Source organism: Apium graveolens, chromosome 7 (genome assembly GCF_009905375.1).
Source record: "Apium graveolens cultivar Ventura chromosome 7, ASM990537v1, whole genome shotgun sequence".
In the NCBI taxonomy this organism is placed as follows: domain Eukaryota; kingdom Viridiplantae; phylum Streptophyta; class Magnoliopsida; order Apiales; family Apiaceae; genus Apium; species Apium graveolens.
The window spans coordinates 138,679,952-138,752,040 of record NC_133653.1 but is presented as its reverse complement, the minus strand read 5'-3'; the positions used below and the strand labels follow the sequence as shown (position 1 = coordinate 138,752,040).

The following is a 72,089-nucleotide window of genomic DNA, read 5'->3' as shown; positions in this document are numbered from 1 at the left end:
CACAAGCTAAGAGTAAACCTCAAAGAAGTTAATATTGGGTCTGCAACTAAAATGGAACATGCAAATCAACCAATGAACTCCATTCTTTCTGAATCAACTCATTCTAATTCTGTAAATTATATTAACAAGAAGAAAGTAGCCAACACTGCTTGGGTAGCTAAACATACTTACTCCTTATTGTGTGCATGGCAAAATGAAGAAAGTCATATGGATCATAGACAGTGGATGCTCAAGATATATGACAGGTGATAAGGCCATGCTATCACATTTTGAGGAGATGGTTGGCCCATTAGTGACTTTTGGAGACAACAGAAAAGGTTTCATAATGGGATATGGCAAGTTAGTTTTTGGAAATGTTGTCATTAAAGATGTAGCACTGGTTGCTGGTTTGGAAGTGAATCTCCTAAGTGTCAGTCAATTCACATATAAAGGATTCAATGTTGCATTTGACAAAGGAGAATGCTTAATCATCAGCAAAAAGATAGTGAAGTTGCTCTGAAAGGACTAAGAAACGGAAGCCTGTTTGCTGTAGATTTACACTCAGCAAATAAGGAAGAAATTTTTTGCTTCTACACCAAGGAATCTGTAAAGCAAAGCAATCTGTGGCACAAAAAGCTCTCTCACCTAAATTACAAGGCAATCAATACCTTGGTGAAAAAGGAGTTAGTGAGAGACATGCCAAATCTGGATTTTGCTCAAAATGAAGATTGTGAGGCTTGTCAAAAAGGAAAAATGAAGAAATCAAGTCATAAGAGTAGAACTGTGAATTCGATAAGTGCACATTTGCAGCTTATTCACATGGACTTATTTGGACCAGTTAATGTCTTGTCAATTTCAAGGAAGAAATATGCACTTGTGATGGTGGATGACTACTCAAGGTACACATGGGTAGAATTTATGCATTCTAAGGATTAGACTACACACATCATAATTGAACACATCAAGAAGATTAAGAAGCAGGTTGTAGATTAGAATATTGTGAAGAGATTGAGGAGTAACAATGGAACATAATTCAGAAATGCAACCTTAACTGAATTCTGCAAAGACAAGGGCATTGTTCAAGAATTCTAAGCTTCTAGAACACCTCAGCACAATGGGTTAATTGAGAGAAAGAATAGAACAGTAGTAGAGGCTGCTAGAACAATGCTTCAAGATGCCAAATTGCCAACAAGTTTTGGGAAGAAGCTGTCAACACTGCATGCTATACTCAAAACGAATATCTCATTAACAAGAACCTTGGTAAATGTAAGAACCCAATTTTTTGACATCTGTAAAAGACCTTTAGGAATAGTAACCTTGCGGTTTAATAAAAACTTTTGCGACCATACCATATACGAGTTTCTAAATTAAGATTTTGAGTTGACATTGTCACTATACGTACCAAATCAGTGTATGTAAAAGCCATTCGTTTTATGGGAAAACGAACTTTGTAAAACAACCTTATATTACGGACTATCGAGGAATACGAGAATTACATTATGATTAAGAATTTAGAATTCTACGAATTAAAATTCAAGTACAAAGTTTCAAAACATAAAGGATTTATAAGAAAGGATTTACCCCGAGAATCGCTAACGAAGATTTATTACGAAAATGAATAAACGACCAAGCGAATATGTAAGAGAATAAATAAATGAACCAAGGAGATGAAACTCCCATCAAAATTAATTAGCAATAAATTATCCAAGCTAGCTAATTAAATTAAAAATTAAGTAAAACATAAAATTTCTTAAAATAAGAATTCATGTTTTATAAATTAAAATGTCTAGTCTAGTGTGGTGTGCAACTAATACCTATCCAATACTTCCAAAGGAAGCCAAACCAATCAACTTTTTTTTCTCTCTCTCTCTCTCTTTCTTCAAGAACAATGCTGATTTTTAAGAACAAGGAGGAAAGAAAAATACAAAACTCACATTCTACCCATTCAAAAATCACCAAAGTTTTACCAAACCTATTTCATATCATGGGTAAGTCGTGAACCAAATTTCAAGCCCATCCATGAAGTTTTCAATATTATAAAAATGTTTGAAGTTGAGGGTGAATAGTAACCCCGAAAATTATTAACTTGTTTTCTTGATTTTTCATGGAAGTTTAAGGCTCCTAAAGCTAGAACAAGGCTTCATCAAGGATCTTAGGACTTTATTAAGTATTAATAAGCTTCAAGAAAGGTATAAACTTCATCCACCCTTTAATTTACTTGAGTTATAAGATTAAGTTTGAGTTATGTTTAAGTACATGTTTGTTCATTGAGTTTGGATTATAAAAAGTTAGTTTTGGATGGTTGATTGTTATGGATTGATGTTGGTAATGATTTAATATAGTTTAGGGACTTATATTTCAAGAAATATGAAGGAATTGGTGTCTGAGTCATTGTAAAATAAATTAAGGTAGTTAAAACCGGGAATCGTTACGCGTATAGCCGCCGTATTGTTCGTTTATATGTAGGACTGTTTTAAGCACGAAATACGAACTGTCAATTTAATATTTTATGCACCACTAGAAATTGATGTAAATTTATTGTTTTATAGTATTCAACCATATAAAGATCGTGCCGAGACGATTTACAGATTAGGAGAAAAGCTCGTCTTAGTGAACGTAGTCGAGAAAACCAAACTACTACCTAGTGCTGACTTTGAGGGTATAATTGAGACCCTTAAACATTGTTTAAAATAATTAAACTTTGTCAGTAACTTAATTATACAGTTAGGAAGACCTCTTTAAAATTTCAGCTAAATATGTTAAACTTTCGATTTTATAAAAATATCGGAGCCGAGGTCGCGCGGAGTACGAACATCAAAAACAGCCCCCTGTTAGAAACTGCGTCTTCGGGATTTTCACCCATGTTACTAGAAAACCATTTTCACATAATGTGTTCTAAATTTTGTCTAAACGTGCCCACGGGAAAATGGTGCATCAATTGAGTTAACGGTTTGAGAGATATCAATATTTTAGTGAAAGCGGTTTGAATAGTAAAACTCCGTAGTTGACCGAACTTTTGAAATGCTTTTCACCTAGTTAAATTCATTTTATCAAAATGAAACTTTTATGATAAATATTACAAGAACTCCAGAATCTCCTCGAGTTGGTTTTGTATTAAAATATTAATTTTACGATTTATTAAAAATGTTAGAGTGTGAGTCACGTAATAGTAATATTCGCTAAAGTCAACTCTAGAAGACCACTTTGACCGTCTGTTTCGACCAAGGATTGATACTTATTTCGAGTCGGCCGAATATTGAAAATTATGAAGTATTAAACTTATTATAAATATAAGTTGGTGATGAAAGTAGGAATACTGATTACGATTATGATGTTTGCTGATTAGAAAACCCGGAACGAGAGGAAGTCGGGAAACGTATCTTGGACTCCAGTCAAGTTTTCAAACCCTACCTTTTTAGAACTGTTGTGTTGTGATTGCTTTTAAACACTGCGATATATGCATGATAAATGCTTTACGGTGATTTACAAATTATTATATATTGAATCATAAGATATGATGATTTTGGTATAATAAAAGTACCGGATTTGAAACGATATATTTTGACCGAGGATTGGTCGGTGTAAGTTTATAAAAATCCGGAAGTATTTCGGAGTTGTTATATTTGAGAAATGTTAATGCTAGAGAGTAGCATGACATGTATATTATAGACCGACAGTCGGTCGGTATGTATATTATAGTAAAAACCCGGGAATCATCCCGGTGATGTTTTGGGGGATCAAAAGTCCGTATTTATTTTTATTCCAAGGGACTCGATGTCCACTTGCGAAGTATTGAGTACCTCGAATTTTATTTATAAATGACTTCTAAAGATCATATTCCCTCAACTATATTTTATTATTCGAATAATGAATATTATTTCAGTTATTCATTTAATATAAAAGGAGTATTCTCCAACGATTATTATTTCAAACTCAATTAAGTATATTATTAAGGATTACTTTAATTATTTAAACATAAATTAATTGAGAAATATTATTTCAAATATTCTTTTTAAATATAATTATTCGTGATTTAATTATTTAATAATTATTATTTAATTATTAAATAATTATAAATGATTTAATATGATTTGAAAATCATAAAACCTATTTTAAAATAATTTCTGAGTTTCAGAAAGTTGTTCGAATACTTTCAGATCGTCGAACAATATTATCTCGATATATTTTAAATATTTTGAGCATAGTTTGAAAAGAAACTCCCCCTTATTTATTTATCTGTTAATAACGGTCAACTCACATCCTTAGTACTTCCTCCGAAAATTCTCGAAAGTACATATATATACATATGAGACGAGCTGTGCCTATCAACAAGAAAAACGCTTGGAGAACTTCGATATAGTTCGATGATTCCAAGTATATGATAGGATTCTTAAATGGACATAGGAGGGGTAGAGATCCAGTACTTCATGGACTGGGGAGACTGCTATATAAATTTTCCGTATGAGAAGGTACCATGTGTACTGAGGGACAGACGAAGTATGCAAAATATACCCGGAATGAATGGGGAAGCATATATAGCCCAAATGCGGCTAGGGTGACAACCGGGTGTATAGAAGTCATCCATCTACATGTAGAAAAGTATACCATCATATGACTGATCATCTTATCTCGGGGGCTCCGATGAAAGTCATATTCTTCCAATTGGAATTGAGATGCAATACTGTAACCCAAGCCTAGGTGATGGGTTTACCACTAAGGTATTTGCAGGATAATAAAAGAATTGTTTTTGAAAGAAGGTGTGTATCACCGAGGAAAACTATTTTAAATAAACATATTTATCGTATTTGGAATTATATTTGAATTTCTCATATAGTCTTTTCATAATTTACCCTATTATGGTTGAGCATTATTGCTCATTCTTGCTTTCTTTTAAATGTCACAACAAAACAGATAACCAGTATGCCGGTGTGAGACTTAGTCGCTTGTAGTCATGGGGAGAATCCTTGACAACTTTGTCTCAGGTGGGCCAGAGTATCAGATATGTATAATATATCAGTCGTGATTATTCTAACTTCATGTAGATGTTATGAATAATTGTTTGAGATCCTGTAAAGTACATTTGAGTTTTAATAACAGATGATGCTTGTTGTACATCGTTTCTAAGGCTATAACTTGTGAGTGTGTGAGATTGGAGGTCTGTGATATGAAAATATTGGATTATTGAGTTAATGCAGGTTACACATGATTGAAGGATTGCATGACGGCCCAGATTCCTGACCCCGGATTTGGGGGCGTTACAAAAATGGTATCAAAGCAATAAGTTATAGTACTCAGAGACGAGAGTGTTAGGAGTCTGTCTAGATGTGAGATTACATAAGAGCTCATATAGAGTTCATCGTTGGACTACCGGATGTAGCCCCATTGTGTAGGTTACGATAAAGTGTATATTTGAGGTATTAAAGCATGACTAATAGGACCATTGGAGATTATCAGAATGATGAGAAGAAAAATTAGAATCATATATGATTTGACAAGTATGTGGTTGTAGAACTCGGAGCTATGTCTCCAGGGCATTTGGGGTAAAGACGATATTACCAACACCATATGTTCATTTTGATAACACGAGCCTTGTTACTTCGTAGTTCTTTATAGGTTGCCTATGAGGGGGCATCACATGTGAGAACCATGAAGTCTAATAATTAATATACAGTTGAGGTTATTGACCCAAACTAGTTGAAGGTGTCATTTTACCAACGAGGATGTGAATATCATATTAATTACGAATTCAGCAGAGATAGTGTCCGATATACCCTTGAGGATTTTTATTTCCATTAAGGAAGATTTGAATATAATATACAAATGTCATCATAAGCCAAGTACACTACATGATATTATTAGTGCGTTTAACATGTAAGGTTATGATGGTTTAGCTCAGAGATCAAGAGCATCGAGAATTGATGGCATGTCTATAATTAAATGGTATAGGATTACAACGAACGATGGTTTGATCTTAAAACCTAATAAAAGGATAGACCAGTGAGTCTAGAGCGGGATTCCTCGGTAGGTATGATGTTAGAGTCTACGTATATATACTCATAGACCTCTAATATATTCGATGACGTATGTTCAATTACACACATATGCCACCGAACTTATAGACTGCATTGAGATCCCTAATAGATCTCTTTGATCTGTTCCCAGGGGGAATGTTAGGGCGAAATCACGCACTAATATTCACGCAAGTATACGCGTTCGCAAGTAATATAGAATACTTTCTAGTTCGTTCCCTCAGAGACTCAGACTAAGTTATTGTCTAATTAAACTCACTCACCAATGTATGACTACTTCTCAATGTTAAGATAATAGCACTTAAAATTGTTGATTAAATATTAACTATAATTAACTACTTAATTAACCACTTAACTAACACTTCAATTTATCAATAATAAAACACTCATGAGATCACAACTTCATTATTACTTCCTTCTATAGCCATTGTTATTACCTTTAGCATGTGACAGTGATGATATTAATCGAATAACACGAAACTGATAAAAGCCAACTTTCATTGTACTAATACCATTCTACCAATCATCCACAATTAAGATAGAAGTTGAATAGTCATCAATTATGTTGAGTTCCTATATTTCTACAGAAATTGACAACACAACGATTTAAGCACAAGTTATCCCTTTTTGATTACATAAGGCAAATAAAACTGTTAGAGTTACCCACTAATCATGCACAACGTACATGAACCTATGCTAGCATGGCAAGTTCTAAATCTCAAGATCCACCGTCGCTTCACAAGAGATTAACACCCTATCTTATATGTTCGCGACGCACATAAGACGAATACGCACAACCAATACTAGATATCATGCAATCATCACATAATAAAGTATTAAACAATTAACTAAAGAATTCCATAATAAATCCGTTGCAACCTCATGATCACGATTAGCCCATAATAGAACTTATCGCCATCATGGGTTCATATGAAATCATGATAAACAAACACAAGAAAATAATAACTAAACTGATTATATTAAAACAGAGTACGTCACAAGAGTAAATAAGTCAAAGCAAGAAAACTAGCATCCAACGTTAATACGAAACAAGAATCACAAGAATATATGCTTCCTCTTCGTTGCTGTGTGCTAAATCGGTCTTCTTCCTTATCTCCTTCGCTTCTTGCAAAACACAATCTAAAACATAATCTCCTCTTAATACTCTGTGAAAAACGTCTCAAATCTACCTATATAATAGTCCCATAAAACTCAGATTACATAGAAGTTGGAAGCCAAACAGAAGTAGAAGTCTAAAATAATATATCTTTTTTCCCCGACCCTGCGCGGCCGCTCAGCATTTCTGCGCGGGCGCGCAAGGCTGCTGCGCGACCGCTCAGCATTGCTGCGCGGGCGCGCAGGACCCTTCTGGAAAAATTCCATGCTTGCTCCGTTTCTTCGCCGTAATCTGCCCGTTCTTTTCCTCTCGCAATGGTGAACACATGCCAAGGCTTATTCTTGATGATTCCTCCTCCGAAATGCAACTAATACCCTGAAATGCATAAACACTAGAAAAACGCATCAAATACACAAAATACTTGATTTCAAGACACCAATTTAAGCCATTTTAAGACGTTCTAAGTGGTATAAAATGCCACTTATCACACCCCCAAACTTAAATCGATGCTTGTCCTCAAGCGTCACAGACTCAAAAACAAGTAAAAATATGCATGAATGCAATCTATATGAAAATGCAACGATCCCCCTTACTACAATTAACCAACCAAATTGTCACGTCTCAACGAATGCAGTTAGACACTAAAGATCAATAAACTCATGCAAACGGACATACCGCCAGAAACGTGGTGTGTGCAAATGCTTAACAGATATGCTTTGGAACTAGACCAATTACTATGACTAGACTATCCTCAAGGCAATCCTACGATTATACAAAGAATAAAAATTCTAGGCACAAAGTGATATACAACACTACAAGAACTCTGGAGCTTACTACGAAATCGTGCTTTTTATTTAAAAATCAAATGCTTATTTGACCGTGCAATGAGTGAGGTCCACAAAAGACTTATACAATGGTATCCATGTAACGAGCGTTAGGTTAGCGGATCCCAGACTCTAAAAGCCTTAGGTCACTAGGCACAAAGTCCCCTAAGAACTTAATAACTCGAATACCAAAGAGCCCACTCTTGATCAATTATGCAAAATTTTTTTTTTCTCTGAGCAAGTGCGTTTCGCTCCATCTTGCTCAACCCTAAACTACTCGCATAACATGCGAGCCGACTACTAGCCATTTGACGCCTAGCCACAACTAGCAACAAATTCGATTTTTACTCCATTTTTTTTTCTTTTTCATGCCTTTACCACTAAGAACCTATTATCAAATTCTAAACATAATAAATAGATTATCCTCGAAAATAATCAGATCATAACAACAATCTAGCCCTTAAGCATTCTCTAAGACTTAGTGAAAATACAAGTGCTTCTAGCATGCATATCAACCTACACAACTTAATAACACTTTAATGCTATCACTACACTCGCATCAATATCACAATTCAGTCGATAAATCATTGCAAAAGGGATCATGGTATATGCATGAGCTATATGATATGACAAACAACTAAAGCTATATATAAAAAAAAACTATATGACAAAAATTATGCAACTATATGAACTAACTATCATGAATATGCAGCTATATGACACACACAAAATATTCCTTAACTACCACCCCCAAACTTAAAATCTTCACTGTCCCCAGTGAAGGTAGTAGAAAGGAACACAGGGTATACCTACTCGGAGTCATCATCATCATCACCCTCAGTGGGTGGAGTATCAGGCGGCGGGTATGCAGAGTCCTCACCAAAAACTGGCCACTGGATATCAGCTCCAAGGCCTCGAAAAGCAGTCCCTAACGCAAGAGTGAGCTCCTGAGCAAACCTGCTCTGCGTCTCATACATGGCATCCATCCGCCGTGAAAGCCTCCTATATTGGGCATCACCCATTCCAGCACCCTCCCGAGCTCTCGAAGAACCAGCCTCACCACGCCCTGGCCTGGCCATAGTAGCACCTCGTGCTGGACGCCCTCCTGGAAGACGATAACCCAGCCCATGCTCCTCAGGCTCACCACCGGTCCACTCCTGCATCCCATTCAGAGTGCCAGAATCTATCGGAGCTGCTGGCAACTGCAACTGCTCATGAGCCGGCCAGTTCACTCCTACTGCTCGGCATAGCTTTGTAACCGTGGATGCATAAGGGATGTTCATATGCTTTGCTCCCCTCAAAAACTTCAGAATTCCTTGGTAGATAAACTCACCAAGGTCCACATAGTATTCCTCATTCAGAATTCCCCACAACAGCTGTGCTCTCTCAACTGTGACCTCGTGTGCATGTGAAGAAGGCAAAATATTAGCACATATAAATGCATTCCATGCACGGGCATACCTGTTCATGGCGATCGCCGGAAAGTGATGATACTCATTATTGGCTGGACTGCGGTTCCAAACTGTGCCCGGTCGACAGAGAGTCGCACAAATCAAATCCAAGTCAAAGTCCTCAGCAGTCTTTTCATTCCAGTTCTCCTCCTCGGGCTTCCTCTCTCGCTGTCCAATCACACGGCGAATCGCCGCAGGATGATAATCAACCGTCAGCCCACGAACTACAGAAAACCCATTCTTTTCAGCCTTCGCGTTCGCGTAGAACTCGCGAACAACACTCATCGGTACTGCTTCGTGTGACTCACAAAAAGCTATCCACCCCTTCTCTGCAATCATGGGCAACAACTCACCATCCCTCCCTGATGGTAAAACCCCCTCTCCTTCAGAATCGGCTTCCCCAACAGCCTAGTGTACTCCCCCTCCGCGGCTCTGTCAGTTAACCGAGGCCTTGCAGCAGTACCCCTTGATGAATCAGCAGTAGGAACTGTGTTGCTGCTGTCAATAGTGCGTGCTCTCTTGGGTGCCATTGATTTATGAATAAAAGTGTGTAAGAACTGATTTTTGATATTTATGAGAGGGTTTAAGTGTAGGAAGTTGTGGGAGATATGTAGGATAGGTGTATGTATATATAGGGTGTGGAGTAGGTTAAATTAGATTAGGAGTGGGGTTGAGGGATAAAATCATGGGGTAATGGGAAAAGAATTCGTGGGTTAATGGGCTGTAATGGGTTTTTGTGTGGTTTTTTTTTTTTTTCTGAACTGTAAAAAAAAATTCTGGAACTCGACCCCTGCGCGGCCGCTCAGCATTTCTGCACGGGCGCGCAGCAAGCTGCGCGGCCGCTCAGCATAGCTGCGCGGGCGCGCAGAGGGTCTCTGGAAATTTTTTTTTTCAGCCCCTGTTTTCTGATTTTTTTGTGTTTTTGGATAGGTTATTAACTTCTAAGGGTTCCTGTAACAACAATTCATGGGTTGCCTCCCACGCAGCGCTTCTTTTTCGTCATTAGCTTGACGTTCCGTACCTTTCTCACGTAGTCAACAAAATGGCACTAACCACCTCTCGGTTTGCCATGTCCCCATAGTAGTGTTTCAACCGCTGACCGTTAACCTTGAATGCTTGGTCCGAATCATTCTCAAAAATTTCCACCGCTCCATGTGGAAACACAGTTTTGACAATAAAAGGTCCAGACCACCTTGATTTCAACTTCTCAGGAAAAAGTCGGAGCCGAGAGTTGAATAACAGAACTTGTTGCCCTGGCACAAATAACTTAGGATGTAGCTTCCTATCGTGCCACCTCTTCACCTTTTCCTTATACATTTTGTTATTCTCGTACGCTTGAAGTCGAAATTCATCAAGTTCATTAAGCTGAAATATTCTTTTCTTACCAGCTGCATCTAAATCCAGGTTCAATTTCTTCAATGCCCAGTAGGCCTTATGCTCAAGCTCCGCTGGTAGATTACATCCCTTACCGCACACCAACTGAAACGGTGACATCCCAAGTGGAGTTTTGTATGCTGTTCTGTAAGCCCAAACAGCTTCATCGAGCTTTAAAGACCAATCCTTCCTTGACGGACAAACAACCTTCTCTAGAATGCGCTTTATCTCTCTGTTAGACACTTCCGCTTGACCATTTGTTTGCGGATGATAGGCAGTAGCTACTCGATGATTCACATTATAACGCTGCATCATAGAAGTGAACTTACGGTTGCAAAAATGCGATCCTTCATCATTTATGTTTACCCGAGGTGTTCCAAACCTTGTGAAAATTTGCTTATGAAGAAAATTTAGCACTGCCTTTGCATCATTTGTCGGTAAAGCTTTAACTTCGACCCATTTTGAGACATAATCGACTGCCAGCAAGATGTACTGATTATTGCAAGATGAGATAAAAGGCCCCATGAAATCGATTCCCCATACATCAAAGACCTCGACTTCAAGCATCACATTTAATGGCATCTCATCCTTCCTTGACAAATTTCCCACTCTTTGGCAACGATCACACCTTAAAACAAACTGATGAGCATCCTTGAACAAGGTAGGCCAGAAAAAACCTGCTTGCAGAATACGAGCTGTCGTCTTCTCACCTCCATAGTGTCCACCATAAACCGTGGAATGACAGTCTCGTAATATCCCCTCCGTCTCACAGAACGGGATACATCTCCTGATGATCTGGTCAGCTCCCTGTTTAAACAAATAAGGTTCATCCCACATATACCACTTCACCTCATGCAGAAACTTCTTCTTTTGCGCGGATGTCAAATTAGGAGGCATTATATTGCTGACAAGATAGTTTACAATATCTGCAAACCATGCTTCTTCCTCCTGAATTGCAAACAACTGCTCATCCGGAAAAGATTCATTGATTAACGTCCTATCTTGTGAAGTAGAATCGGGATTCTCCAACCTAGAGAGATGGTCAGCTACTTGATTCTCAGTACATTTTCTATCTTTGATCTATAACTCAAATTTTTGAAGTAAAAGCACCCAACGAATGAGTCTCGGCTTCGAATCCTTCTTAGAAACCAGATAGCAAATAGCTGCATGATCAGTGAATACTGTCACTTTCGTACCAAGCAGATAAGATCGAAATTTCTCAAAGCCAAAAACTATAGCTAAAAGCTCCTTCTCAGTAGTGGTGTAGTTCAATTGGGCCCCATTTAAAGTCTTACTCGCATAGTAGACCACATGGAAGAGATTTTTCTTGCGCTGTCCAAGAACTGCACCTACCGCATAGTCACTTGCATCACACATCATCTCAAACAGTTCTGTCCAATCTGGTGCTGTAATAACTGGTGCCGTGATCAAACTCTCCTTGAGAGTCTCGAATACTGCCAAACATTCATCATCAAATTTAAAAGGCACATCTTTCTCAAGTAAATTGCACAACGGCTTAGATATCTTTGAAAAGTCCTTGATGAATCGCCGATAAAAACCCGCATGACCGAGAAAACTACGGATTCCTTTCACCGAATTAGGTGGGGGAAGATTTTCAATGACTCCCACCTTGGCCTTGTCCACCTCCAGACCTTTGCTAGAGACCTTATGCCCAAGGATAATGCCTTCACGCACCATAAAATGACATTTCTCCCAATTAAGCACCAAATTAGTTTCCACGCATCTTTTGAGTATGGCGCGCAGATTATTTAAACATTCATCATATGAGTGTCCAAAGATGGAGAAGTCATCCATGAACACTTCGACGTTATTTCCAATCATGTCAGAGAATATAGCCATCATACATCTCTGAAAGGTGGCCGGGGCGCCACATAACCCAAACGAAACTCTACGAAAAGCAAATGTGCCAAATGGACAAGTGAAGGTAGTCTTTTCCTGATCCTCTGGTGCAATACAAATCTGATTATACCCAGAATAACCATCCAGAAGACAAAAATACTCATGTCCCGCCAATCTGTCAAGCATTTGATCAATGAATGGGAGAGGGAAGTGATCCTTCCTTGTGGCTTTGTTCAATTTTCTATAATCCATGCATACTCTCCATCCTGTAACTGTTCGAGTAGGGATGAGCTCATTCTTTTCATTTGCGACCACAGTGATACCTCCTTTCTTAGGTACAAATTGCACGGGGCTCACCCACGAGCTGTCAGAAATAGGATAAATGATGCCTGCATCTAGCCATTTCAGAATTTCTTTCTTCACCACCTCCTTCATGATCGGGTTCAGTCTTCGCTGCTGTTCCACAGTTGGCTTACTACCTTCCTCTAACAGAATTTTATGCATACAATATGAAGGACTTATCCCCTTGATGTCTGCTATGGTCCATCCTATAGTCGATTTGAATTCTCTCAAAATCCTTAAGAGCTTGTCTTCCTCACTACCTGAAAGGTCAGCTGAAATAATAACAGGTAATGTAGATGAATCACCTAAAAAAGCATACCTCAAGTGTTCAGGTAATGGTTTGAGCTCTAAGGTAGGCGCTTCCTCTATTGATGGTTTGAGCTTCCCTTCAGCGTTCTTGAGGTCAGAAGTACCAAGAGATTCAAATGGTATGTCGAGCTTTCGCTTCCATGGAGAAGCGTTCAGATATTGTAATTGCTCGTTGCTATCTTCATCATCACTGTCAAATTCCCCCACTAAGGCCTTTTCCAATGCATCAGACATTAGCATGTGCTCGAGTTCCGAAGTAACTGCGGAATCAATCACATCCACTTTTAAGCACTCCTCATCTTCTGTAGGGAATTTCATTGCCTTGAATACGTTGAAGGTCACATCCTGGTCTTGGACCCGCATAGTAAGTTCACCTTTTTGCACATCTATCAAGGTACGGCCAGTAGCCAAGAAAGGCCTCCCCAAGATTATGGGAATCTTCTTATCTTCCTCAAAATCCAGAATAACAAAATCTGCAGGAAAGAAGAGCTTATCCACCTTGACGAGCACATCCTCAACTATGCCCCTTGGGTAAGTAATGGAACGGTCCGCCAATTGTAGCGACATGTATGTGGGTTTTGGATCAGGCAGATCCAGCTTTTTAAAGATCGACAACGGCATCAGATTAATGCTTGCTCCCAAATCACAAAGGCACTTGTCAAAAGTTAGATTGCCAATGGTGCAAGGAATGGTGAAGCTTACTGGATCTTTCAGTTTTGGTGGTAACTTTTGTTGTAGAACCGCGCTGCATTCTTCCGTGAGAGCAACGGTTTCAAGGTCATCCAGTTTCACCTTCCTTGAAAGAATAGTCTTCATAAACTTCGCATAACTAGGCATTTGTTCCAGAGCCTCAGCGAAAGGTATATTGATGTGAAGTTTCTTGAACACCTCCAGAAACTTCCCGAACTGTCTATCCAGCTTTTCTTGCTGCAATCTCTTAGGAAAAGGTGGTGGAGGATAGAGTTGTTTCTCCCCTGTATTAGCCTCGGGCAGAGTGTGTTCAACAGTAGTCTTCCTTGGTTCCGCCGCTTTCTCCTTTTGCTTAGATTCTTCATCTCTAACTTCAGCTTCGACTTCTTTTGCCTTTTCAGCATCAGCTACTTTTCCAGACCTTAAGTTAATAGCCTTGACTTGCTCTTTAGCTTCCTTCCTGCCTGGTACTTCCGTGTCACTGGGAAGAGTGCCAGGTTGACGATTGAGCACTGCATTGGCTAATTGACCGATTTGATTCTCCAAGGTCTTGATAGAAACCGCCTGACTCTTGCACAACAGCTTAAGTTCCTCAAAATCAGCACTAGTAGGTGCAGCTGCACTTCCCTGTTGAGGATATGATTGCCTTGTAGCATACTGCTGTGGTTGCTGGGAATCCAGGTGGGTTAAACTGTTTACTCACTCCTTGCTGATATGTTGGCTGAATAGCATTTTGATTATTCCCCCAGCTGAAATTTGGATGATTTCTGTTGTTAGGATGATAGGTCGCTGGCACAGGCTGCTGTTGTCGCTGATAATTATTCACATACTGAACAGATTCATTGACAAGAGAACACTGATCCGTAGCATGAGAACCTGCACAAAGCTCATAAACCATAGCTATTTGATTAACTCCATACGTAGCCAAAGAATTAACCTTCATTGATAGCGCTTGGAGCTGGGCTGCAATAGCGGTGGCTGCATCAACTTCCAGAATACCTGCTACCTTGCCTGATGTCATCCTCTGAGTTGGGTTCTGATGCTCATTTGCAGCCATCGTCTCGATAAGATTGTACGCCTCAGTATAGCTTTTAGCCCATAAGGCGCCTCCAGCTGCTGCATCGAGCATGGGCCGAGATTGGGCCCCCAAACCATTATAAAAACCAGTGATTACCATCCAATCCGGCATTCCATGATGTGGACATTTTCTCAACATTTCCTTGTAGCGTTCCCAAGCCTCGCACATAGATTCTGTAGGTTGCTGCGCAAACTGAGTAAGAGCACTCCTCATAGCAGCAGTCTTTGCCATTGGATAAAACTTCACTAGAAACTTTTGCGCAAGATCTTGCCACGTAGTGATGGACCCAGCTGGTTCAGAATGTAACCAGTCTTTAGCCTTATCCCTCAGTGAGAATGGGAAGAGCCTCAACTTGATAGCCTCATCAGTCATGCCATTATACTTAAAAGTGCTGCAGATCTCGACAAAATTCCTTATGTGTATGTTGGGCTCTTCAGTTGCCACTCCTCCAAAAGAAACAGAATTCTGCACCATCTGAATAGTGCCCGGCTTGATTTCAAAGGTGTTAGCTTGAATAGCCGGATGAAGGATGCTTGACTGAATGTCATCAATTTTAGGCCGAGAAAAATCCATAAGAGCTGGATCAGCTTGAACAATACGATCTCCCATGTTTACTAGTTCTTTCTGCTCAGTTCCTGAATCCGAATCCTCAAAATCTAACTTCTCCGGTGTATCAAGAACTTCGTCTTTCTCCTCAGCTGTATCTAAGGTCCTCTTGCGAGCACGAGAACGAGTTTGCATAAACGTTTGCTAAAGTACCTGAAACACAACCGAAAAGAGTAATTAAATACTACGTCCTAATCACTGAGTCCTAATGACCAATGATGGTAAGTACATAAACTAAACAAATACGCCGAGTCCCCGGCAGCGGCGCCAAAAACTTGTTAGGGCGAAATCACGCACTAATATTCACGCAAGTATACGCGTTCGCAAGTAATATAGAATACTTTCTAGTTCGTTCCCTCAGAGACTCAGACTAAGTTATTGTCTAATTAAACTCACTCACCAATGTATGACTACTTCTCAATGTTAAGATAATAACACTTAAAATTGTTGATTAAATATTAACTATAATTAACTACTTAATTAACCACTTAACTAACACTTCAATTTATCAATAATAAAACACTCATGAGATCACAACTTCATTATTACTTCCTTCTATAGCCATTGTTATTACCTTTAGCATGTGACAGTGATGATATTAATCGAATAACACGAAACTGATAAAAGCCAACTTTCATTGTACTAATACCATTCTACCAATCATCCACAATTAAGATAGAAGTTGAATAGTCATCAATTATGTTGAGTTCCTATATGTCTACAGAAATTGACAACACAACGATTTAAGCACAAGTTATCCCTTTTTGATTACATAAGGCAAATAAAACTGTTAGAGTTACCCACTAATCATGCACAACGTACATGAACCTATGCTAGCATGGCAAGTTCTAAATCTCAAGATCCACCGTCGCTTCACAAGAGATTAACACCCTATCTTATATGTTCGTGACACACATAAGACGAATACGCACAATCAATACTAGATATCATGCAATCATCACATAATAAAGTATTAAACAATTAACTAAAGAATTCCATAATAAATCCGTTGCAACCCCATGATCACGATTAGCCCATAATAGAACTTATCGCCATCATGGGTTCATATGAAATCATGATAAAAAAACACAAGAAAATAATAACTAAACTGATTATATTAAAACAGAGTACGTCACAAGAGTAAATAAGTCAAAGCAAGAAAACTAGCATCCAACGTTACAACGAAACAAGAATCACAAGAATATATGCTTCCTCTTCGTTGCTGTGTGCTAAATCGGTCTTCTTCCTTATCTCCTTCGCTTCTTGCAAAACACAATCTAAAACATAATCTCCTCTTAATACTCTGTGAAAAACGTCTCAAATCTACCTATATAATAGTCCCATAAAACTCAGATTACATAGAAGTTGGAAGCCAAACAGAAGTAGAAGTCTAAAATAATATATCTTTTTTCCCCGACCCTGCGCGGCCGCTCAGCATTTCTGCGCGGGCGCGCAAGGCTGCTGCGCGGCCGCTCAGCATTGCTGCACGGGCGCGCAGGACCCTTCTGGAAAAATTCCATGCTTGCTCCGTTTCTTCGCCGTAATCTGCCCGTTCTTTTCCTCTCGCAATGGTGAACACATGCCAAGGCTTATTCTTGATGATTCCTCCTCCGAAATGCAACTAATACCCTGAAATGCATAAACACTAGAAAAACGCATCAAATACACAAAATACTTGATTTCAAGACACCAATTTAAGCAATTTTAAGACGTTCTAAGTGGTATAAAATGCCACTTATCAGGGAACTGGCCACTTGTAATTAATAACGGATGCGTGTAGCAGGCCCCTATCGGCATAACGGATGCTTTTGGAATATTTCTGATTAAGGTCTTCGAGGTAAAACACCAGAATAATAGATACACGTGCGAAAGTCAAGTTAGTAGGAGATTTTAAAATGAGGATTGAGGGAGACACTAGTTGAAACATGAAATTGCGAAAATAAAAAGATGGGATCATCCTCGGACGGATAATGATGGGGGTTAGGATAACCAGTGAATTATTTTGGCATCTACTCACCGTCACACTACTCCCTCCAAACTGTTTATCATTCGCATTGCCTTGATAAATTATATCAGGAAATCCTTTTAGTTCCCTACTTTGAACTTCTGATGTGACCAACAACTTGAATAGTCTTTCTCCGCATCAGGACTCGTTCAATTTTTTTAGTTGATCCATGAACTTTCATTCATAGATTATGATCTTCTTGTTCAGCTCAGAGCTATTTATACTTCATTTCAATTATCCAAGATATTTTTAATAAATTTTCCTCAATTCATCGATGAATATTCATAATGAGTATCTTCAATTGATTCTTCTTTCTTACTGACTCTTCTCAGTCGAGATTGTAAATATCTAACAAATTGTTAAAAACATGGATGATTTAATATCCATAGATTCCTCGGTAATCCTTTTCTTCTATTCGGGATGAGATTGTATATTGAACTTTGAAATCACAGTAAGGGTATAAATTTGATATTGGTATTCCGAATTCAGTTCTATTTAAGAATTTGATAAAGTATGTGAACAAGGGCACCTCTGAGTGTACCATTTTATTGGCAAGAAATATTTGATGAGAGGCTATCGATTATTCCGATGCCAAGACCACTCAATTCAGAGTTATAATTGTCTTTCTCGGCCCAAATTTGAAAACTCTTTATTTTAAAATCGTCATCCGGGTAGCCACAAATTTCTTCAGTGGTAATGATGTTGAGATTTTTTTAAACAAAATGAAATATGCTTAGTTGCATATGTTCTCATGAATGACTAGTTAATTGTCCTAACTAGTCTAAATTTTAATTAATACGACGGAAGCCTAGCTAATCGTCCTAGCTAGTTGCTATGGGCCAAACCAATTGAGCTGGCCATTTTCTTAGCCGGTTGATAATATTTCTTGATATGGACTAGTTATTATTTTTCTAGTTCCACTTCCAATCAAATTGTTTTTTTTATTTTACATGATGCATTATATATGCAAGACTAATTGTTGATGAAATTTTCAAGGAATGATTTAATTGAAACCTAACTAGGTCGCCCACTCAAATGAGAATTCATATTCAGTTTTATGAAATATTTCGTTCATGAAATTTCTATTCTTTCATTTATATAACGAATATCCATTTAAAATCATAAAGTGATTGAAGAACAACATACTTCCTTATTTGTTAATCACTGAATAAAATTCCTTCTTTCAAAATAGCATCTTTTTGAAACCACAATGGTTAACCTTTTGAGGATGTTATTCAGAATTTCTTTCAATACTCGAAAGAAAAGTATTCTTTCAATGGGGAAATCTTACAAGTATTGTTCGTATGATGTTATTATCCAGCAATCATTGATTTCAAGGGATATTCTCTATAACATCATAATATAAAATTCTAAGAACATGAAAGGATAATCCTTGTTTTACTCTTTCTTTCAAGTTATAAATCTTTTGAGTGTTTGCGACTCTTTCATTCAGAGCTCATTATTTCTTCAGATATCAGATTTTGAAATCTTGTTAAGACTGTCTAAATTACATCGATATCCTGAAAATCATTCTTCCAAGGTTGATTGCCTTCTGAACAAAGAGAGGTATAGTTGAGAATTGATTGTTGTAATATAAGTCTGAAAACCCAATGTTATGTTGGTGCAATCGGAGCATCGTAATGAGTAAGTTGTTTTAAAAAGGAAATAACATGTTTAGTTATTATCATAAGGATCTTTAACATGGTTATACAAGAACTATAATAGAGATACCAACGTGGTTAGTGAGGTACGCTTCTATGAAACATTATCGGGATAGGTACTATTGAATTCGAGAAAGACCAAGCATGTATGAATTCGAGGAATCATATTTTCAAAAAGTGAAGGTAAGATTAGTAATAACCCCGTGTTAGCAATACTCGACGATAAGAAGAGGATTTTGTGTGAAGTATAATGATATGTGTTACGACCGGCATTTTATGTAATATTATTTGTGAATAATATTAAGTTAAATAAAAATATATTCAATGCTTGTACGTTTGTGTGAGTGAAAATTTCTGCATTTTAAATTTGCTTTGGGTAGTATATGATTTTTCAAAGCAAGAATTTATTTAATTTCTTTATTTTTGATTTATAAGGAATATTCTAAGCTTTGGAAAAATTTTCTTTTAAAAGACATTTTGTACACAAATTTTGAAAATGATTTTATAAAGTCTCTAAAAATCCAAGTTATTTTATGGTATAAATTTTATAATTTTTGAACTTGTACTTTATTATATAAAAATAAATCTTTGGAAATTAGTTGCTTAATAATTATCAAATTACATGAATAACCTTGCATGCAAACTCTCTTCTATTTAACCAAAGGGCAAAGAAGACATTCTCCACCCCACTAACTCACATTTTGCTAGCCAAATTACCTCCTTGACCTTGCATGCAAACTTGCCTAACTTTAGCTAGAGGGTTACTCTTGTCATTTCCTAAATCCACTCACATTTAGTCTAGTCAAAGACATAAAAACAAAACTAAAGTGATGATCACTCCATTTTCACTCCACCCTCCCCTTTTCTCCTCCCTCCCTCTCGGCTCAACCCTCACTCTCGGCCATCCCATAGCCGAGGCCCTCCATCCCCTTCATTTCTTCATTCTTTCACCCAAACAATCATCTTATATTCAAGTAATTTTACTCCCTATATGTTATTCTTATATATTTCAAAAGTATAGAGTGAAAAACCTATGTTTTGACCTTGCATGGTGATGTTTTTGTTAAACTCAAAGTGAACCTCCTTGATTCTTGTGAATCTAAGGCTTTCACCATGAGTTATAGTATCATAGGGTCAAGAATGGCTAGACATAAGAGTGTTACACCTATGCGAATGCTGTTTTTACCCTAATCCATTCGGCCATGACTTGATAGGAGCCGAATGGATGGTGTTTTGTTGCCTTGTTAACATTTTTGTGTATTTTGTGATGATAACATGAATTTTGTAGTAAAGTCTTGATAAAATCCTTTTGCATGCTAGTTGATCATTTAGTTGTAATCCATGTTAGGCTTGCATGTTGAATTATGATAAAAATTTATTTGGAAATCATGTTGTTTTGGTTTGAAAAACCCGAAGGCATGCATGCATGTGGAATTCTCTTAGTTTGTTGTGAAATTTTGATCATTTGGAAAGATTTTGTTAGTGAGCCTTAATTTCAGTAGGAATAATGTGATAATATTGATTTATGCTTCTTGTTTCATGGTAATAATTTGTGGTTATCTTTTATAAAAATATATATCTTGTTGTTTCAAAAGCATGAAGATCTGCGATTTGTTAAGAGTAGTCTCTTTTGTTTTGCCATAGTTGCACCTTAGGTAAGGATGATCTCACCAAGGGTATTTTAAGAAAAAGGGAGTTAGTTCAGTAGAATACCAAGTATAGGTCTTGGTTTAAGTATTTAGTTGTTGTTAGTTGGGTTTGTCAAGTCAAAATCTTGGAAAATGAGAAGTTATAGTTTCTGCAGAAAAATCAGTTTAGTACCCTGAGGTTTAGAGTGAGTTTTGACCATGTCATTGATGTGCACTTTGAGGCCCAAGCCACCAGAAGTTAGTATGGGGAGTATATAATAGGTTTTAGGAGTTGGTTGGAGGTTTGCATGTCATTTGGTTAGGTGCACAAGTAGAATAACAAAATCTGTCCAGCAGGGGACAGTTTTGTTGCAACTTAGAAATAGGGAGATTTGGCCATGTCATGGGTAGGCCCTCATTAGGCCCAATTGGGCCTTAGTTAGAGGGTATGTCAGAGAAGTTTTTCCAACCATAGTTCATAGGATATGAGCTAGAACCATGTGTCACAAGTTAATTCAAGTCAGGGCATTTTCTGCCCAGAAAAACAGGGGAACCTTGGACTTTTAGCTTAGGCCCAAGAAGGCCCAAGCCAGGCCTTTGAGCCACATCAAGCTTATGAGATGCCCTTAGGTCAGGAGAGTCTTGTGTAAAAATTTTGAAGAAAAACTTGTAGTTTAAGAGTGTCTAATGCACTCAAGAAACCTTAGTTACCATTCTGAAATTTGCACCAGTAAGCACTTTCACTTATCACATAGTTTTAGGACACTTAGAAGTGAGTATTAGGTCGACCACCATAGTTGTAAGATAGTATAAGGTCAGTAGAGCAAAAGGCACAAGTGAGGGTCAATAGGTTTTGGATAATTTAGGAAAGGCACATTGAGTTAGGAAGCCCAAATTCGAAGACTTCGTTTAGTTAGCGACCAAGTAATTTAAGTGGTGAGTCGAGATCATCCGAGCCTAGTGTGGCGTTATGGTGTATGTGATGTTATTTGGTATTAATATACGATATGTGATTATGTGGCTACGTGTGTACATTTAAAAATATAAATGTTGGATATGAATTAAGTGTGTATAGGCCTAAGTGCCATCCATGTTTAATTTCGGGTTGTAAATAGGTTAAGATGGAAAGAATATATTATAATGAGGATTATTATTATTTATGTAGGATCTCGAGACGAGGGAAAACTTGCCTTAAAAGTCGAGTGAAGCTCCAGTTGTTGCTCCTACCAGTCAGACCAGACCAGTCTATCTCAAGGCAAGTGATTCAACTTGACCTTCGTATTTGCTGTAAACAGTTCATATATATATATCGATGCAATTATCCTGAGTCATTTTGATGTATTTAAATTAAGCGTATCTTTTGTTTATCTTTGAGTTACATAGAGATGCCATGAACCCTCGAGTACATATTGCAAGTAGTTCAAAAGTCCTTCATGATAGTTTAATGCCATGATAAATTAGAGATGCGTTATAATATCTTATTGATCCTTTTGTTTATCATGCTATTGATCCCTGAGAAATCTTGATGTTGCACCCTGATGCTTTGATTCAACTCTTGAAATAACCTCGATAGAAACTTTATCTTGATACCTAAAAGCCAATCATTTCTTAAATACATTCATGATTGTTTGATAACCCTATCCTTACCCTAAAGCTTGATACCCTGTTATATACTGAGCTGATGATCGCTTTCTTTATATTTTAACACCTTTATCCTATTGGAACCAGTGATGCCTATCTTTTGATGTTCTAATACCTATATCTTGTCTACAACCGTTGCTTTAAGCCTAGTTTGGCATTACTCTTTCATCTTATCCAATAGCCTGGCTTAATTTCCTTGTCTAAGTTCTTGTTTATGGAAACCTCTCAATTACCCTAATATAGTAAAGTCTAGTAGATCATGGCCCTGAGATTTAGTGTCATATTTCCAGTGTTTCAAGTTGATCTATAATCCCTTGATAAAAATAATTACAGTCGGAAGAGATTTTGTCATAAATCGGCATCAGTTTTTAAAATGATTAAAACGTGGATTTTTCAGTCCCAAAGGGGGACAAATGTTTTCTTGAATGGTGGATCTGGACTGAGACGCGAGTCCTTTCCACACTTATATTAGGCTTAAAAGTTGCCTAGGGATTCCCAATAATGTTTTAGAACCCAGCGAGGTTCGGGGTTACTTCGCGGCTGATCACCGGCTGTAATCCGTAGCGTCATAAAATGATTTTGATTAAGAATGATTTTAAAATTGTTTTGATGCAAGCATAATGATGCCAACTCACATAAGTTTTATCTCTCGATTATCATTGATTATGTCATTCCATTGTCATTCCTAAAGGTATATCTCGATTTATGCTTTGCGTTGTATTGTTAGCACTTGTTGAGCTTTTGGCTCACTTCTTGCTTTACCCTGATATTACAGCTAGCAGCCATGGTTAGATTCAAGCAGACTGCCCGTAAGACCTGTGATGCGGATGCTTATGTTCGAGCCCAGGTAGAATAAGTAATAATAGTTGTGTGAGGACTCGGTATTTGTAATCAGATGTAATAGTTGGTAGTGTTGGGCTGTTCCAAACCCTAAACTGTAAGATCTTGGATTTTGGTTGTGTAGTACTCATTAAAATGATGTAATAACTATATTTATTTTGCTATTTAAGTTGGGGGTGTGACAGGTTTTGGTATCAGAGCTACGGTTTAGAGTCCCTGAACAGCCCAAATAGGTTATAGGACTTGTGAGTAGGTTATAGATACTATGCGAGAGAGTAGGTAAAGTAAATTATTATTAATACTCCTCTTATTGGTTGTCAGCAAAGGGCGCATTCCTCGTCATCCTCTGGGTCGGACGACACTATTGCTTTCTCCGTGTATGCTGAGTTGAGGCGCGAGTTCGACATGCTTCAGGGCAAGTACGACCGACTGATAGACCGACTGAAGAACGTGTATCCGGACAGCCGAAACTACGAAGGGAAGCCCAAGGAGCAGATGATTGCGAGACTTGAGACCTTGGTTCGGTACGTTAACACTAAGCTTGAGGAGATGCCAGCACACCGGGACCGTACCAGCCAGTATGTCATTCAGATGGTGGCGGATGAGCTCCAGAGCATTGTGAAGACACTTCGAGAGGAAAAGTCTACCAAGCCCCGTTCAGATGGAGTGGAGCCTTAGTTCTTTCCATTTACCTTTCATGTTGTTGTACTATCAGACTCTATGGAATCCCCAGTTGTTTCCGTCTTTCCTTTAAATAAGCCTGTTATTTCTAGAATCAGACTATGTCCCAATCCTATGTACTGTGACCTTTAAAATTTCAATAATTATGTGCTATTGTTCCATTTGCTCTCAACTGTTATTTTATGTTTTTATCATCATATCTGCTTAATTTGGAAACGTGACCCCATATGTAAACAAGAATGCCATGCGATACCCTCGAATCATTTTATCAATTATATTTGTTATAACACAACTCTTATTTCAGGATCATGCCTCCCAAAAAGAAGAACCCAACAACCACCTTCACCACAGACCCAAACATTCTTCAACTACTGGAAACCTTGCAACAGCAAACCAATGCTATAGCTCAACAACAACTAACTCTTCAACAACGAATTGAAAACCAAGATAACCGTGAGCCATATCAACCACCTGAACCACCAGTACCACCAAGACAAATTGTCACTTTCAAGGTTTTTCAGAGTGTGAATCCACCTGTATTTCATGATACCACTGATCCAGTGATAGCAAACACATGGATCAAGGAGATAGAAAGGGCTTTTGAGTTGGTACAGTTAGGGGACGATCAGAAGACGCTGTATGCCACTTACTTCTTGAAGGGAGAAGTCATTTATTGGTGGGAATCAGTAAAAGCTATGGAAGTCACTCAGCAGATTTCTTGGGAGAGATTTAAGAAGTTATTTCTGGACAAGTATTACCCTAAGTACATGCAGAATCAGATGGAGCTAAAATTTCTTGAGTTAAAGCAAGGGAACATGACTGTACTGGAATATGAGAAGAAGTTCACTGAGTTGTCAAGGTTTGTAACAAAATATACCAGCACTGAGGAAGAAAAAGCAAAGAAATTTCAGCAAGGATTGGAGCCTTGGATCAGAGATAGGGTGGCTATGTTTGAACTTGAGACTTATGCGGGAGTAGTACAGAAAGCTGCTCTGATTGAGAATAATGGGATGCAGTCAAGGAAAGAGAGGGATAACAAGAAGAGGAAGGTTCCATTTTATGGAGAAAAGTCTGAAGCTGGAAATTCGCAAGATCGGAATGTAAAGAGGATTGGTTTCCAGAAGGGCGGAAATTTTCAAAGGAAAGGAAATTTGGGCAAAAGGCAAGAATCAAAAGGGAACAATCAGGCAAGCCAAGGGCAAGTTGGAGAAAACAGGTTCCAGAGGCCAGAATGCAAGCACTGTGGAAGAAGGCACCCCGGAGTATGCAATAAGCTGAGTATGACCTGTTATAGGTGCAATCAGAAGGGACATTTGGCAAATGAGTGCAAGATGCCGAAGCCAGGAGTTACGTGCTACAAATGTGGGAAGACTGGACACATGGCTAGGGAGTGTAAGGCAACAGGACCAGTCAGAGCTCTGATGAACGTGGCAAGTACCAGTGCAAGCGTGCCAGCTGAGGTATTGGCATTACCTCCACCACCCGCACCAACCCCGCAAGCAACAGCAAGGACATTTGACCTAAAGATGAAAGATGCTGTTCAGAATTCTGAGGTGATAGCAGGTACACTTTTACTCAATAATGTCAAAGCCAAAGTATTGATTGATTCGGGAGCCACAAGATCTTTCATATCAGAATCTTTTGTTGATAAGATCCAATGTGATAAAACGGTTATGAGTGAGGTAGTAAATGTGGTAATTGCGAACCAAGAGAAGATTCCTGTGAATCAATTTTGTCCAAAATGTGAGATTGATATTTCGGGATATAAGTTCTCGGCCGACTTGATACTCTTCAAGCTGGGAGAGTTTGATATAATCTTAGGAATGGATTGGTTAGGAGAGAATAGCGCGCAGATAAATTGTAAGACCAAGAGAGTGAATTTAAAGACGAAGAGTGGAGAGAAGGTAGTATTTAAGGGACAGAGGCAAGAGCGACTATTTCTTACAATTATTAGGCTAAGAAGTTACTTAGAAAAGGTTGTGAGTCGTTCCTAGCATATGTAGTGGATTCAGAGAGAGGCAGCCCCAGCATGGAAGATATTCCTGTAGTTAATGAGTTCCCCGATGTGTTTCCCGACGAACTACCAGGCTTACCACCAGATCGACAAATTGAGTTCGAGATCAACCTTGCTCCAGGCACGGAACCAGTTTCAAAGGCTCCGTATAGGATGGCACCAGCAGAAATGAAAGAGTTGGCGAGCCAGCTACAAGAATTATTGGATAAGGGAGTGATACGACCAAGTACGTCGCCATGGGGAGCACCTGTTCTCTTTGTGAAGAAGAAAGATGGGAGTATGCGTCTATGCATAGATTACCGGGAGTTGAATAAAGTAACGATCAAGAACCGCTACCCGCTACCAAGGATAGATGACCTTTTTGATCAGTTAAAGGGAGCAAAATGTTTTTCGAAGATTGACTTGAGATCGGGATACCACCAATTAAAGATCAAGGAAGAAGATATTCCCAAGACCGCATTTAGGACCAGATATGGGCATTATGAATTCCTAGTAATGCCGTTTGGATTGACCAACGCCCCGGCCGCATTCATGGATCTGATGAATCGAGTATTTAAGAAGTATTTGGATAAATTTGTCGTGGTATTTATTGATGACATCCTTATTTATTCTAAATCGGAAGAAGAACATATGCAGCATCTCTGGATAGCATTGGAGATACTCCGACAAGAGAAGTTGTATGCCAAGTTTACCAAATGTGAGTTTTGGTTAAAGGAAGTTCAATTTTTGGGGCATGTTATTGGAAATGATGGAATTAAAGTGGATCCGGCGAAGATTGATGCAGTTATGAGTTGGGAGAGGCCAAGGACTCCTACGGAAGTGCGAAGTTTTCTAGGATTGGCCGGATACTATAGAAGATTCGTCAAGGATTTCTCGAAGATCGCCACACCATTGACCAAGTTAACCAGAAAGAATCAAAAGTTTGAATGGAGTGCAGAATGTGAAAATAGCTTTCAAGAGTTAAAACAGAAGTTGGTAACAGCTCCGGTGTTAGTACTTCCAGATGATCAAGGGAATTTTGTAATATTCAGCGACGCTTCACATAAGGGTTTGGGTTGTGTGTTGATGCAACACAGTAAGGTAATAGCATATGCGTCAAGACAGTTGAAGCCGCACGAGTTAAAGTATCCGACACATGACTTGGAACTAGCCGCCATAGTGTTCGCACTCAAGATTTGGAGACACTATCTCTATGGAGAAAAGTGTGAAATCTACACGGATCACAAGAGCTTAAAGTACATTTTTACTCAGAAAGAGCTCAATATGAGGCAGAGGAGATGGCTGGAATTGATTAAGGACTATGACTGTTCGATAAATTACCATCCTGGAAAGGCGAACGTAGTGGCCGATGCGCTGAGTCGGAAGGAAAGATTGAATGCAATGATAACATCAAAAGAGTTATCTGAAGAAATCGGAAAATTTGAATTGGAACTTTGTGCTTATGGGAAAATCAAAGAAGTTTGTCATGCAATGACCTTTCAGCCAACACTAATGGAAAAGATAAAGAAGTGTCAAGAGGAAGTAATGGAAAAAGAGAAAAATCAGTTATCTGGAGAAGAGATTAATACTAAAAAGGATGAGCAAGGAATACTAAGGTTTTCATCCAGAATATGGATTCCCCATGTATCTGAATTAAAGAATGAGATCCTCCATGAAGCCCACCATTCGAAATTTTCAATCCACCCGGGAAGCACCAAGATGTATCAAGACTTAAAGAAGAACTTTTGGTGGCCAAATATGAAAAGAGACGTGGCAGAATGGGTTGCGAAGTGCTATACCTGTCAGAAAGTAAAGGCAGAACATCAACGACCAAGCGGATTAATTCAGCCCCTGAAGATTCCAGAATGGAAATGGGAAAACATCGCTATGGACTTTATAGTAGGACTACCACGAACAAAGTCCGGACATGACACAATATGGGTTATAATTGATCGTCTTACGAAGTCGGCGCATTTCCTTCCAATAAATGAGAAGTCGTCACTGGACAAGTTGGTTCATCTGTATGTGCACGAAATCGTATTAAGGCATGGAGTACCTGTATCAATAGTTTCAGACAGAGATCCCCGATTTAACTCAAGATTCTGGAAGCAATTCCAGGAATGTCTTGGCACGAAGTTGAATATGAGCACGGCGTATCACCCGCAGACTGATGGCCAGAGTGAAAGAACAATTCAAACAATTGAAGACATGTTGCGCAGTTGTGCAATCGATTTTGCTGGAAGTTGGGACGACCACCTGCCATTAATTGAATTTTCATATAACAACAGCTATCATTCCAGTATCGGCATGCCACCATATGAAGCTTTGTACGGGCGAAAATGTAGATCACCAACAAGTTGGGATGAAGTAGGAGAAGGAAGAATTCTCGGCTCAGAATTGGTACAACAGTTGCATGACTCAGTCAAGTTAATTCAGAAAAGGTTGCTTGCTGCTCAAGATAGACAGAGGAAGTATGCGGATCCCGCGCGTAAGGATGTTCAATTCCAAATTGGCGAAGCTGTGTTGCTAAAAGTGTCACCTAGGAAAGGGTTGATAAGATTTGGCAAGAAAGGAAAGTTAGCACCTAGATACGTAGGTCCTTTTGAGATTTTGAGCCAAGTAGGAAAGGTGGCCTACGAGTTGGCCTTACCACCTCAGTATCAGCATGTGCATAATGTGTTCCATGTGTCGTTGCTTAAGAAGTACAATCCTGACGCTAGCCATGTGATAGAATATGAACCTGTAGAAATTCAGGCAGACCTGTCATTTGTGGAGCAACCGGTTAAAGTACTCGACTGGCAAGTAAAGAGTCTTAGAAATAAATCAGTAAAGTTAGTGAAAGTACTTTGGAGGAACCCTAAGGTCGAAGAGTCGACTTGGGAGTTAGAGTCTGATATGCGTTCCCGGTATCCTCATCTGTTCTCTTAGATTCTGGGGACAGAATCCCTTAAGGGGGAGAGGATGTTACGACCGGCATTTTATGTAATATTATTTGTGAATAATATTAAGTTAAATAAAAATATATTCAATGCTTGTACGTTTGTGTGAGTGAAAATTTCTGCATTTTAAATTTGCTTTGGGTAGTATATGATTTTTCAAAGCAAGAATTTATTTAATTTCTTTATTTTTGATTTATAAGGAATATTCTAAGCTTTGGAAAAATTTTCTTTTAAAAGACATTTTGTACACAAATTTTGAAAATGATTTTATAAAGTCTCTAAAAATCCAAGTTATTTTATGGTATAAATTTTATAATTTTTGAACTTGTACTTTATTATATAAAAATAAATCTTTGGAAATTAGTTGCTTAATAATTATCAAATTACATGAATAACCTTGCATGCAAACTCTCTTCTATTTAACCAAAGGGCAAAGAAGACATTCTCCACCCCACTAACTCACATTTTGCTAGCCAAATTACCTCCTTGACCTTGCATGCAAACTTGCCTAACTTTAGCTAGAGGGTTACTCTTGTCATTTCCTAAATCCACTCACATTTAGTCTAGTCAAAGACATAAAAACAAAACTAAAGTGATGATCACTCCATTTTCACTCCACCCTCCCCTTTTCTCCTCCTTCCCTCTCGGCTCAACCCTCACTCTCGGCCATCCCATAGCCGAGGCCCTCCATCCCCTTCATTTCTTCATTCTTTCACCCAAACAATCATCTTATATTCAAGTAATTTTACTCCCTATATGTTATTCTTATATATTTCAAAAGTATAGAGTGAAAAACCTATGTTTTGACCTTGCATGGTGATGTTTTTGTTAAACTCAAAGTGAACCTCCTTGATTCTTGTGAATCTAAGGCTTTCACCATGAGTTATAGTATCATAGGGTCAAGAATGGCTAGACATAAGAGTGTTACACCTATGCGAATGCTGTTTTTACCCTAATCCATTCGGCCATGACTTGATAGGAGCCGAATGGATGGTGTTTTGTTGCCTTGTTAACATTTTTGTGTATTTTGTGATGATAACATGAATTTTGTAGTAAAGTCTTGATAAAATCCTTTTGCATGCTAGTTGATCATTTAGTTGTAATCCATGTTAGGCTTGCATGTTGAATTATGATAAAAATTTATTTGGAAATCATGTTGTTTTGGTTTGAAAAACCCGAAGGCATGCATGCATGTGGAATTCTCTTAGTTTGTTGTGAAATTTTGATCATTTGGAAAGATTTTGTTAGTGAGCCTTAATTTCAGTAGGAATAATGTGATAATATTGATTTATGCTTCTTGTTGCATGGTAATAATTTGTGGTTATCTTTTATAAAAATATATATCTTGTTGTTTCAAAAGCATGAAGATCTGCGATTTGTTAAGAGTAGTCTCTTTTGTTTTGCCATAGTTGCACCTTAGGTAAGGATGATCTCACCAAGGGTATTTTAAGAAAAAGGGAGTTAGTTCAGTAGAATACCAAGTATAGGTCTTGGTTTAAGTATTTAGTTGTTGTTAGTTGGGTTTGTCAAGTCAAAATCTTGGAAAATGAGAAGTTATAGTTTCTGCAGAAAAATCAGTTTAGTACCCTGAGGTTTAGAGTGAGTTTTGACCATGTCATTGATGTGCACTTTGAGGCCCAAGCCACCAGAAGTTAGTATGGGGAGTATATAATAGGTTTTAGGAGTTGGTTGGAGGTTTGCATGTCATTTGGTTAGGTGCACAAGTAGAATAACAAAATCTGTCCAGCAGGGGACAGTTTTGTTGCAACTTAGAAATAGGGAGATTTGGCCATGTCATGGGTAGGCCCTCATTAGGCCCAATTGGGCCTTAGTTAGAGGGTATGTCAGAGAAGTTTTTCCAACCATAGTTCATAGGATATGAGCTAGAACCATGTGTCACAAGTTAATTCAAGTCAGGGCATTTTCTGCCCAGAAAAACAGGGGAACCTTGGACTTTTAGCTTAGGCCCAAGAAGGCCCAAGCCAGGCCTTTGAGCCACATCAAGCTTATGAGATGCCCTTAGGTCAGGAGAGTCTTGTGTAAAAATTTTGAAGAAAAACTTGTAGTTTAAGAGTGTCTAATGCACTCAAGAAACCTTAGTTACCATTCTGAAATTTGCACCAGTAAGCACTTTCACTTATCACATAGTTTTAGGACACTTAGAAGTGAGTATTAGGTCGACCACCATAGTTGTAAGATAGTATAAGGTCAGTAGAGCAAAAGGCACAAGTGAGGGTCAATAGGTTTTGGATAATTTAGGAAAGGCACATTGAGTTAGGAAGCCCAAATTCGAAGACTTCGTTTAGTTAGCGACCAAGTAATTTAAGTGGTGAGTCGAGATCATCCGAGCCTAGTGTGGCGTTATGGTGTATGTGATGTTATTTGGTATTAATATACGATATGTGATTATGTGGCTACGTGTGTACATTTAAAAATATAAATGTTGGATATGAATTAAGTGTGTATAGGCCTAAGTGCCATCCATGTTTAATTTCGGGTTGTAAATAGGTTAAGATGGAAAGAATATATTATAATGAGGATTATTATTATTTATGTAGGATCTCGAGACGAGGGAAAACTTGCCTTAAAAGTCGAGTGAAGCTCCAGTTGTTGCTCCTACCAGTCAGACCAGACCAGTCTATCTCAAGGCAAGTGATTCAACTTGACCTTCGTATTTGCTGTAAACAGTTCATATATATATATCGATGCAATTATCCTGAGTCATTTTGATGTATTTAAATTAAGCGTATCTTTTGTTTATCTTTGAGTTACATAGAGATGCCATGAACCCTCGAGTACATATTGCAAGTAGTTCAAAAGTCCTTCATGATAGTTTAATGCCATGATAAATTAGAGATGCGTTATAATATCTTATTGATCCTTTTGTTTATCATGCTATTGATCCCTGAGAAATCTTGATGTTGCACCCTGATGCTTTGATTCAACTCTTGAAATAACCTCGATAGAAACTTTATCTTGATACCTAAAAGCCAATCATTTCTTAAATACATTCATGATTGTTTGATAACCCTATCCTTACCCTAAAGCTTGATACCCTGTTATATACTGAGCTGATGATCGCTTTCTTTATATTTTAACACCTTTATCCTATTGGAACCAGTGATGCCTATCTTTTGATGTTCTAATACCTATATCTTGTCTACAACCGTTGCTTTAAGCCTAGTTTGGCATTACTCTTTCATCTTATCCAATAGCCTGGCTTAATTTCCTTGTCTAAGTTCTTGTTTATGGAAACCTCTCAATTACCCTAATATAGTAAAGTCTAGTAGATCATGGCCCTGAGATTTAGTGTCATATTTCCAGTGTTTCAAGTTGATCTATAATCCCTTGATAAAAATAATTACAGTCGAAAGAGATTTTGTCATAAATCGGCATCAGTTTTTAAAATGATTAAAACGTGGATTTTTCAGTCCCAAAGGGGGACAAATGTTTTCTTGAATGGTGGATCTGGACTGAGACGCGAGTCCTTTCCACACTTATATTAGGCTTAAAAGTTGCCTAGGGATTCTCAATAATGTTTTAGAACCCAGCGAGGTTCGGGGTTACTTCGCGGCTGATCACCGGCTGTAATCCGTAGCGTCATAAAATGATTTTGATTAAGAATGATTTTAAAATTGTTTTGATGCAAGCATAATGATGCCAACTCACATAAGTTTTATCTCTCGATTATCATTGATTATGTCATTCCATTGTCATTCCTAAAGGTATATCTCGATTTATGCTTTGCGTTGTATTGTTAGCACTTGTTGAGCTTTTGGCTCACTTCTTGCTTTACCCTGATATTACAGCTAGCAGCCATGGTTAGATTCAAGCAGACTGCCCGTAAGACCTGTGATGCGGATGCTTATGTTCGAGCCCAGGTAGAATAAGTAATAATAGTTGTGTGAGGACTCGGTATTTGTAATCAGATGTAATAGTTGGTAGTGTTGGGCTGTTCCAAACCCTAAACTGTAAGATCTTGGATTTTGGTTGTGTAGTACTCATTAAAATGATGTAATAACTATATTTATTTTGCTATTTAAGTTGGGGGTGTGACAATATGTCTATGCGGTTTAAGGACCGTGACATAAGGTGTTCTAATAATAATCTAGAATAATCGCGATAAGGTTCGCACTGAAAGGGACAAAGAGTTTATCTTATGAGGAAATTCTGAATTTTTTTCTTACACTGAACACGAGATAGAGGCTATAGTCAAATTGATCAAAGGCTATGATTGAGAAATCCATTATCATCATGGAAAGGCCAATGTGGTGGCCGACACTTTAAGTAGGAACAGATATATTGAGGATGACAAATTTCAGGACAACTGATGAGAAGGATCGAATGAATGAATTTTGAAGTTGATACAATATGAAGAGAGCCCTTATTACATAACAGGAAGAATTAACGATGTCTAGAAACTTAAAGAGGATGTTAGTCATGAGCAAATATAAAAAGGGATGTCATGAAAGTGGTTGAAAATGAAAACGGAAAGGCGAGGCTTAAAATTTTGGCAATTGCGACTTGTAGATGACCCAAATGGGAGTAAGAGTTTAGTATAATAAATTCTGGAGGAGGATTATCAAGAACCAAGTAAGCCATCGTGCTATTTTAGGATTTTGAGTACTAGGTTAAATAAGGCCGCTTATTTTATTATACAAATGATAGATCAACGCTCTATAAAATTGTTATGAACATGGAAGAGATAATTGGTGATAGAGAGACCCCGTGATATCGCGCTACGGAAGGACCCAAGAATTAATTTCACAACTGGATTATTTCCCAAGATATTTCGTGAGAAGGAACGAACAGGGGCACGACTGTAACACCCCCAAATCCGGGGTCGGGGATTCGGGTTGTCACGAGTTCCATTTCCTTTATCAATACTTAATCTTAACAGTCAACCAACTACTGAGTACTGTGACCCCACAATATACACACACACACACACCACAAGTTATAGTCTCAGAGATGAATATCAAAAATAATACAAGTCAATTTATTCCACAATTATAAACCGTTACACCTTAAAAGGGTTTCTGAATAAATTTACATTTCTTTGCCATTATTACAATTCATAAAGATACATAAGTCTGGTACATCAAAAGTTGAAAGCCTAGCCTATTGGTAGTTCCTACCTCAGCTACAGCGACATCAACGCCTATAGGAAACTGCAGAACGTTTCTTATCCGCTCGCAAATTGGGAGCTTGGTCCTGTTCATCTTGTCTGTCTGTTGTTGTGTGATGAAAGAAGAAAGCAAGGGTGAGCAACAAGCCCACCGAAATAATATGTATAATAATTAACAATATATGAGCATTCTCATAGTACTCATGAAAGTCTTGGTCAAGAAGAAATGAACCAAGTTGATATCTTAACGCGACCAAGTCGCAAAATATTCTGTATATATATACCTATATACTTTTCACAATCTTTGAAATCCTCTGACATGTATAATATACACAGAGTTCCAGTTTATAAACGTATAAAAATATCGTTGCAAGGTGATCTCATATATCTAACCTTGTCTCAACGTTTTTCTGAAAATCTTTGACATGCACAAGATAATCATTTACTAGATATAAGTTTAAAAGATGAAGTTACAAGATACTCCAATATACTTATATCTTTTCCGAATACTACATGAACTACCACCGTTCAATATATAAATAGTTCATCCCATAGATTAAGCTACAAGACAAAACTTGTATAGAATCAATCTTTGAAATATCATCAAAATGAAATGAAGTTACGAGATACTTCATTTGATGAAAACATCATTTTGAAAACTCGACCCTGCCAACACTCAACAATCGCCCAGCCGTAGCCTTTCTATCGAAGTGCTCTGGGTAGTGTTGCAGAAATATCCAATTGGATTATGAACTCATTACGGGAGTTTGCCGCGCCAGGAAGACCACTCACGATGATCAGTCGCAGTAGTGCAACCCCACCATTTTCTACATGTAGAGGAGAACCTGTCGGATTTACTTGTCAACCGAACACTGGACTCCTAAGGAATGGACCGTCTTAACAGAACTTCCAGGCCATTTGGGCCAATATAATAAGGCTGGGCCGGCGCCACTCGACCACTTACGCCACTCCTAGTTCAGATGAAATCTATGACTCTGAAACGTAAAGCTTGTCCCCCCTTCCCCAAGTAGAAACTTGTTGATACGGCTCCACCAAAAAGTCGTATCTAGTTGGAAAGGAAAACTCACCGATATTTCCCAGGCGGTGCCTGTTAATGGATTAACTTGTTCCAAGAATTTTACTTCCCGAGTGTTGGGTAAGTAATCAAAAACTCATTTATCAAAACAACAACCTTGTTGCGAATATAAAATACACCACAGAGCCGGATCCCTCAGGTTTTGAGCGAGTATTTAAATCCCCTTCGAAAGGAAGATCTTAAATATAAAAAAATGAGTTTTGGAATTCGTCCTAACCTTTAAAAATCATTTTGAAGACTCGAAAACATTTTTAAGAATGTTTGGAGTAATGCTGATTTAGTAAAATAAATCAGTCCCGATATATTAGAAAATATCTGAATATTATTATTTAAATAATATTCCCATAAGGGTGATCCTTATAAAAATAATTGAGGTAGGAGTTTTAAAACTCATAATTGAAATGAATATTAAATAACCAAAGATATACTTATACGAAAGTAGGATCTTTATTTGAATAATCAAAAGTGAGTTTGATTATCGACACATTATTCTTTAATAAAATAAAGAATAATAATTATTAAATAATCGAAGTCATAAGTCCTCGAATGAATATTCAAATAATAATATTCATTAAATAAAATAAATGGAGTCATATGTCCTCGAATGAATATTCAAAATAATATTCATTAATAAAATAGACGGAGTCATAAGCCCTCGAATGAATATTCAAAATAATATTTATTAATAAAATAAAGTTATCGAATAAACCTTATTCGATTCATAGTTTTGAAAACTATATCTATATATATATATAATATACTCGGGAATATCGACTCCCGGTTTTAGAAAATGTTCACCTTTGGGTCCCCTATACTAAGGGTATACGCAATTACTGCTTATCTTTAGCATAGGTATTATGCAACTTATAAGCAATTGAATCAACAATATATATCAAGATTATGAAACAGACATGCATATATACCATATCACATGCTCCAATATATCGCAAGATTTACTAATTAACCACCATACATCTATCACAAGATAATGCATATACATATGTATACATCACAACAACAGTATAACGGGTAGAAAACTTGCCTGAGTGTTCCCGGATAGACTTAAGCTTAGAGTGGGTCTGATAACCTATGAACAATAACATAAGTCGGAATTAAACCCCGGTCGCTTAAGAAACTAGACTTTAACCAATTGAACCCTAACATTCGCTTATGGTCACTCATACGCTTAACGAATCACATAAGTCGTTCGAGTACCCTCGGCTCCACCATTTTTAATAAATTAACCATTAAGAATTTTAAGGCGATTCTTTCGCGAGTACTCTACCAACTACCTAATCCACTTTACATAATTGTTTCATACTCCAATTAGTCATTTAAGGGCCTTAACCAAGGTCTCAAAGTAAAGTGAGGGGTAAAGGTTCGTTCGTGAAACGCCGTTACTTAAAACGGTCGTTTCTCCTAAACCGTAAATCGGATCTAAGCGAACCACATACCAAAACGAAGCTTAAGACATGATCTAGCTAACCATGGCAAATTTAAAGATTGGTCAGTGAGTTATCTGGTCCGAGATTCATGTACAACAGTCTAAGGAAAACGGGCATTACGACGGCTATATTTACGAGTTTTCCAAGTTTCTCACTACACCAAAACCTCACCAAACAACCCACAATTATTAACACATCAAAACCTCAACTACATAATACTATACCAGTCCTTATTCTCCAGATTCTTCATCTCAACCAACCACAATCAAGTTCTATTAACTATAACAAGATTCATTCACCAAATCACTCCAATTTCAAATCAAACTACTAATAATCAAAGATCATGCTTCTCATTTTGAAAACCAACCATCAAACTCACTAATAGTAAAAGTAAAGGCTATGGTTTGAATTTTATACCTTCCTTGGTAGGTGTTAAGTTGCTAGGAAGCCTTAGGGAGCCTCCTACAAGCTTGATCTTTCCAAAGAAATCAAGAACACAAAGTTAGGCTTGGAAATTTCTAAAAGTACGATTGAAAGAACTGTAAAAATGAGGATCCTACCTTGCTTATTTGGACGATACTTGCGAACAAGAGTTGTAGGTCATCTCAATACCTTTTCAACGAGCTATAGAACACAACATTTGAGTGAGTATTGAAGGAGATATGGCAATTTCAAGTTGCTGGGTTTGTTTTGGCCGAGAGCTTCTCTTCATGGGAGCAAAGTCAAATTTTTAATTTTTGTGTTATGATATTTTGCTTGGTTGATTTCCTTTTTGGCTTGGCAAATTTTGATCTTTTACCATGGTAAAGAATGAATGGTTCACAATCAACCAACTAATCCCTCCTTTTTTTGTCATGCTTAAGTCATCCCCTTATGTCATCATCCCACACTTGTCCTCTTCTTGTTGGTGAGATAACATCACCCTCCACTAACTCTTTGATTAACTCCTAATCACTTGGCTAATGACCGCTGATCTGTTATACGGTTCGCTTAACTTTCGTTCTCGTTTATTGTTTGAGGGATCATACCCGGGATCTTATTACTTGGGTTCCCTTAACCTTTCTCAATACATTAAATTCCTTTTTATGATCCTCTCTTATAATCCTTGAATTTAAATCATTTTTATCTTGTTACCTTATACTCAATTCTTTCTGTATCTGGTGGATTTTCGGAAAAAATCAAAGTGTTCGGATTTGGATTCTGACGATCTTTACATACACTTATATACCACATAGAGTACTAATAATATCCCAGAAGATCAATAAAAGAACCCCTACATAGTGTGGCATGAAAAGTTTTCTTATTCAGCATAATCAGCAAAACACTATTCATAAGGGTTTCAAAAATTCCAAAAATTGGGGTTATTACAACGACTTAGAGTTCTCAAATTGACTATTTTGACCATTGAAGATACGTCTAGCGGCTTACCTTTTATTTGGAACGGTTAGCGGAATCGCCTATCGTTGATAGAAAATTCGTGTAGATGTACTTACCACGTGAGCATACGGAAAATAGTCGCTGGTATCCCTTACGAAGGACAACATGGAAGAATGAAGGATGTCATTGTCAGAGCTGATAGAAGGCAAAGAAGATCGTACACGCTCTATAAAGGCCACTGATAGCAGGTACCAATAAACGCGAGTACGTCTAAGGCACCAGCGAAAATAACAAGTACGACCCGGAAGGTATCGTAGTACTATAGATATTATACGGGGAATGATTAAAGAAGTCCGACCGATAATGGAAGTTGAGCGTTCTAAAATTCTAAAACGTGTCAATCAATTGCGTATGAAATGGTGCTTCCTTCAAGATGGCAACAGGACGACGATGTGCCTTACATTACTCAATCTTATCTAAAAGAAATCAGATTGTGAAGCATCGTCATGTATTTGAAAGCAAGTGTTATGTTTTGAAAGATAACTCTGAATATGTGGGAAAATTTGACTCTAAGGTTTTAAAGCAATTTTTATGGGATATTCATTGGAGAGAACTTCCTACAAAGTCTATGTGCTTTAATAGAATAAAATTATGGAAAGCACATATGTGACTTCTGATGATGAAAAGTGTCCAGGATTGGAATGCCTTGATGAAAATGAAGTTGAGACCCTTAAATTTGAAAATTTCAATTTTCATTGTGATTCTGAAGATGAAGTCAACACAATCTACAGAATGGATGAAGAGTCAACTGAACAAGTGAATCATGAAAATGGAAGCTCATCTCAAACACCTAAATTTGATAGCACAAACTCAGGGGGAGAAAGAGGAGAAAGTTTTGCAAGACATGCCAATGATGAAGAAGATGCAGAGACCTCAAGTCAACAAACTCACACCAGGAAATGGGACAGGAGTCACACAAGAGAAGCAATCATTGGTGATCTAAATGCTGGAGTGAGGATTAGAAGTGCAACTGGAATTGAATGTCTATATGCATGCTTTCTGTCACAAGTTGAGCCTAAGAAAATTGAAGAAGACCTATTTGATCCTGATTGGATATTTGCTATGCAAGAGGAGCTAAATCAGTTTGAAAGGAACAAAGTTTGGAAGTTGGTTCCTGCACCAAAGAATAGAAATGTAATTGGAACAAAGTGGGTGTTCAGGAACAAAATGGATGAAAATGGGATTGTGACAAGAAACAAAGCAAGGTTGGTTGCAAAAGGCTACTCACAAGAAGAAGGATTTGATTATGATGAAACTTTTGCTCCAGTTGCAAGACTTGAAGCAATAAGAATCTTTCCTACATTTCCTGCACATTATAACTTTAAGGTGTATCAAATGGATGTAAAGAGTGCATTCCTAAATAGTGAGTTGAAAGAAGAAAATTTTGTGCAACAACCACCAGGCTTTGAAGATCCTGAATTTCCATATTTTGTCTACCAGCTTCTAAAATCTCTCTATGGACTAAAGCAAGCACCTAGAGCATGGTATGACACGCTGTCAGAATTTTTGATTAAACATGGATTCACTTGAGGAACTATTAATAAGACTCTCTTCTACAAGCAACATGGTGGTGATATGATCCTAGTTCAGATCTATGTGGATGATATTATTTTTGGCTCTACTAATGAAAAATTATGTCAAAGTTTCTCAAAACACATGCAGAGCGAATATGAAATGAGTATGAAGGGAGAATTAAGTTACTTTCTTGGACTTCAAGTTAGTCAAAAAAGTGATGGAATCTTCATCATCCAAACCAAGTATGTTAAATATCTATTGAAGAAGTTTGGTATGGCTGATTGTTCACCTACATCAACACCTATGTCTACAGCTACTAAGTTGGATGAAGATAAGGAAGGAAAAAGTATAGACATTTCAGGTAACAGCGGAATGATTGGATCTTTGTTATATTTGACTGCTAGTAGACCAGACATTATATTTGCAACATGTCTGTGTGCAAGATTTCAAGCCAATACAAAAGAATCACATTTGAAGGTTGTGAAGAAAATTTTCAGATACCTAAAGGGGACTCCAAACTTGGGTTTATGGTATCCTAAGGGAACAGGTTTTGAAGCTGTTGGATATACATATACAGATTTTGCTGGATGCAGGGTTGACAGAAAGAGCACTAGTGAAGCTGTCAATTTCTTGAATAAAGACTTGTATCCCGGTATAGCAAGAAATAACAATTTGTGTCAACTTCCATAGCTGAGGCTGAATACATAGCTTCCGGAAGTTATTGTGCTCAAGTGCTTTGGATTAGAAATTAGCTAATGGATTATGGCCTAGTGTTACACAAAATTCCAATTAAGTGTGACAATACTAGTGCCATATCTATTGTTGCTAATCCAATAAATCATTTTAGGACAAAGCACATATATGTAAGGTACCATTTTATTAGAGAACATGCTGCAAATGGGACCATTGAGCTAATTTTTGTTCCAACAACAAAATAATTAGCTGACATTTTTACTAAACCTTTGGATGAAGCTACTTTCACTAGACTTGTAAGTGAAATTGGTATGCTAAATTCTTCTTCCTAAAGGAAAGAAGTCAACTAATGTTTTGCAGCAGATTAATTTCTGATAAATCAAAATTCATTTGATTAATTGGAAATTAACTGGAATATGATTTATAAATATTTCATATTTCTTTGTATAGTTATTTTTCATTTTACTTTTGATAATTTAAAATTTTCAAATTCTAAGTAAACTGTCTCTGATTAATTCATATCTTCAATATATGAAGTTAATTAAAGAGAGACCTGAAAAGTGGCAAAAGCACATAGAGACTGAGTTCTCGATAAGTATAAATGACTTCTTGATAAGTCATTTTGAGACTTCTCGAAGTAGTTTTTGATAAGTCAGTTTTGGACTTCTCGGGTGGACATCTTGATAAGTTATTTTGACTTCTCGATAGAGTTCTCGATAAGTCTTTGTTAGACTTCTCATGGACATCTCGATAAGTTATTATGAGTTCTCGAATGACTTCTCGAATAAGGTCATTATCAGACTTCTCAAATGGACATCTCGATAAGTCACTCTATGACTTCTCGATAAGTATTGTAGAGATCTCGAGTGAATTATTTTGAGTTCTCTACAAGTATAATTTAAAGTTACCTTTAACTCGGATTGAAATAATTTTATTTAATAAATTATTTTTAGTATGATACTTTTGAAATAAATTTGTTCTAATTTTATATTGATTTAATCAATAACAATTTGGAATATTTCAGTCCATTCTACATACTTTTTCCAAATCTTGATAAGAGTCAGGAAAATGACATATCGATATGTATCTATTCTCTTAATATGACTTCTCGATAAGCAAATTCCAAACATTTATTTTGAGTTCTCGATAAGTCATTTACCATTTACTATAAATACTCAGACATCTCGACATACACCTCTTTACGCCTTCGAGATCTCTAATAGACCTAATTTTTCCAAATCCATACCGTTTTCTCTCATTTCATCTCTCATTTCAAGTTCTTTCTGTCTAATTTTTCTTACCCACTCCAATTCAAACTATTCCAATGGCATCAAACACAGTTACACCTTTCATCCCAAAGGAGGGCACCAATTATCTTGCTTTTACATATGCAAATCAAGCTTCTGACAGTTTCAAGAGCTTTGTGAAGTTTTTTTTCTGAAACTTACTTTGCAGGTGCTCTAACAGCAAATCCAGTACTGTACTTGGATGTTCTAAGGAATTTCTGGAACACATCTGTGATAAGAGCAGTGGTGCATGAGAACCAATATATGTCCATGGTGGTTAATTGCTCCATTCAAGGCCAACAGGTGGAATTTTATGAAGATGGTATCAATGTGGCTTTAGGCATTCCAACTGACAATTTGGTGGAGGTTCCAATACAAGATGACCTAGCTGAGTTCATGGACTTCATCAACTCTAGTGAAAGAATCAACCTGGCTAGCCTGAATAAGAAGTACCTAAGAAGGAAATGGTCTTTCTTGTTTGATTATATTGTGAGGGCAATCACATGTAGGAAGACAGTATATGACAACATTTCAAGTGTTGTTCAGAAGCTGGTGTTTTCTATGGCTCACAACAGACACCTCAATATAGGACATCTGATAATGGAGGAGCTCAGCACCAGGCTCATACTGCCTTTAACATCAAGAGGTATAAAAGTTTTTCTTCCTAGATTTATAATGTCTACTTTAAATCATAAAGTGCATAACATTCATATGCTTAATGGTACAGATAGAACTAAAATAGGCAATTGTAAACAAGTGTCCAAAGCTCTATTTGGTTCACTCATTACAAAGAACAAGGTACCCGTAAGTCTTAGAATCACTCCATTTATGTTGGAGAGATTCAAGACTTACCCTTACCCAATGCCTGACATGAGGTCTACAGTCACAACAAGTTCAATAATGGCTCTTATACATGTGGAAGAATAAACACAAGAACACCAACAGGGGCCTTCCCAAGCTGAGACCCTTTCTTCTTTACCAGTAGAAGCTAGGAAACCAACCACTTCATCCTCTCAAAAGGGTGAAGTGAGTAAAAAGAAGAGAAAGTAGGCACCTTTGACTGTGATAAATGAAAGTGGTGAGGATCAAACAGAACTAGAGTCAACCTTGGTCAAGGGCACATTTTTTGAAGCTCCCTCTTCTACTCACGGGGAGCTGCCAACACTCAACTCTGAAATTCAAAATCTAATTTATAAAATTTCTTCTTCATTTAATCAAACACTTGAATCTAATTCTCAAGTGTTACCAACATCATATGACATGATTCAAGAGACTGTTCTCACCACCCAGGACCCGAGTTTAGTTTGTGAGAGGCTACATGTTAGGATAGACCTGATGACACCAACATAACCACACGGGTTTCATCAGTTTTTACTGAAGACCCTGTGGTGGTTTCAAATGCACCTTCATGTGCAAATCAACCTTCACAGGTTGTAAGGTTTGAGGGTAGTACTCCTGAGGGGGAGCTATCTAAATCCTCTCCAATTCAATTAGAAGTTCCCCTTGAAGGAACAACTCCCCTCAAAACCCTAGCTGAAATTGTACTCACAATTGAAGATAGGAGCTCAATTATCAATGATCCTGCTATGGTGGAGGAAAGTACATCACATTCAAGTGATAGTGCTTTGAAAGAAGTACAAGGGTTTGAGGCCATGAAAGTAACCTGGTCAAATCCCCTCCAATTCTAATGGAGGTTCCCACCACAAATGGAGGAAAACACACTATCATAACCATAGTTCTACCTATGAGTCAAACTGTGGCATATGTCACAGGTGGTTCTATTGAGTCTCTACCATCCACTTCAAATCCAACTGACCAACCTCATTTGATTTCTCAGTGGCTGCAGGAAGCAGAAGCTCAACCAACAACAATGAATGATCTATTGGTTGATCAGGTGTCTAGACTTGCCCAAATTTCTCAACAACTTCTCACATCAGATATGTCTAACCAAGATTATAAAGCTATCATGCTTTCCTATCAGACAGATATTCAAGAATAGCAAACAAAGATTGTAAATAAAGTTGAACAGGATGGCAACTGTGATGCCTGGTTGGATAAGAACTTCTATCTTGAGATGGATGAGGTTTTGGCCAGATTTAGATAAGAGTACATCACCATCCTTGGAAGCAATGTCAAAACTCTAAGTCCATAAGAAGTTTATGATGCCATCACAGATGTCTATAAAGCTCAACTTTAAGCCTTTCACCTCATTGGTAAAGCTCTCAATCTGACTCTGATTAATCATCAAGACAAAACCAGGAAACTGGTCAAGGACAAGCTAGATGAGATCATCCCTTCTCAGGTGGAAATCAAGAAAAAAAATTCTCTATATTTACAGATCAAATGGCCAAGTTTGATTTGTCATCTGTGGACAAGAGCATCAAGAATTTGAGGGAATCTTTCATAGCCTTACTGATAAGTGGATTTTATACCCATTTAGAACGCTTCATATTTGCTTAAGTTGATGTTTTGACCTCAAGTATGTGGTGTTTTTAATGCATTTTATGTTAATTATGTGCAGGGCTTTAGTTGGAGGCAGGAATGGACTTCTATATGTTTTTCTGTTGATAAGAGATCAGGAACTGAAGTGCGATCGCTTGCAAGAAGATCAGAACGAGAAACAAGAATTCTGTAGGAATTTTTCCAGAAGCCAAGCGCGCCCACGCTTGATAAGAGCGCGCCCAGGCCCAAGTTTCCAGGAGCATAGCGCGCCCGCGCCTGAACTGAGCGCGCCCGTGCTAGGTCGAGTTGGCAGAATCCTGTCTCTAATATGTTTTGGATATAAATAAAGAAAATGAGACGAATTTAACAAGAGGGAACAAGGAGAGAACTCTGGAAATTAAGAAGCACACAAGACGGATAAGAAGAAGAAGATTTAGTTCCATATCGTTCTTTTGTATTCTTCTAATTAGGCGATAATTTGGATGCTTATTTAGAATTTGTTTTTTAAACCTTGATACTTTATTATTCTCTTGTAGTATTCAGAACCTTTTCACTATCATGTTTTCAATGGAACCCATAATGGCGAGACGTTCAATTTTGAACTAATCGTTATCATGGGATTCTAGCGGATTTATTTATGGAGTTTAGTAGTTGATTGCCTTTAAGTTTTCAGTGTGTGATGAATTATTAATATCCTAGTATGGTTGTGCTGAATCTTCTTGTATGCGTAGCTAACATCTAAGATGTTTGTTAATCTCTATTGAATGCGAAAGTGGATATAGGGGTTTAGAACTTGCCATGCTAGCATAGGTTTCATGAATGTTTTAACATGCATAATTCATAGTGTAATTTTAACCATCTGACGTTTCCCAATATGATCTCAATAGATAACTTGCTCTTAAACCGTTATGTTTTCAAATCTTATAGACATATAGGGTCTAAACATAATTGGTGTATGCCTAGCTTTTATCTGAATTATGGATGCTGAGTAGTGGGGTACACGTATATTGAAAGATAGCGTGTACTAATTTCGTGTTATCTGTATAGTAATCATAACTGTCACATACTATAATTAAAGGCATAAACTCTGAACGAAGTATTTAATGAATTTAGAATCCCATGTTTTATTTCATATAAGTAACTTGATTTATAATCTCGTAGTTAATTCATTCTAGCATAATTACTTTAGATAATCAAACATAAATTGTTACTTATCTTAGCAGTGAATAATAATCATACATTGTTGCATAAGTACACATTCTAAATTAAACCAATCTCTGTGGGAATGAACTTGACTTAATCTTATACTACTTGTTATCGCGTACGCTTGCGTGTTTTAGTGCGAATAAGTTTTTTGCACTGCCGCCGAGGATCGGTGTTAAATTTAGTGTATGTGCTTGTCATCAGTGGTCGTTAAAGTTCACTGACTCGGATTATTCTCTTAAAAAGTTTACTTTGTTTGTGTGTTTCAGGTATTCGATCATGCGTTTATGCGAACACGTTCTCAATCTCGTACGGAAAAACTAGAAGAAGTAGTGATCATTGCAATGGGAGAACCAGTTGTAGAAATGAAAGCTTTAAGGATTTTTCTCAACCGAAAATTAATGACATTCAGTCTAGCATTGTCAGACCAGCCATTGCGGCTAATACCTTTGAAATCAAGCCTGGCACGATTCAAATGGTACAGAATTCAGTCCAGTTTGGGGCTTCTCCAACGGAAGATCCCAATATGCACATTAGGGATTTTATCGAGATCTGCGACACCTTCAAGTTCAACGGTGTTTTAGAAGATGCTGAGAAACTGAGACTTTTCCCATTTTCTCTGAGGGATAAAGCTAAGAGTTGGTTGTACTTGTTATGGTAAAAACACGTGCTAAAATTACACGCAAGTATACGCGTTCGCAAGTAGTATAAGATATAAATCAGTTTCGTACCCACAGAGACTCTTTTTAGTTAACTTAAGATTATGCACCTATGCAACAATGGTATGGCTATCGCTCAATGCTAAGACAATAACAAGTTGAGATGTTTATAACTAAGATTAAACTAACATGTAATTAACTAAGAATAAAAGTGATTGAATTAACTATATGAGATAAACATGGGATTCTAACTTCATTAAATACTTCATTCAAAGTCATTGTTCTTAACTTTAGCATGCAATGGTGATGACAACTAATCAGATAACACGGAACTAGTAAACGCCAACTTTCGTTGCACGAACACCCTACTACTATACATCCACAAAAGAGATAGAAGCTAAGTAGACACCAATTATGCTTGGACCGTATATGTCTATAGAATTTGAAAATATAACGGTTTAATGTGCAAGTTATCTATCGTAATTACATAGGGAAAGTAAGATGGTTAAAATTACCTACGAATCATGCATAACAATTTTACATGAACCTATGCTAGCATGGCAATTTCTAAACCTCTATATTCACTTTCGCTTTAATAGAGATTAACACGCTATCTTATATGTTAGCTACGCACATAAGATGAATAAGCACAACCAATACTAGGATATCAATCAATCAACACACACCAAGATATTGAAATAAATTAACTATAGAAATCCATAAGTAAATCCGTTAGAATCCCATGATAAAGATTAGTTCATAACCGAACTCATCGTCACCATGGGTTCCAATGAAAGCATGGTATAAAAAGTAGATCTTTATAAACTGAATAATAATCAAAAGTACGTTAACAAGAGTGTAAGGTTCAAACGAATAAGAAAACAAGCATCAAACGTTACAACTTAAGCAAAGAATCATAAGTAAAAATAAGATCTTTGTCTCCTTCGTTGTATTCTGCTATTAGGTCTTCTTACTGCTCTCTCCTTCTTCTCGTTGTTATCAAAAATATCTTCAAAAGGCTTTATATATAAGCCCAATACGATCTGGAGTCTGGAAAATCGTTGTTATATTACAATCAGGATTCTGCAATCCTGACCCAGCGCGGACACCCCGCATACCAGCGCGGGCGCGCTCGCTTTCTAACAAATGGGTGCGGCCGCTCCCAAGACTAGCGTGGTCGCCCTGACCTTCTGGAAATTCTGATTTTTCTTGTTTTCTTGACGTCAATTGCTGGTTTCTTTCGTGCTAACTCCCGAGGCTCCATCCTAACACCCTTTTAGCACATAAACAATGTAAAATCTATTCCTTCTTCTAAATATACCCTAAAGTGAAAACACTACAAAAACACATCAAAGACACAAATAACTTGAGTATAAATCACCAATTCGAGCCTTTACGAAGCGTTCTAAGTAGATATAAAATCCACTTATCACACCCCCAAACTTGAATCGATGCTTGTCAAGCATAAACAGACCCAAATTTATAAAACAACCTAATGCATGAATGCAACTATGTGAATGCAACGAAATGATAATGCAATCGATCCCCTCGGAATAACCATAACCAACCAACAAGCTAATTCCTCTAAGAATGCAATGACTTAAAACAGAGTTCGAATAAACCCCACAAACCAACTCACAAAACAGAAGCGTGTGGGTATGGATGCTTAACAGATATACTCTCGATACTAGATCATTAATCATAACTTATCTATCATCAAAACAATCACAAGTTTAGAAACATAAATGCATAATGACTCACAACACCTTCTTCCTACTAGAGTTATACAAGGATTCATGCTATTATTCAACACATAACAAAGATGCTTATTTGACCGTGCAATGAATGAGGTCCCAAAATACTTATACAATAATACCCATGTAGCAAATGTTAGGTTAGCGGATCCCAGACTATACAAGCCTTAGGTCATTAGGAACAAAGTCCCCTAGAACTTAATTTCTCGAGTATTAAAGAGCTCACATGTGGTCAATTCTGCATAATCAGATACTAACATAATTTTTCTTCTCTTTTTTTTCTTTTTTTCTACTTCTTTTTTCATTTATGGAATAAGTGCATTTCGCTCCATCTCATCCAACCCTAGACTACTCATAAATCTGAGCGGCTACTAGCCTTTTGACGCCTAACTTTTATTAACAACTAGCAATAAAATCCTCGGTTTCCCCTAATTTATATTTTAGTGTTCCTTAGTCATCAAGGGAATAACAAACATTTTAAATGTAAACAAGTGATTAAATTCAACCACCAAACAAGTACGACCCTGATCTAGCCTAAAAGTAACCGATGAGACTTGTGAATATGTTTTGCTTCTGGACATGCAAGTCAATTCATACGAACTTAAGCATCCCTCTATATGGACAAACACAAACTAATCCTTACATTATCACCCCCATACCTAAAATTTTCAATATCCTCATTGAAGGTAATAATAAGGATACAAGGCATACCTAGTCGACGGGAGGATCACCCTCTTCGGGTGGAGGATCATGTGGCCAATCAACCTCGACACCAGTGTCTCAGACAACGGTATCGAGAGCGTGTGTCAAATTTGCAGCAAAACGACGGTGAATGTCATGCATGGTCTCCATACACCTAGTCAATTGCATGTACTGCTCATCACCAACACCAGCCCTATCATCTATCCGGTGATCATGAGAAGAACCCTCTATAGGCATGAGAGAATCCATCTGGCCACTCTCTAGATTATCACAGATATATTTAAACCCCTTGTCATGGGGTGCACCTAAAAAAACATAACTCAAATAATCTGGCAGCGGTTTAAGCCCAAGTGTGGGAGCTTCTTCAGTAGACGGCTCGAGACGCTCCTGAGAAATTTTCAGCTTTGCTAACCCAAGAGAATCGAATGGCATATTCAACTTCCTCTTCCATGGAGGTGCATTCAAAACCCGCAGTTGCTCTGCCCCTTCTTCATCTTCACTATCAGATTCCACTGTAAAGGCTGTCTTTAAAGTATCTGACCTTAGCACTTGCTCAAGTTCTGAATTCACAACAGAATTGACAATCTCTACTTTAAAGCATTCATCTTCATCAGTTGGGAATTTTGTTGCTTTGAACACATTAAAGGTGACCTTCTGATTTAGAATCCTCATTATAAGCTCTCCCTTCTGCACATCGATCAGAGTTTGGCCAATAGCTAAGAATGGTCTCCCCAAGATGATGGGAATCTTCTCATCTTCCTCGAAATCCAGAATTACAAAATCAGTAGGGAAGATGCATATTCGTGGAAATCAATCTCATTTAGAAAGCCATTTTGTCCACTTTGACCAAGATATCATCCACTATACCTCGTGGGTAAGTAATGGAATGATCAACTAGTTACAATGACATGTAAGTCGGTTTCGGATCAGCTAGACCAAGCTTCTTGAAGATAGACAAGGGCCTCAGATTGGTGCTAGCTCCAAAATCATAAAAGCATTTGTCAAACGACAAGTTTCCCATAGTGCAAGGAATAGTGAAACTTCCAGGATCTTTAAGCTTTGGAGGCAACTTTTGTTGCAGCACTGCACTACACTCCTCCGTTAGAGCTACGATTTCCAACTCCTCAAGCTTCACCTTCCACAAGAGAATACCTTTCATGAACTTCACATAGCTCGGCATTTGTTCTAGAGCTTCTGCAAAAGGTATACTGATGTGCAACTTCTTGAACACTTCTAGAAACTTGGAAAATTGCTTGTCGAACTTCTAATTCTAAAGTCTTTTAAGATATGGCGGAAGTGGATAGACTTCTTTATCCCATGTATTACCCTCAAGGGGATTGTTTGTAACAGCTTTATTCTTCGGTTCCCTCTCAGCATCCTTTTGCATAACTTTTTCAACTACAATCTCATTTTTTGGAATTGGTAAGGGTGCAGACACACCTGCATTCTTGACAGAATTTTCAGACTCTTCGTCTTGCTGAATTTGGGGGTTTACGACCTTTCCAGACCTCAAGGTGATGGCATTCACCTTTTCTTTAACTTCTCTCTTGCCTGGATTAGCTTCGATATCACTAGTAAGATTTCCTGGTTGAGAGTTCAACAAAGCATTAGCAATTTGCTCTATTTGATTCTTCAGAGTCTTGATAGAAACCGTCTGGCTTTTGCATATAAGATTTTGGTTTATGCACATAAGCCTCAACTCCTCCAATTCAGATTTTTCATTCGAAGATTGACCTACACCTCCATGAGTTTGTTATTAAAGTTGGAGTTATTGTCTTGGTGCAAATTGTTGCTGAAAACCAGGAGGATTGAATTGCTTGTTTCCAAACTGCTAGAACGGTTATTGCATCGCATTCTGATTGTTGCTTCAGCTGAAGTTAGGATGATTCGTGTTGTCAGGATGATAAGTGTCTGGAACTGGTTGCTGCGATTTCTGAAAGTTGCTCACAAACTGAGTTGATTCACTAGATATAGCGCATTGCTCCACCGCATGTGAACCTGCACACAGCTCATAAACACTGGTTATCTGATTAACACCATAGTTAACCAGAGAATCAATCTTCATAGACAACGCCTTTAGTTGAGCAGTGATAGCCGTAGCTGTATCCACTTCAAGAACTCCTGCTACCTTACCCTGTGGCAAACTCTGGGTTAGATACTGATATGTATTAGCAGCCATCAGTTCAATTAGATCATAAGCTTCCTCATAGCTCTTTGCCCATAATGCTCCATCTGATGCTGCATCGAGCATGGGTCTTGACTGTGCTCCCAAACCGTTATAAAAGCAATTGATGATCATCCAATCAGGCATTCCATGATGAGGACACTTCCTAAGCATCTCATTGTAGTGCTCCCAAGCTTCACATAGAGATTCTCCCGATTGCTGCGCAAATTGAGTAAGAGCATTCCTGACTGCAGCTGTCTTCGCCATAGGGAAGAATTTAGTGAGAAATTTTCGAGCAAGATCTTCCCAAGTAGCTATCGAACCAGCTGGTAGAGAGTGTAACCAGCTCTTAGTCTTGTCCCTCAGAGAGAATGGGAAAACCCTCAACTTCACAGCGTCTTCAGAGACATTGTTGCACTTGAAAGTGTCACAGGTCTCAATGAAGTCCCTAATATGCATGTTAGGGTCTTTCATTGGAGAACCCCCAAATTGGACTGAATTATGTACCCATTGAATTGTGCTAGACTTGATTTCAAAGGTATTATCAGCAATGGTTGGTCTGACAATGCTAAAATAAATGTCATTGATTTTCGGTTGAGAATAATCCATCAAAGCTTTCGTATCTACTACTGGTTCTCCCATTGCAATAAAAACTAGAGTACCTGAAACACACGACTAAAGTAAACCTTATAAGAAAAAAATCTGAGTCAGTGAACTATAACGACCACTGATAACAAGCACATAAACTAAATTTCACACCGAGTCCTCGGCAGCGGCACTAAAAACTTTTTAGGGCAAAAATACGCGCTAAAATTACACGCAAGTATATGCGTTGGCAAGTAGTATAAGATATAAATGAGATTCGTACCCACAGAGACTCTTTTTAGTTAACTTAAGACTATGCACCTATGCAACAATGGTATGGATATCGCTCAATGCTAAGACAATAACAAGTTGAGATGCTTATAACTAAGATTAAACTAACATACAATTAACTAAGAATAAAAGTGATTGAATTAACTATATGAGACAAACATGGGATTCTAACTTCATTAAATACTTCATTCAAAGTCATTGTTCTTAACCTTAGCATGCAATGGTGATGACAAATAATCAGATAACACGGAACTAGTAAACGCCAACTTTCATTGCACGAATACCCTACTACTAGACATCCACAAAAGAGATGGAAGCTAAGTAGACACCAATTTTGCTTAGACCCTATATGTCTATAAAATTTGAAAACATAACGGTTTAATGCGCAAGTTATCTATCATGATTACATAGGGAAAGTAAGATGGTTAAAATTACCTACGAATCATGCATAGCAATTATACATGAACCTATGCTACCATGGCAAGTTCTAAACCTCTATATTCACTTTCGCTTCAATAGAGATTAACACGCTATCTTATATGTTAGCTACGCACATAAGACGATTAAGCACAACCAATACTAGGATATCAATCAATCACCACACACCAAGATATTGAAATAAATTAACTATAAAAGTCCATAAGTAAATCGGTTAAAACCCCACGATAACGATTAGTTCATAACCGAACTCATCGTCACTATGGGTTCCAATGAAAGCATGGTATAAAAAGTAGATCTTTATAAACTGAATAATAATCAAAAGTACATTAACAAGAGTGTAAGGTTCAAACGAATAAGAAAACAAGCATCCAACATTACAACTTAAGCAAAGAATCACAAGTAACAACAAGATCTTCATCTCCTTCGTTTTATTGTGGTATTAGGTCTTCCAACTGCTCTCTCCTTCTTCTCGTTGTTATCAAAAATGTCTTCAAAAGGCTTTATATATAAGCCCAATACGATTTGGAGTCCGAAAATTTATTGTTATATTTCAATCAGGATTCTGCAATCCCGACCCAGCGCGCCCGCCCCGCATACCAGCGCGGGCGCGCTCGCTTTCTGACAAATGGGCGCAGCCGCTCCCAAGACTAGGGCTGCCGCCCTAACCTTCTGGAAATTCTGATTTTTCTTGTTTCCTTGACTTCAATTGCTGGTTTTTTCATGCTAACTCCTAAGGCTCCATCCTAACACCCTTTTAGAATAGAATAATGTAAAATCTATTCCTTCTTCCAAATATTCCCTGAAATGCAAAACACTACAAAAACACATCAAAAACATAAATAACTTGAGTATAAATCACCAATTCGAGCCTTTACGAAGCGTTCTAAGTAGATATAAAATCTATTTATCAGCACTCTCTACCACCAGGGTCTATTGCGATATAGGAGGATCTTGCTCAAAAATTTCTTACTAAATTCTTCCTTGTGGAAAAAATAGCTGCAATCAGGAATGCTCTTTCTCAGTTTGCACAGCAGTCGGGAGAATCATTATGTGAAGCTTGGGAACGCTATAAGGAGATGCTTAGGAAGTGTCCTCATCATGGAATGCCTGATTGGATCGTAATCAATTGCTTCTATATTGGTTTGGGAGCACATTCGAGACCCATGCTAGATGCAGCATCAGGTGGAGCCTTATGGGCCAAGAGCTATGAAGAAGCTTACGAGCTAATGGAAATGATGGCTGCTACCGAATATCAGAACCCATGTCAGAGACTGCCATAAGGAAAGGTAGCAGGAATTTTGGAGGTGAATACAACTACGGCTATAGCTACTCAGCTAAAGGCATTGACTATGAAAGTGGATTATATGGCTAACTAGGGAGTTCATCAGATAGAAAGTGTTTTTGAGCTTTGTGTAGGTGCACATGCGATGGATCAATGTGTTATATCTAGTGAGTCGACACAGTTTGTAAGCAATTTTCAGAGACCACAGCAACTAGTTACTGCCACTTATCATCCTAACAACCGAAACCATCCTAATTTCAGCTAGAGCAATAATCAGAGTGGTACGCAACATCCAAAATAGCCTTATCAGCAGTGTGGAGCCAAGCCATTCAACCCTCCTGGTTTTCAACAACAGTATGCACCAAGGCAATAATTTCAGCCACCGGTAATGCAACAACAAACTCATGGAAGTGTCGGTCAACCTGCTAATGAAAAATCTGAATTGGAGGAATTGAGACTAATGTGTAAAGCCAAGCGGTGTCGATCAAAACTTTGGAGAATCAAATAGGACAAATTGCTAATGCGTTGCTGAATCGACCATAAGGAACTCTTCATAGTGATACGGAAACTAACCCAGGAAAGAGGGAAGTCAAAGAACAGTTGAAAGAAATCACTTTGAGGTCTGGAAAGGTCATTAACCATCAAAATTCAGAACCTGAAATTTTTTGGCAGAAGCCAAGCGCGCCCGCGCCTATTCAAGCGTGCCCGCGCCTACCCCTGTACCAGAAAGTATATTTTTTGATGATTTAGCTGACCAGAAGGATGGCGAAGCAGAAACGAAGAAAATTCTGCTAAACACTCTATTCCTAAGCAGAATACAGGAGATAAGCAGGTTTATCTGCCTCCTCCATATCCTAAAAGACTTCAGAAGAAGAAGTTCGACAAGAAATTTGCTAAGTTTCTGGAGGTTTTCAAGAAATTGCATATTAATATACCTTTTGCGGAAGCTCTAGAGCAGATGCCGAGCTATTCTAAGTTCATGAAGGGTATTCTATCTCGGAAGTTGAAGTTTGAGGAGTTAGAAATTGTTGCTCTAACGGAAGAGTGCATTGCGGTGCAGTAACAGAAACTACCTCCAAAACTTAAAGATCCAGAAAGCTTCAAGATACCATGCACCATTGGCGAGTTATCTTTTGACAAGTGTTTGTGTGACTTAGGAGCTAGCATCAATCTGATGCCATTGTCTTTCTTCAAGAAACTTGGTCTGCCTGATCCAAAACCTACAAACATGTCCTTATAACTGGCTGATCATTCCATCAGTTATCCGTGAGGTATAGTGGAGGATTTCTTGGTTAAGGTGGATAAACTCATCTTCCCTGCTAATTTTGTCATCCTAGACTTTGAGGAGGTTTCTATTATCTTGGGAAGACCATTCTTAGCTACAGGACGAAATTTGATCGATGTGCAAAAGGGAGAACTTACAATGAGGGTTCAGGATCAAGATGTCAGTTTTGATGTCTTCAACGCAATGAAATTCCCCACAGATGAAGAGGAGTGCTATAAGGTAGGGCTGGTAGACTATAAATTGAATTAAGAGCTGGATCAATTACTAAGGTCAGATACCTTAGAGTGAGCCTTAATAGGGGAATCTGATAGTGAAGACGAAGAAGGGGAAGAGCAACTTCAGTTTTTAAATGCATCTCTATGGAAGAGAAAGTTGTATTTTCGTTTCAAGTCTCTTGGATTAGCAGAGCTGAAAAATTCTCAAGAGCGTCATAAACCATCTATTGAAGAAGCTCCCACACGTGAGCTCAAACCACTGCCTAATCACTTGAGGTATGTTTTTTTAGGTGATGTATCTACTTTACCTGTTATTATTGTATATGACCTTTCAGGTAGTGATGAAGATAAGCTCTTACGAGTTCTGAGAGAGTTTAAATCAGCAATCGGGTGGGCTATAGCAGATATCAAGAGAATCAGTCCTTCTTATTATATGCATAAAATTCTGCTTGAGGGAGGAAGTAAACCTATCGTTGAACATCAGAGAAGACTCAATCCTCTCATGAAAGAGGTGGTGAAGAAATAAATTCTTAAATGGATGGATGTAGGGATCATCTATCCTATTTCAGACAGTTCATGGGTGAGCCCGGTACAGTGTGTGCCCAAGAAGGGAGGCAGTACAGTTGTGGCTAATGAGAAGAATGAGCTCATCCCTACTCGGACAGTCACAAGGTAGAGAGTATGCATGGATTATCGGAAGCTGAATAAAGCCACCAGGAAGGATCATTTTTCACTTCATTCATCGATCAAATGTTTGACAGATTGGCTGGTCATGAGTATTATTGCCTTCTGGATGGGTACTCAGGCTATAATCAGATTTCAATTACCCCAGAAGATCAGGAGAAGACCACTTTTGCTTGTCTGTTTGGCATTTTCTCTTTCCGTCGAGTTTTTTTCGGGCTCTGCGGTGCACCTACTACTTTTCAGAGATGCATAATGGCCATATTCTCTGACATGATTTGTATTAATGTGGAGGTGTTTATGGATGACTTTTTTATTTTCGGGTCTTCTTATGATGAGTGTTTGCAAAATCTGAGATTGGTGCTGAAAAGGTGTTTGAGACCAATCTGGTGCTTAACTGGGAAAAATGTCACTTTATGGTACAACAGGGTATCATTCTCGGGCACAAGGTATCTAGCAAGGGGCTGAAAGTAGATAAGGTGAAGGTGGGGGTTATTGAAAATCTTCCTCCACCAATCTCAATTAAGGAATCCGCAGTTTTCTTGGTCATGCGGGTTTTTATCGGCGATTCATTAAAGACTTCTCCAAAATCTCTAAACCTTTGGGCAAATTATTGGAGAAGGATGTTCCCTTCAAGTTTCATGAAGAATGTTTGGTTGCGTTCGAGACTCTGAAAAAGAGTTTGACTACAGCACCTGTTATTACTGTACCTGATTGGGATGAGCCCTTCGAGATGATGTGTGATGCTAGCGACTTTGCAGTTGGAGTTGATCTTGGTCAGAGAAAGAATAACATTTTCCATGTGGTTTACTATGCTAGGAAAACCCTTAATGGTGCTTAATTGAATTACACTACTACGGAGAAAGAGCTGTTGGCAATTATCTACGGGTTCGAGAAATTCAGATCTTACTTGCTTGGGACAAAAGTGATGGTTTACACTGATCACGCTGCTATTAGATATCTGGTCTCAAAGAAAGATTCAAAACCTCGATTGATTCGATGGATTCTCTTGCTTTAGGAATTCGATTTAGAAATCAAAGATAGGAAAGGTACAGAAAACCAGGTAGTGGATCGTCTATCACGTTTGGAAGATCAAGGTAAAGCTTCACAAGATAACACGTTGATGAACGAATCTTTTCCTGATGAGCAAATTTTTGTGGTGCAAGAAGAAGAACCATGGTTTGCAGATATTGTGAACTATCTTCTGAGTAATGTTATTCCCTCAGACTTTTCTTATGCTCAAGGGAAGAAGTTTTTACATAAAGTGGTATCGATGGGATTGTTAGGAATATGTTGTGAACTTGATGATAAATTAATCAAAACACCTTAGTAGATTTAACTTAGTAAATTTTGTAGCACTCGACGGATGATCAAATATAGTCCCGACGGATGATTCAATATAGTCCCGACGGATGATGATTTGACATCCATCGAGTGAGTAGTTTATGTAATAATAAGTATGGTTGCACATTTATGTAAACAACTTTGTGTAGATTCTGTTGGAGCCTATGAGTCATATTGACTACTAGTAGATATGCAGAATAGGTTGATTAATTATAAATATGAAATGTCTTGTAATTTGCATAAGTGAAATAGAGTCAAGTATCAAATAGCTACCCGACGGATGATCAACAAAGCTACCCGACAGATGATCAACAAAGCCACCCGACAGATAACAAGCATGTACTTGACGGATGATAAATTCAAAGTTGACAGTGACAACATAGTCACATGCGTTGGGTGTTTGCAAAAGGAATGTGGCAGCCTGTTTAGCAGGAAATTGAGAACAAAAAAGCATTACCATTTATATGCAAGATGTGAAGATTTTCAAAGATGCTGGAATAGAGTAATGAAGCAGCATGGAGTTAGACTTGATAGGTTTTGTTTTATTATTCTATCTTATTACCATGTAAACTTGGTGATATATAAACCAAGTGGAGCTAGTAGAACAAATAACTAAGCAAACACATTTAGAAGAGAAATAGAAAAAGATGTACTTGTCAAGATTTTTTCTGTAGTTTGTTTGTTCAACTTGTAAAGCAGCTGTCAGCCAATTTGAGCTTCACAGAGTTCTCAAATCGATATATATATATATATATATATATATATATATATATGTATATATATCTGGTGGATACATTCAAATCCACTAGAAAGTTTTAAAGACTTGTGTTTTTATTACTTTGTGTCTGATTTACTTAATTCTTCATTACGCACTTTGCAAATCAAACACTTATATATATTGAGTTAGAACAATTTTATAAATCTCAAAAAGAGGCCAGAATTACATTCAACCCCCCTTCTGTAATTATTGTTGTATTATTAGGGAATAACAATTGGTATCAGAGAAAGCTCTTGAAGTACAAAGAGTGTAAAGATAACAACAAACAGCAAGATGAACAAGAAGGATGTTGGAGTTATAATTCCTTTTCTGGATAAAGACAATTATCACCACTGGGAGGTGAAAATGCATCTACATCTTCTTTCTCAAGATGAGGCCTATGTGGATTGCATAGAGATAGGTCCTCATGTACCAATGAGAGCTGCAACAGGCAATGAACCATATGTTCCCAAGCCTAGGCATGAATGGTCAGATCCTGATATTGAGCAAGTCAGGAAAGACAAGAGGGCCATGAATATATTGTTCAATGGAGTTGGTGGTGATATGTTTGATAACATCATTAACTGCAAAACATCCAAGGAGGTTTGGGACACTATCCAGATTATTTGTGATGGCACTGAGCAAGTAAGGGAGAATAAGATGCAGCTGCTAATTGAGCAATATGAGCACTTCCATTGTGAAGATAGTGAGTCTCTCACTAATATCTTTAGTAGGTTTCAAAAACTACTAAATGCTCTGAAGTTGCATGGAAGAGTCTATCAGAAAAAAGATTCTAACCTCAAGTTCCTTAGATCTCTTCCAAAGGAGTGGAAACCAATGACAGTCTCATTGAGAAATTCTCAGGATTACAAGGAGTTTACCTTGGAGAGACTGTATGGCATCCTAAAGACTTATGATCTTGAAATAGAGCAAGATGAAAGGATGGAGAAAAGAAGGAAGAAAGGAGGGTCCATAGCACTGGTTGCTGAGTTAGAGAAAGAGAAAGAGATGAAGGTGGAAGCTGTTGAGTCTACTTCAAAGGTCTGTGAGAACAAGGGAAAAGGGCTGGTAGCTGAAAATAAAGATCATTTGAGCCAAGATGACATGGATGATATTGATGAGCATTTAGAATTCCTTTCCAGAAGATTTTCCAAGCTCAAGTTCAAAAAGAACTTTGGAGCAGCCAAGCCAAGTAGAAACATGGTGGATAAATCCAAATTCAAATGTTTCAAAAATGGCTTGGCAGGGCATTTCGCCAGTGAGTGCAGAAAGTCAGATTCCAGCTAAAAGAAGTTTGAGCCTGTTGATTACATATAGAAATATTTGAGTTGCTTAAGCAAAAGGAAAAGGCTTTCATTACACAGGAAAATGACTGGGCAGCTGATGGATTGGATGAAGATGACATAGCTATGTCAATCTAGCCCTGATGGACAAGTCTGATGAAACAGAAACAAGTTCTTCAAGTAATCGGGTAATCACCACTAACCTAGCTTATTTATCTAAAGCTGAGTGTAATGATGCAATCAATGACATGTCTACAGAATTATATCACTTGCGTGTTACACTTAAGTCCCTCACTAAGGAAAATGCTAAAATTAAATAAAACAATTTGTTTTTAAGTGAGAGGAATAATGTGCTAGAGTCTCAGTTTATTGAATTTGAAAAATTGAGAATTGAGTGTAAGATTGCTAAGGATGAATTAACTGATTCCTTGAAAAAAGAAGAGATTTTAAAGAAGCATCTTGAACGAGAACAGAAAGTGATTAAAGCATGGAAATCATCCAGAGATGTCCATGCTCAAATCACTAGAGTTCAAGGTATTGAGTCCTTTTGTGATGCATCCTGGAAAAAGAGTAAGGAGAAGCTGGAATCCAATTTGGTTGAAGGATTGCTAACAGATGTGGACTCGGCGAATGATGAGAATCATCCGTCGGATAATCAAAAGGATCATCCGTCGAGTGACAAAGAGCCACATTCGTCGGCTATGAGTAAACCTATGAGCAAAGCCAAGCTTGCCAAGTTGAATGAAAAATATGGATCAGTTTCCAAAAACATTGTTTCAGGATAATCAAGTCAAGTGAAGAAGGAGAAGAAAATGAATGTTGGTCATCTGTTCATCAAGCAATAGAATGACAAATTAGAAAAGATTGAGGTTAAAACAGAAACTAAAAAGAAAAACAATAAAAATGGGAAAGTAGGGATTAACAAACATAACAACTACACACCTGATAAGTATGCTCCAAGAAAAATATGTGTTAAGTATGGTAATGTTAATCATTTGTCTGTTAATTACAAACTTGTCATGCATACTCCTATATCTGTAACCTCTTCCTTTCCCAACATGAATGCCATGCCTTCTATGCCTATGAATGTTATGTTTGCTCAGAATATGAATGCACAATTTGCTAATATGCCATTTGCACCGTATCCTTATTATGCTGCATTTAGTATGCCACAAATGCCATTTAGCATGCCTTACTGGAATAACATATTTGCAAACAGCATGCCTTTTCCTGCTAATCAACGTGTGCATGATAATTCTGCTTTATGACTGGTTTCAAAGGTCCAACTCAAATGACTAAGGATGAATCAGAAATTCCCAAGTCAAATGAGATCAAACCTAAGAAACCAAAGAAGAAAGCTAACATGGTAGGACCCAAGGAAACTCGGGTACCAAAATCAACTTGATTTGGTTTTGATGTGTGCAGGGAAACAGAAAGAATCTTTGGTACCTGGATAGTGGTTGTTCAAGGCACATGACAGGAGTTCTACCCTGTTCATAGAGTTCTAGGAAAGAGTTGGCCCAAGTATTACTTTTGGAGATGACAGCAAGGGTTATACTATGGGATATGGCTTGATTTCAAAAGATAATGTCATCATTGAAGAAGTTGCCCTAGTGGATGGTATCAAGCACAATCTGTTGAATATCAGCCAGCTTTGTGATAAGGGCAATTCAGTAACCTTCAATTCAGAAGCCTGTGTTGTGATAAAAAAAGAAGCAACCAAGTAGTTCTCACTGGAGTGAGAAAAGGAAATGTGTATCTAGCTGACTTCAACTCATCTAATGCAGAATCCGTCACTTGTCTTCTCACTAAAGCAAGTCAAGATGAAAGTTGGCTATGGCACAAGAAGTTGTCCCATCTAAAATTCAAGATCATGAATGAGCTTGTCAAGAAACAACTGGTAAGAGGAATTCCTCAAGTGAAGTTTTCTAAGGATGGATTGGGTGATGCCTTCCAAAAGGGAAAGCAGATTAAAGCATCATTCAGAAAGAAGCTTGATTCAACAATTGAAGATCCTTTGTAATTGCTCCACATGGATCTATTTGGACTAGTCAATGTGTTGTCCATTTAAAGAAAAGATTTTTCCTAGTAGTTATAGATGATTTCTCAAAGTTCTCTTGGACATATTTCCTAAAGTCTAAAGATGAAGCTAGTGAAATCATTATCAGTCACATAAGGCAAGTCAACAATCATCTTGATTTTAAAGTAAGAAGAATCAGGAGTGACAATAGAACTGAGTTCAAGAAATCCTGTGATGAGATCATTTTGTGAAGAGAATGGGATAATGCATGAGTTTTCTGCAACAAGAACTCCATAACAAAATGGAGTAGTGGAAAGAAAGAACAGATCTTTTATTGAAGCTGCAAGGACAATGCTTGAAGAATCAAAGTTACCAACATATTTTTGGGCTGAAGCTGTGAATACTTCCTGCTACACTCAGAATATTTCTTTGATTAATCAAGCAAAATGTATGACACCCTACCAATTGTTCAAGAACAATAAACCAACCCTAAATTTTCTTCATGTCTTTGGCTGCAAGTGTTTTATCTTGAGAAATCAAACTGATCAACATGGGAAGTTTGATGCTAAAGCAGATGAAGGAATTTTTGTTGGATATGTTGTGGGAAAGGCATATAGAGTCTAAAATTTAAGAACCAACATTGTTATGGAATCAATACATGTGTTTGATGACAAAAAGATTGAAGGACTGCAAGATGGAGATTTCCATGAAAGCCTCAAGTTTGATAATATGGAGATGGTTAGTGATGACATTGATGATGAAAGTGATCAAAAAACAGTGAATAAGGATAATGCAGAAAAATCTGCAACTAATGAAGCACATAATTCAACATCTGTCCAGTTGCAAAATGCCTCATCCGCCGGGAGACAATCTGCCTTATCCGTCGGGAGACAATCAGCTTCATCCGTCGGGACACAGAGTGCATCATCCGTCGGGTCATTAAGAGAAGCTGAAAGTCAGAATAGATCACCTACAGAAAGTTCCCCTTTCTCAAATCAAAGATTCACAAACTCAGGGGGAGTTTCTAATAATCAAAACTCAGTCACACATCAAGACAACAATGAGGCCTCTTCATCTAGACCTAATCTACCTCAACATAGAAAATGGACTAAAGATCACCCTTTTGAGCTCATCATTGGTGATGCATCTTCTAGAGTTCAAACAAGGAGAGCAACTCAAGAAGAATATCTATACAGCAGCTTCCTATCTAAGGAAGAACCAAAGAAGGTAGAAGAAGCTTTGTTGGATCCTAATTGGATTTTAGCTATGCAGGAGGAGCTAAACCAATTTGAAAGGAACAATGTATGGAAGCCGATACTCAAGCCCAAAGGAAAGAATCTAATTGACACCAAATGGGTATTCAGAAACAAGATGGATAAAAATGGTATAGTAATAAGGAATAAAGCTAGATTGGTTGTTAAGGGCTATTTTCAACAAGAAGGAATAGATTTTGATGAAACTTTTGCTCCTGTTGCAAGACTTGAAGCCATCAAAATTTTATAGCCTATGCAGCTCATGCCAATTTCAAGGTCTATCAAATGGATGTCAAGAGTGCTTTTCTGAATGAAGATTTGGAGGAAGAAGTCTATGTTAGTCAGCCTCCTGGTTTTGAAGATCCAAATTTCCCAAATCATGTCTACTATCTTTTGAAAGCACTTTATGGACTGAAGCAAGAACCTAGAGCCTGGTATGACACTTTATTAAAGTTTCTTTTGGAAAACCACTTCACAAGAGGTAATGTTGATAAAACTTTATTCTTTAGAAATGTTAATGGCTCTAGTATACTTGTTCAAATTTATGTAGATGATATTATTTTTGGCTCTACAGATGAAAAACTTTGCAAAAAGTTTGCCAAATTGATGCAAAGTAAGTATGAAATGAGCATGATGGGAGAACTAACTTACTTTCCTGGTTTACAAGTTAAGCAAGTTAGTGATGGAATATTCATTAGTCAAACTAAATACATTCATAATCTTTTAAAGAAATTTGATCTAATGGATTACACATCTGCAAATACTGTAACATCCGGGATATCGCGTGTAATTATTTTTATCAATAAATAATTTTTATATGATTATTATGTGATTTTTGGTGAATTATTTGATGATTGGTGTGGATATGTGAATGCTTATATGTGATACAGTATAAGTATGTTAATTTTATTATGACCAGAATAAAATATAGATAATTACGGTATTTTTCTAGTAATTTTTGGGCTGTTATATTATTTTATATTGATTTATGAAATTATTAATTATTTTCTGAATAATTATAAACTTATTTTATAAAGCCGGGAATCGTCTGACTTCAACCGTTTTTATGTTTTTACAACCCGAAACTCTTCCGAAAACTCCTTCCTAACCTAATCTGGTAATTCCGGACATTTTCCGTGTTTTGACTTTTTCGATCCGGATTACGGTTTGACCCGTGCGCGGCCCGGCGCAAGATTTTCTATACGATAATTATTTCGGTGAATCAACAAAACTCGTATTTTCGAAAGACGAGATATTATTACATTATTTTCGTATAAAGTGTTTTATAAGAAGCCCGGTTTAGATAATTATCCATAAGGGTATCAAATCGGATCATTTTTGCAGTTACTTAGTGGCTAAGCAACTAATTTAACGATCCAAAATGATCCAAAACGAACTAATATCCCAAAAATATATATAGCCCTTTTATCATTTCATTTTATTCGTATAATCACAATCGGTCAGTAAAACCCCGTAAAATACAGCGAAAATATCGAATTCATGTCGCGTTCTTGAGAATCAAACGTATGAACGAAGGCGTTATCGAACTCCGATTCGGGCATGCAATATATCAAATCGAAGCTCTCGAAAATACCTTTCTGAATCAACCATCCATTTTTGTGCATAAATTAAGGTATTTTTCTAATTTAATTATTTTATTTCGAATTATTTATGAATTAAAATAGGAATTTTTGTTCTTTATGTTGTTTGTGTGATTTGATGCCATAATCTTGTAGATAATTTTCTCCTGATCAATCTGGTATATTATATGTCAAAAATAGAGTTCAATAACATGTAGAAAAGTGAGTTTAATTCTCGAATTAAAAAATTAGGGTTTATAGAGTTTGAATGTTCTTAATTGAAATTTGGGTTTTTCTTTGTTTGGGGTTATGTGTTGAAATTGAGGACACTAATGAATAGATCGTGGAGCAGGGAGTTAAATGGTATAAACAAATTGAACAGAGGATTCCGGGAAGGGCCTCGCCGGAGTTTATGACTCGACGACGGCGTAACTTTTCCTGCTACATTTCCGAATTAATCGTTGATCTTTTGCTCGATTTGAATACAGATATGTGTTGCTGGGATGTAGGGGAACAATACCCCTGAATTTGGTTTGATTCTGGAGATTTTCCGGCCGCCCAAAAAGCTCCATGGCGGCGGCCATGGAGTCCATCCGGCGGGAAGGTCGGGGAAGACGACCAGGGGTGTCAAATTGCAGTTTGGCCCCTGGAAGTCTCCCTTATTTGCAAAACTCGTATTTTAATTTTAAAAACGTACAAAAACAGGATTTCTGTTTACTTTATTTTAAAAATGATATTTTTATTATTTTAAAAATCATAAAAAATTGTTTATTTAATTATTTGAAATTCGGAAAATTATTTTAATTATTTATTTATTCAAAAATAAATCAAAATTATTTTATTAATTAATTTTAATTAGTTTTTAATTATTTTAATTAATCGATTAATGTATAATTAATTAATTGATTAATTTATAATTAATTGATTAATTAATTTAATTAATTATTAATTGTGGCGCCCCAAAACCCGGGGTCAGGAATCTCGGAGGCCACGCCATCTAAACTATTACAACCACACAACTCACACTATAATATATAAATACTCACGCTTCACAACCCCACACTTATCACACACACACACACTTACAGGTTATTGTCTTGGAAACGAACCATCATATCTAGAGTACTTTCAACCATCAAGTGATATTTATTACAATTCAAAGTAATTTAGTCTTACCGGGGAGTAACCTTTAAGTAAAGCTAGTCCTCCAGCCAAATATACGTTTCTTGTTTATTATCTTACATAAGTCATACTTATAAATAAGCCGAACTAAAAACAACTGAAAACTAATCCAGCTTATTCGGACTACCTGTGGTACAGCACCAAACAATCTACGGAACAGCTAGCCATTTCCTACCCGTTTCCAGGCTGTAGTTCTCATGGCAGGCATCTTGATTCACTATTGTGTTGTGTCAATTTAAGAAAACAAGTTTGAGCTATAATGCCCAGCATAATAATGTACAATATGAAATTGACTGTATGATAACATCATATATGATAATAATGTTTTATTCGAAAATAGTTTTCCTTGGTGATACACACCTTCTTATGAAAACAATTATTTAAGGGATTTTATTATCCTGCGAATACCTTAATAGTAATCCCAGCACCTAGGCTTGGGTTACTGTATTGCATCACAATTCCAATTGGAAGAATTTGGACATTCGTTGGAGCCACCGCATACGATGATCAGTTGTACTGCGATAAAAGTAACCTTTTCTACTAGTAGAGGGACGACACCTTCACATCTCGGTTATTACCCTTGCCGCATACGGGCTATGTGTCCTCATTTCGGGTATACACACACTTCGCAGATCCATAGGTACATATTGTACCGTCTCTTACGGTACCAGTAGTCTATCCAATACACGGAGTACTTGGATCCTACCCCTCCCTTGTCCTTTAGGAAATCGTATCATATCTCGAGAACTCAAACCACATCGAAGTTCCTCCAAGCATTTTATTGTTGATAGGCATAGCTTTACTGTATATATATATATATATATATACTTCTGAAAGTTTCGGAGGAAGTACTAAGGATGTGAGTTGACCGTTGTCAACAGATAATTAAATAAGGGGAAAAAGTTTCTCCTTGAAACTATATTCAAAATATTAAATAAGTCGGAGTAACATTCTCCGACGATCTGAAATTACTCGAATAATTTTTCGAAATCAGAAAGTATGTTTTAAATCGGATCTATGATTTATAAATCAAAAATAAACCCTTTAATAAATAATAATTAATTAAATGATAATCGATAAATAATTAAACCTCGAATGAGTTTACTCTTTAAAAGAGTATTTAAAATAATATTCCTCAACTAGTTTATGTCTACGCAATTAATAATCTTTAATGATTAATCAGGTTTGAAATAAATAATTGTTGGGGAATACTACTCCCATGATAAAAGAATAAGTATATTGTATTTATTATTCGAACAATAAAATATAGTTGAGGGAATATGATCGTTGGGAAATCCTTTTAATAAAAGTTCGAGGTATTTTAATGCTTCGTGAGTGGACGTGGAGTCCCTTTTAAAACGTACAACTATGGACTTATAACCGTCCTATAATATCACCGAAATGATTCCCGGGTTTCATCTTAAATCCCGACCGACTCTCGGTTTTATATAATATGTCACGCTTATAGCGGAATAAACATTTCACGATATATATACTTATCGTACAACATCGCTATATTATGCGAAAATTCAACAACTACGTATCATGGCAAACATGGTATTTATGCAATGATAATAAAACAATCCTTTCACAACACAACAGTAAATGGATTTGGGTTCGTAAACTTGTCTGGGTATCTCGAGGTGGAGGATGCTCTAGGTTCTGCTCGAAAATCTATAACCATAAACACAATTCACTTCGTTAGGTCCCGTTCTAATTTACGGCAACTCGCACTCGTGTGCTACTTATTATGCAACCTCTCAACTTATACTACCCTTATTATTCCTTTAATTCATTATTCACATTATGGTCGCTTTATTTTTCTAAGTATCTTAGGTTCATTCTCATTATCGTCGTCGGCTCCGCTTATGGATTCTTATGATTTCTACTCGCGCGGTCTCGGCTCCGATATTTTTATAAAATTTAGAAATAATTATTTTCACATGAAATTTTTATGGAATTTAGGAAACTCAATATGTTACTCTCTGTAAAAATTTCATTATTTATGAACACTTTTAAGTCAATCCTTTATAGTTTCAAAGTTCGTAATTCATAGCAGTTTTTGTCGCGTAAATCACTTTTAGTAAAACGGTCATAACTTTTGATCCGTAAATCGGAATCAAGCGATTCAAGCGCCTAAATGATCCTTATAACATTTTATATAATAATCAAGGTTTAGTTTTCAATAAACTACAGTTTACAACTTCAAGACTTTCTGCAGAAACTTAAAGTAACAATTTGTTGGTTTTAACGAAGTTACGTTTACGATCGGGGTTTCGTTTACGCCCTAACTCTTAACACAACCACCAACAATCATCATTTCATCATCAACACACAAACTCCTCTCAAGAAATCATGTTCTTGAGGCAAGAACAATCAACCTTAAATCTACTTAACTTAAACACCAAGATTTCATCAATACCACTCATTGAACTAGGTTTACCACCACATACTAAATGGATCTTAAAATGAATCTTAAATAAAGTTAGGCCAAAGATTTTTACCTTTATTGAAATCTTGAGATGTTTTATTGAGGATGGTGGAGGCTTGGAAGTGATTGGTATGATTTTTGGAACCTAAAACCACCATTGAAATCAAGAAACCAAAGAGAGGTTACTATTCATACTATTCACTAGTGACTTTCTTGATTATATTTCACCCATCAAACCTTGATAAAAAGAGATGAAAGAATTTTCTTACCTTAGTTTAATTACTACGAAGCTTGAGAATTAATGGGATGATTTTAACATGGCTAGATTTTGAGTTTTGATTTTGAATTCCTCCCCCTTTTTCTTGAATAGCCGAATGGTAATAATGAGGGGTGGAGGGGGTATTTATACTTGCTTCTCTTGGTTGCTTCTCTTGGTTGCTTCTCTAGGTTGCTTCTAGGAAATGGGGTGTGATATCTTCCACTCGATTTTTATTCTCCTAGGTTGAATCCTAGGTTTATTCTTGTTGCAAATCTTGGGGATAAAATCTAAGTAGCTTGCTAGCTTACAAGCTAACTACATGGGTTAGCTTCCTTAACACACTATTTTGCTAGCTAGCTTGATCATCCTATGGTTAGCTCAGTATTTGATGAAGTAACCATGGTTACTTTCTTACCATGGTTTAGTTAGTGCGTTACATTTATTTAATCGTTTACGCGTTCGCTCGGTCGCTTAAACGTTTTCGTAATACTTATTCGTAAATGGTTCGCGACGTAATTCCTTTAGTATTTATTCCTTATATTTTTAATTATCATACTTGAATATAATTCCGTAGGGTTTTAATCTCGTAATTATATTGTGATCCCCGTAATCCTCGATGGGTGGTAAATACGGTCGTTTTTCAAAGTTCGTTTTCTTCGAAAACTAATAGCGTTTACATACACTCATTTGGTACGTATAATCGTAATATCAACTCTGAAACTCATTTTCTCATGTACTACATAGTGTGGGCTCAAAAGTTTTTCCCGTCCGTCAGGGTTACTATTCATTAAACATTTTACAAGGTCTCAAAATTTCGAGTTATTACATTAATTAATTTTACTTGATTTAATAATTAGATTTAATTATTTAAAAATTGATTTAAAAATTCCGAAAAATAGTTTGAGCTTTAAAATATTATTTTAAATTATTTTCAAGGCTTGATAATTATTATAAAATTATTTTAGAGTCAGATTCGGGTGTTCGAACCCTATTATTTAATTATAAAATAATTCGGAGACCCGTTTTAATTCCGAAAAATATTCAAAAATTCGTATTTAATACCTGAAAAATCCTTTTGACCCCGAATCTTCTTTGAAAAATTATTTTAATTGAATATCTTGCGTGCTACGTGCTACGTGCTATCTGATTGATGTGTTATATGCCTATGTGGTTATTGTTTGACTGTTTCAGTCATAACTTCCAATCTGTAAATCGGATTTGGGTGAAACAAAGGGTAGATAAAAGCTTATGACGTCTATGTGACAATTAGAAAGATATGAGATTGAGTATTGATAGATACTTGCGATGCCTAGCAGAGTAAGAGAGGCATACAAAAGAAGGCCAGTGATCATTAAATAGAAATAAAGTGTAGAAAAAAAAAGCAAGTGATTGATGAATAAAGGCAAGGCGTGGAAAAAGAAGAAAAGTGATGGAAAAGTAAAACTGTTAAATGGGTACAAGTAAAGTTGGAAATCATCGGTGATAAGGCAAGTACTTCTGAACCTTTCTTCAAGATATAATATATATATTCTCAAACTGTTTCACAACATGTCGCTATTATTCAAAATAACTTATATTTTATATTGCAAGCGCTTCAAACTATTTAACCTTGAACCCTGGTTCTTATTGATCTTGAGCCATAAGTCTTATTCTTCATAAACCATTGATTGTTGAATTCCCAGATACGAGCCAAACACATACGATACTACTCCACAAATACATATCTACCATATACTGATTTCTGATATTGAATTGCTTGACATACCAACCCTTATTCCTTGTTTAACAAAAGACCAATCCTTGGAACCCTTGGTCTTCTACTTTTTTATTCTTTCCTTGATTAAAAGCCAATCTATTTGAATTCCTTATTATACCTTCATGGTATTGTGAATCACCCTATACTTCAAAATAAATGTTGTTTATGATTCAGATTATTGAATTACATTGGTTATCATATTGAATTGTTTTAGAATTTGATGGTTTTATAAATGTAGACCAGATTCGTGGTCGGACCAGATTCGTGGTCGGACCAGATTCGTGGTCATAATAGGCCAATGCGTGCCTTGGATCCAGTTTATAGAGCAAAGTTGAGAGCCTTGCTCGGGGTTAGTGTGTGACTGATCAGCAGCCTAACCTAGAGATAGAGGGTTTTCTAGGGGAGATACTTATCCATGAACTTGTCATACATTAAACATCTTACAGCATCCTTATCTTTCATCTCACTACTCTTTTTACCCATTTATATACTGGTCTCTTCTTTTATCCCATTATGTAGCTGGAAATAAGCCAGTAAAAGACAACTAGAAGCAAGTGGGCATACGTAAACAAGGAACAGGCCTATAGGTTCGCCTTTCTAATAGAAAAAGCGATAGCGAATCCCGAACTTGCCCATGGTCATCCAAACTCGAGGCTTGGCTTTAGCCGATAGGCTAGCAGTAAGCTTGGCTACAGCGAAGCGCTTACCAAGCGTGAAGGAAAGGGCCTTCCATTCCTGTTTCTGGAGTTGCTAATAAAGCAAGAAGTCAGCGAACGAGTGGTATACACTTGTTGCTAATCGAGCAGGTGTGCTGCCGAAGGTGAAGCACACTGGTTACGGCTAATGCAGCTAATCTAGCTGGCAGTTTCGGGGAGTAGTTTGGTGGACCGTGCTCCACCCCGGTGAACTCATGCGGTTCCGACGTGCCCAGAGGCCGTTTCAGTTCTATCGACCACGATGACTGAAACGACGCGAAAAATCCAGACCCGGAAAGAAAAAGAAGAAGGGCCGGTGGTGGGCATGGCCGAGTGGTCAAAAGTGGCAGACTATAAATCTGTTGAAGTTTTTCTACGAAGGTTCGAATCCTGCCTCTCCCACTTGTTTGTTGTAGACTTTAGAGAAGAAAAAAGAGGCTTTAGTGTTGCCCTTCCTTGACATGTTGGGATTGCTCATTCGCAATGACTACCACAAGAAACGAGAAAGAAAGAACAATGGCTACTTGGGCTCCAAACAATACCATATATAGGTTCTGTTTACTTACTTAGTGTTTGCATTCTATATGCTATTTCTTTTATACTTCTAACACTTATCTTATGGTCTTATAGATAAAGAGATAAAGTAGATAAGCTTCTATCGTTCGTATACCGTATATAGGTATACTCACTTGCAAGTTCGCCAACCTCTCTTACTAACATACGATACAATTTCACTTCACGACACGGCCAAAAAAAGAAAGAAAGAGCTTCGGTCAGGCTACGGGTACGGCAGTTCTGATGAAAGCGATGGGAGTTCTGATGACACCTCATTGTCATGGAAGCCCTTTCCTTGCAGCCAGGTATAGGAAAAGGGGTGGTTTTCCTCTGTTGAGCTAGGAACCTACCCACTTTGTAAAGCTTCTCTCTGCTATTAAACCCGCTCCCAATTTTTTTGAGCGAGCAAGCTCGTTTCCGTCCCGGGAGACAAAGTAAAAACGTTTGATCCCTTGCCCCATACTTTGATGAGATACTCCTCCCCGCTGATCAAGCAGCGACACTGCTCGTGGATAAGCCACTCAGCTTACCAAAAAAAGGAAGGCAACTGCAGATCCAATTCCTGATGCACAAGTTCAAGAAAAAGCATCAGAGTTCATCCCTAAACCACTACAAGCTGGTGTTACAGGATTTGTCCGATCCGAAATAATCCTCTAGATAAGAAAGAGCCTCTTGGCTTATGTCGAGATATTGATTCCTCCACACAACAATTTGCTTCTCGTATCGACTTGAGACTATACTGTCTAGCTATAGAAGGCATCTATTTGCGCCACCGGCCCTTCGCATTCTTTTCGGTGTTTCTTTCTACCAATAGCAGCGCTGGGCAGCTAAGTTGGTATGGAAGAACTGCTGCGCCGCGGGAAATCCTTCTCTATACAAGTTCCCGGACGAGGTTATTGAACAGAACTTCAGTTTGACACGCGGTGCTACCTGATTGGCTCCAAATCTATAGAAGGAGCGCTGTGAGCTATCTGCCCCAAAGAGATTCAGCGAGTGAACTCCCTTAATGCCCAACAAGTCCCATACCTTTCTTGGCCCAACCGGCTGGCGATTTTCGACAAGTCTTTATGCATTTTTAGAGCAAGAAGCAGTTTTGAATTTTTTTGAATAAACAAGATGACGAGAGTTTTTCAGGAACTGGAGAAGGGGGGAACTTCTCAGTCTTGTTCAATCCCTTCAATTTGTTATAGCAGTCTTACTCGTAGTTATTATAGTCTTACTTTTCTGGGTTGTGTATATTTGTTATATACTTTTGTGTAATAATATAGTAGCGAGGTTTCCCAACCTGTTGCTTCTAAAGACTGCCCTCTCTCGGCTGGATGTTGGTCCAGCCTACTATGAGTATCCCGTATCCGGCCCATTTGACTCCAATTATGAATTAGCCCGTATTCGATCAAGGTTGTCACTACGAAGCTACAGTTGTTTTTTTAAATGAAAAGTGAATATCCAATTCTAATCATTGCTTATTCAGAAACTTGATTCTTCTGAATCATTTCAATTAGTTATTGTTAAACCTCCGTTATTGCTATTATGATTTGCTGAGCTAGTTAGCTCACTCTTGCAAATGTTTTTATGTTTTCAACAGTTGAAAAAGGAAATTGTTGGTAATGAGGATTCCCAGTT

At 37.4% G+C, this 72,089-nt stretch overlaps 3 non-coding genes across 3 annotated transcripts; 2 read left to right on the top strand and 1 right to left on the bottom strand.

Annotated features, from left to right (window-relative positions):
• The first annotated feature begins 15,162 nt into the window (after positions 1 to 15,162).
• On the top strand, positions 15,163 to 15,269 carry LOC141675578 (small nucleolar RNA R71). Its single transcript, XR_012556223.1, has one exon. It is a non-coding gene; the product is annotated as a small nucleolar RNA R71 (small nucleolar RNA).
• A 35,447-nt stretch (positions 15,270 to 50,716) lies between these two features.
• On the top strand, positions 50,717 to 50,823 carry LOC141676374 (small nucleolar RNA R71). The gene has a single exon (XR_012556967.1). It is a non-coding gene; the product is annotated as a small nucleolar RNA R71 (small nucleolar RNA).
• Positions 50,824 to 52,886: 2,063 nt separating this feature from the next.
• LOC141676367 (small nucleolar RNA R71) lies at positions 52,887 to 52,993 on the bottom strand. Its single transcript, XR_012556961.1, has one exon. It is a non-coding gene; the product is annotated as a small nucleolar RNA R71 (small nucleolar RNA).
• Positions 52,994 to 72,089: the final 19,096 nt, after the last annotated feature.